The sequence below is a fragment of the Lontra canadensis genome, unplaced genomic scaffold, assembly GCF_010015895.1.
Source record: "Lontra canadensis isolate GAN:19392208 unplaced genomic scaffold, GSC_riverotter_1.0 scaffold111, whole genome shotgun sequence".
Classification (NCBI taxonomy): domain Eukaryota; kingdom Metazoa; phylum Chordata; class Mammalia; order Carnivora; family Mustelidae; genus Lontra; species Lontra canadensis.
In genome coordinates this window covers 5,931,719-5,991,282 of record NW_022631105.1, presented here as the reverse complement: position 1 = coordinate 5,991,282, position 59,564 = coordinate 5,931,719, and the positions used below count along the sequence as shown (strand labels likewise).

Genomic DNA, 59,564 nt, shown 5'->3' with positions numbered 1-59,564 from the left:
GAGAGAGAGGAGGAAGCAGGCTCCCTGCTGAGCGGAGACTCTGATGTGGGGCTCGATCCCAGGACCCTGGGATCATGACCTGAGCTGAAGGCAGAGGCTTTAACCCACCAAGCCACCCAGGCACCCCAATTTCCGGAATTCTAAGTAGGAGTCTAGATTGCCTCTAGAAAAGTTTATCGAAAACTCCTTTGTCCTGGGTGATGGACACTGGAGAGAGTATGTGTTGTAATGAGCACTGGGTGTTGTATGAGACTCAGGAATCACTGACCTGTACCCCTAAGACAAATAATACAGTCTATGTTGATTAATTGAATTTAACTAACTAACTAACTAAACTTTTTAGAAAAGAAACTCCTTTGCACTTTTCTCTTTTTTTAATCCCCAAGGGTTAGAAATTAGGGTAAAGTTCAGAGAGCTTAAGGAATCATGTCTTGAACACACTAAGGGCTTACGAGTCTCATGTCAGGAAGTCCATGGGGAGGGAGTCTGAGGCCGCTGTGGCCTCCACGCTTCCAGTTGCTTCTTGGGTCTGGGACGGGGGTATCCCGCTGAGGCTGAGCAGACGATGTTGAGGGCTGCCTGGTGCGGGCAGTAAGCTAGGGGAGAACTGTGGGGTCTCCCCCCAGGTAAGCGGTCAGATGTCACCACCGTGAACTGTTCTGTGTGTGCTCTGAGGACACAGTCTGTCATCTATCTGTTACTGCTTTTTGAAGGTATCAGCTGCCTTCAAGTTTAACCTGTTCATCAGAGCCTGGACTGTCGCCATTAATACTGTTGTACTCTCCCTAACCCTGCATGTGACAAATTCTGGAAAATGTGTGTGTAAATACATTCGGTTGAATGAAATACTAAAGGTGAATTATTCTATAAATTCACGTCCTCCTGGTTGCTATTTTTCTGACTTGTGTGAAGATCCCGCCCCCATGGAGAGGAAATGCAGGTGTTTATAGACACCTTGACTTTGGGGAGGTTTTTGTGTCTTTGGTGCATGAGGACCTTCAGAGTGGGTGGCAGCTCAGGAACCCCCCCAGTCCAGGCATTTCAGTGTAGCAAGGACAAATACGTTAGAACCAGGAGCATGGAAGCAATAAAGTCTAGAAGGCATTTTGTGCCTCTTCCCAGAACTTCCCTTTTGTTGGAAGGCGGGCACGGAGACCAGGGCGCTACCCGTGGCTGAGGAGGTGGCATTGGGAGCTGCACTAGGTGGCGGATGTGTGGGCTAAGCCGTGCGACAGCTTCTCCCAGCCAGGACCTAACATCCATCTCCCCTTTCCTTTAGGACCACATTAGAGGGGCGGGACAACATTATGTTGGTTCCCCCAGGGGGCACCTGCGGGGAGTTAGGAGGGCAAGAGGTTTCTCTGGGGGCAGGGGACAAGGTAATAGCCGTTAAAGACTGAAGAGGAAGCAGAAAGGGGCTGAGAGCTTTCATACTGTGATGCAGATCTGACACTTGCCCAAGGAAAGGGGGCAGACGCTGCTTGGTAGGGAGAGCGGCACCCTGGACAAGCCGGGCCCATCTGAATAGGGAGTTCTAGGGCAAAGACTGGTGCATAGTGATGGCGTTCTGCAATGGACAGACACTGGCAGCTCCGCGGTGCTCAGCCCTTGGCTGGGGGCTGCCTGGGAAGGGCATGGCTTTGGCCCAGAAGCTGAAGTAGATCCTGAAAGGGTTGCAGCTGGAGGCTTTCGGCTAATTGTCCTCCTTGGAGCAGAGTGAAGTTTTCTTTCTTTTCTTTTTTCAATGCTGCATGTTAGATCCCCGGAAGTTACTCATAGCCGGGAGTTTGCACCCTTGGACTAAAACCTCCCACCTCCCTGCCCCCCCAACTAGCTCCCAACAACCACCATCCTACTCTGTTTCTTCAAGTTAGACTTTTTTTAGATTCCACGTGTAAGTGAGATCATAGAGTGTTCGTCTGACTGATTTCACTGAGCGTAATGCCCTCAAGATCCATCCATCCTGTGACAAAGGACAGCGTTTCCTTTTTTTTTTAATTTTAAAGATTTTTTTTTAATTTATTTGACAGACAGATCACAAGTAGGCAGAGAGGCAGGCAGAGAGAGACAGGAGGAGGCAGGCTCCCTGCTGAGCAGAGAGCCCAACGCGGGACTCGATCCCACAACCCTGAGATCATGACCTGAGCCGAAGGCAGAGGCTTTAACCACTGAGCAGGCGCCCCTCCTTTTCTTTTTTTTTAAATGGCTGAAGAATATCCCATTGTCTCTATACACTATGCCTTCTTCATCCACTCATCTGTGGACAGACACTGAGGTTGCTTCCACATCTTGGCTCTTGTGAATAACGCGCAATGAGCATGGCAGGGACGGGGCGTGCAGAATTCCTTCAAGATCCTGATTTGCTTTTCTTTGGCTATACACCCAGAAGTGGGACCAACAGATCATGTGGTAGTTCTCTTTTTAATTTCTTTTTTTTTTTTTAAGATTTTATTCTGAAGTCATCTCTACACCCAACATGGAGCTTGAACTCATATCCTAGAGATTAAGAGTCGCGTGCCCCGCTGACGAAGCCAGCCAGGCAGCCCTATTTTTAATTTCTTGAGGAATCCCCACACTGTTTGCTTCAGTGGCTCCACAAATTTACGTCCCCGCCATAGTGTGTAGGGTTCCCTTTTCTCCACATCCTCGTGGACACCAGTTATCTCTTGTCCCTTTGATAACAGCCATTCTCACAGATGTGAGGTGGTATCTCATTGTGGTTTTGGTTTGCATTTCCCTGGTGATTAGGGATGTTGAGCATCTTTTCATGTATCTGCTGGCCATTTGTATGTCTTCTTTGGAAAAATATTGTTTCAGGACCTTTGTCCATGTTTTAGTCAGATTGCTTTTTGTTGGTGTGTTGTTGAATTGTATGAGTTCCTCATAAACTTTGGATAGTAACTTCTTCTCAGATATATCATAAGCAAATATTTTCTCCCATTCTGTATGTCACTTTCTCATTTTGTTAATTGCTTCTTTGGCTGTGCCAAAGCTTTCTACTTTAACATTATCCCACTTGTCTGTTTGCTTTTGTTGTTTGTGCAAAAAAATTATTGCCCAGACCAGGATCAGGGAGTATTTCCCTGAGCTCTCATCCGGTGGTTTTACCATTCTGGGTCTCGAATTTAAATCTTTAATTCACTTTGAGTTAATTTTTGAATAATATGAGAGTCTAATTTCATTCTTTTGCATGCGGATATCTGGTATCCCAACACCATTTATTGAAGAGATGATCATTTCCCCATTTATTCTTGGCTTCCTTGTCAAAGATTACTCGACTAAATTTTCTTTTTTTTTAAATTTTAAAATATTTTATATATTTTAAGACAAAGGGAGAAGCAGACTCCCTGCTGAGCCAGGAGCCTGATGCAGGACTCGATCCCAGGACCCTGGGATCATGACCTGAGCCAAAGGAAGACACTTAATCAACTGAGCCACCCAGGCATCCCTTGACTAAATTTTCTTGAAGGGAGAACTTTTGAGAGTGGTGTACCTTTGTAGCTGTCACAGCTGTCTGGCACGCTCCCTGCCGAGCCTTTTGTTCATATGTTCAGAGATCAGCTCCTGCAGGTTTCCACTGGGCCTCTCTTCCTGCGAGGCAACTAAAAGAGGAAGATTTCTAGGATGACCTGTGGCCCTTGTCACTGCATTCAACCTTGGGCTGCGTGCAACTCACGGTCTTCCTCCTCCACTGTCCCTTCTCATTTCCCTTGCCTTGGCTTTCATTTCTGTTTCTGTCTGTGTGACCCACACTCTGGTTCCTACGGATCTGAGAGCCTGGTAAGACTCTAAGAGTCTCTCAAACATATGTGTCTTAGCAAGACCACTAAAGGCTGGCCATGAGTTGCTCATCCTGCCTGTTCAGTGAGGTGTGTAGTGGGCTGGCTCCCAGCTGGGAATGACCTTGCCCCACAGGGTAGGTTTGGCAATCTCTAGAGACATTTTTGGTTGTCACAACAGGGGGGTGCTACTGGCATGTAGTAAGCGGGGGCCAGAGAAGCTGTTAAATGTCCTACACTACACAGGACAGTCTGCCTAACAAAGGATAATCGGGCCCCATATGCCAGTAGGACGCAGACTGAGAGACCTGATGGAGTGATCAAGGTGGCATATTGAAGGATGTCCAGATGTTCCAGCCGTCTCTGGAGTAGAGAGTGGGAAAAGTAACTTCTAAGGAGGTGGTTTTTCCTTGTTCACAGTGTTTCCATTGCCCAAATGCCCTGCATATGTATCTATTTGTCACATGGGGTCATCCGATGTCCCCAGCCTCCCCACCAGCCTCTCCTTTCTCACGGGGACCCCTTTCACTTCCTCTTCTCGCTCTTCCTGCCCTGGGAAAGACCTTGTGCAGACTGTGGCATGTGTGGTGAGTTTAACTTCCAGAGTAAAAAAAAAAAAAGGTGTGCTGATGACGAAGACAGAAAATCTGAAAAAAACTCATCTTCCTATTGTATCGTTACAACGGTTGGTGCCACGGACCCATGGGCCCAGCTCTCCCTGCTGCTATATGACGCTTCTCCCCAGCAGACAGAGGCACTCACCCTCCAGTTTTCCAGGAGGGACAATGAGATGCTAACTAGGAGACTTCGTGGTTATAATTCTCGCATTTATTTCTGAGAACAGACACAAGATGTGCTTACCAGATCGGTGTGAGATCTACCTGTGAACAATGTGATACTTCGGCTACAAACATTTCCTGTTTTCCTCTTCTCATCTAACCCCGTCTTCGTAAATTCTAGTGGGTGCTATGGTGGCAGGCTTGTGTTTCCTCATCCCCAGATAAATAAGGGTCAAGTCTGGGTCACGTGTTATGTCCCAAATATAGTCTTTGGAAATATATTTGTAATTTGTCTGTGCTAAGGCTACAGTAAGTTTAAAATGAGGTCATTTACATCATGAATGTTTTCCTAGAGTTCACTCTTCCTGCTTAAGCGGCCCTCCAGAGCCCCTGCAAGTTCTTGTTTGTTTTCCTTGGGTGTATTTCTGAGGTTCCCCAAAGGATGAATTCTATAAGCTCCTGAAAACATCTGTGACCCACCACGTGGTACTTGCCATGCTTTTCTTCTTTTCCTGATATGAATCCTCTGCTGAATAAGTGCCTGGAAGGCCCTGTTATCATCAGACATGACTCTCGGTCTTACTGGTCACCAAGTCTTCAGGTTCTCAATATTGCCACATCTACCGGGGACTGGAGCATCTGCCAAACACCTCCGTTTCTTCTGGGCAACAAGGTTCTTGTAGGCACCACTGCTGACTCTGCTGGCCACTCATCCCCTTCCTCCCCAGGTTACCTACACTGGAAACAGTGACACACTCCATTGAGGCCCACGCCAAGAACTTGACTTAGACAAAAGTCCTTAACAAAATACTAGCAAATTGAATACAACAACTTATAAAAAGAAGTGTAGACCATGAGAAGTAAGGACCATCTAGAAATATGTATACCTGGGATCTAACCCTGGGAATACAAGATTGGTTCAATGCGTAAAGATCCATCAGTGTGTTTTATCACATTAATAGAATGAAGGACATGATTATCTCAATAGATACAGATAAAAACATTTGACAAGAGCCAAACCCATGTATGATGAAACACTCAATAAACTAGGAAGAAATACAATCATGGTGTGCTTCACAACTGTCCAAATTCCTTGGTAGTTTAAGCAAAGATGTTCATTCTATGGCTTCCATGTAACTCTCCGCTCATAATTCTTACTCTTGTGGTCACACCCCAGGGTCCTGTCCTCCTGCCGCAGCCCTCCCCTCCTCCCCAGACACACACGCATGCTGTGGATGGCCGCTCCAACTCATCACTTAGATTTAAGGATCCATCTTATATCTCATATGTGAGGAGCCCAACACGGGGCTCAAACCCACGATCCTGAGACCAAGACCTGAGCTGAGATCAAGAGTCGGACACTTAACCAACTGATTCATCCAGGTGCCCTACATCTCATATTCTTTTCTTTTCTTTTCTTTTTTTTCCAAAGATTTTATTTATTTATTTGACAGAGAGAGAGATCACAAGTAGGCACAGAGGCAGGCAGAGAGAGAGGAGGAAGCAGACTCCCCACTGAGCAGAGAGCCCGATGCGGGGCTCTATCCCAGGACCCTGAGACCATGACCTGAACCAAAGGCAGAGGCTTTAACCCACTGAGCCACCCAGGTGTCCCCCACACTTCATATTCTTGAGTAAAATTTTCTGACTGAGCCAAGGCTGACTTAAGCGTCTCTCCTGTTTCATTCTGTGACATTCTCTGCATACTCAGACCCACGGCTTCCTATTTCTTGCCTATATATCCAAGTACATTATAAAATCCTCGGTGACAGGAACTCCTTATTGTTAAGTTACATTCCAGTACTTGATATGTCCAAGGCCTACAGTTTTTAATTTGTCACTCAGATGTCAGTCAGGTTTGCCCCACTCCTTGGTGAATGGTTACATTTGGTCCAGTCCATCATTGCATAATGCGTGAGGGCTCCAGTCCCCCCTGCTATTTCTGAGTTCCCTTCACTTCTTCCTCAGCCTTTTCTGTTTCCTCATTTCTATGAAATTATGCACTGTTTCTGTTTCAGGCTATGCCCCCTGAAAGCCGAAAACGCAGTGTTACTGTTTCTTTTTAAAAAGCTGTCTTCGAACACAGTTATTCATACTCAGATTTTTCTTTCTTTTTTTAACTTTAGGAACTTTACTGGGACTGTGCCGAGTACAAGAGTGAGCTCACAGCCTTCCTCCCTCATTCTGATCGCTCTCATCGCTTTGCTCTCCTCTCTTTAAAAAAAAAAAAATTTAAGATGCTTTTACTATTGTATATGAGATCCTGTCCCTTCCTGGACAACAATGACATTTCTCTTCCAGTCTGCCAAGCTTTGATGAACAAAAGCCCTTCACCAGCACCCTCCCCCAACCCAGCAACCCTGTCCTGCATTATACTGAACGGTAGGAAAAGTCAATCTATTTATTTATTTTTAAAAGATTTTATTTATTATTTATTTGACAGACAGAGATCACAAGTCGGCAGAGAGGCAGAGAGAGAGAGGAAAGCAGGCTCCCTGCTGAGCAGAGAGCCTGATGCGGGGCTCGATCCCAGGACCCTGGGACCATGACCTGGGCTGAAGGCAGAGGCTTTAACCCACTGAGCCACCCAGGTGCCCTGGAAAAGTCAATTTAATAAACTTAATTTAAAATTAAAAAATTTCCCACATATTCGGAATATTGGATAAAGTTTAGGTAAACATCGATTGTGGACCCAAAAATGTGCAGGGAGCGCCATCAAGTTCAGCAGAAGACAGGTTTGTACTGATTCTTGGTCTCCTGCTCGTTTTCTATCAATAGTGAAAAGACTCGGCTCAGCTCTTGGAGAGGGGCATCTCTCTCGGAATCTTCTCCAGCTGTGCTTGTTTCTGGCTGTTTGCTCGTCTCTGCCAGTTATTTCAGCTCTTGTGATGTGGGCTGAGAGATGTTTTATGCTATGGTCTTGCTTTGCAGCTTTTGGCCTCATTCTTCCTTTGCCTTTTCAGAGCCGTTTTCCGTAAGGGGTCATTACTTTGCTCTCGTGGTTTCACGTTCTGGGCGTCTTCTCGTGCAGGTGGACAGCAGGGACTTGTTTTGTCGGCTGGGGTCCTGAAAGTCGGTCCCACATTGGCTCTTCACTGGGGACTTTGCTTAGAACTGCTTGAGAAGTTACTGATTTCACCGGAGATACTATGTCCGAAGCTTTCTGCTAAGAACGCAGCCGTATTTCTGCGTTTGATGGCCTGTTACTCTTGCGCAGGAAGGCACTTATATAATGCAAAATCTTGCGTCCATTCTTAGGACACAGCCGTTATGCTGTGCTCCTCCCTCATCTGGGCCCCAGGCAAACTTTGTAACATTAGAGGCTACTGGTGAACTGGAGGACTCAGATGGTGGTTCTAGATCTGGTACACACGGTGGCCTGGTATATGCTATCTAAGCTTTCCGGCCTCAGGGTCCGCTCTTGTCAAAAAATCGTTTTTCTCCTGTGTTGGAGAGAGCTGGAGTCCCTGAAATCCCGTGAGTGGATGGAGGAGGCTGTCACCAGTACTCGGGGGATGTGAGCCGTGGTGTGCCCAGCATCCTGGAAGGCCTGTTCTCACACAGCCTGGAAGGTGTCTGCCCAGACCAGGCAGCCAGTCTCAGATTTTTCACCAAGGGGCTAAATGACACAGTTGAACTGATCATGCCCAGAGGTTGGCTAAACTGGCACATGGGCAGAGGGGGCCATTTGTCCATTCTTGAGCAAAGTCATCTCCGCTCAAGGTGGAAAGGAGTGAGTGTTGGACACATACTCAGTATGGAAAATATTCTCCCCTCTTCTCTTCAATGTCAAAGGAGGCTGGCTTTAGCAATGGGTAGAACAAAAAGAGGAAATCAGTTTTTACCACTTACTTTTCCATCCTTCGTGACAGAGTCTTGAGTGTCTTCCAAATGCAGAAAAGTCCCTTTTCAGCCTTAGACTTGACATGGTAGGGACATCGATAAGGGCTTTGCTCAGGTTCCAGTGATGGTTTAGGGAGTCATGAAGCTGCTAGCGCAGAGAAGAAGACATTTCTGGTACCTTCTATGACTGATTACTAGCTGGATTTCATTGTGGCTGGAGAATGCACTCCATAGAGTTTCAACTTTCTTGTATTCGTTGAGATTTGTCTTGTAGCCCAGGATGTGGTCTGTCCAGGCCCGTGTTTGGTGTGTACCCGAAAAGGATGTGTCCGCTCCACTTGTTTCAATCAATATCAGTAGGATCCTGCTGATTGATGGTTTTAGGGGGCCAATTCTCCTTTAACCTTGCTCATTTTCTCATCGCTGCTCTGTCAGGGGTTGAGAGAGGGATATGGAGTCTCTGAACAGAATTGTGGATTCATCAATTTTTCTTTCCATTCTTTCAGTTTTTGCTTCACGTGTTCCACAATTCTGTTTTTGGAAATAACATGTTTAGGATTGCTTTATTTCTTGATGGGCTGACCTTTTCATCATTGTCTAATGTCCATCCCTGGTTTTGGTAGTTTTCTTTGTTCTGAAGGTGACTTTATTTGATACAAATATAGCCATTCTTTCTCTCCTTTGCATGTTTAATATTTGCACAATTTATCTTTTCTCATCCTTTTATTTTCAGCTTGTTTGTAACAGCCAAAATTATTTTTCTTGGAAGCAGCATATAGTTGGGTCATATAATTTAATCTACTCTTCAGTTTCTACCTTTTAATTTAGATCCTTACATTTAATAGAATTAATTATTGAGGTCTTAGGGCATAAGTCTGCCATTTTTATTTTGTTTTTTTCCTTTGTTCTCTCCCATGTTTTCACGTCTTTATTTTCTCCTCTACATTCCTGTGGGTTAGTTGAACACTTTTATAATTCTATTTTGATTTTAATATAGTGTTTTTGTATTTATTCATTTATTTTAGTTTTGCTTTAAATTCCAAGTAGTTAGCATACAGTGGACTATGGGTTTCAGGTGTACAAATTAGTGATTTGACACTTCCAAACGACACCGGGTGCTCATTGCAAGTGCCCTCCTTAACCCCATCACCTGTATCACCCATGTCTCTACCCCACACCTCCCCTCCAGTAACCATTAGTTTGTTGTCTATAGTTAAGAGTCTGTTTTCTGGGGGTGCCTGGGTGGCTCAGTGGGTTAAGTCTCTGCCTTTGGCTCAGGTCATGATCTCAGGGTCCTGGAATCAAGCCCCGAATCAGGCTCTCTGCTCAGTGGGGAGGCTGCTTCTCCCTCTCTCTCTGCCTGCCTCTCTGCCTACTTGTGATCTCTCTCTCTGTCAAATAAATAAATAAAATTTTTTAAAAAAGAGTCTGTTTTCTGGTTTTCCTCTCTCTTTTTTTCCCCTATGATCATTTGTTTTGTTTTTTAAATTCCACATATGAGTGAAATCATATGGTATTTAACTTTCTCTGACTGACTTATTTTGATTAGCATAATATTCTCTTGCTCCATCCAGGTCATTATGAATGGCAAGATTTCATTCTTTTTGATGGCTGAGTAATATTCCATTATATATATGAGCCCTATATATATGCTATTGTTGATAATGCTGCTATAAACATCAGGGTGCAGTAGCCCTTCGAATTAGTATCTTTGTGTTCCTTGGGTAAATACCTAGCATTTACCTAGCATGCTGAGTCACGCTAGTTCTATTTTTTTTAAATTTTTTTAATGATTTTATTTATTTATTTGAGAGAGAGAGATAGAGAGCATGAGAGGAGAGAGAGATCAGCGGGAGAAGCAGACTCCCCGCCGAGCAGGGAGTCCGATGTGGGACTCGATCCCAGAACTCCAGGATCATGACCTGAGCCGAAGGCAGTTGCTTAACCAACTGAGCCACCCAGGCGCCCCAGGCTAGTTCTATTTTTAACTTTTTGAGGAACCTCCACACTGTTTTCCAGAGTGGCTGCACCAGCTTGCATTCCCACCTGGTGTGAGAGGGTTGCCCTCTCTTCACATCCTTGCCAACACCTGCTATTTCCTGTGTTGTTGATTTTAGCCATTCTGACAGGTGTGAGGCAATCGCTCATTGTCGTATTGATTTGTAGTTCCCTGAGAATGATGGATCATGTTTTCATGGGTCTGTTGGCCATCTGTCTTCTTTGGAAAAACATCTATTATGTCTTTTGCCTATTTTTTAACAGGATTATTCATTTTGGGGTGTTGAGTTTTGTAAGTTTTTTGTATTTTGGATGCTACCCTTTTATCAGATACGTCACTTGCGAATATCTTCTCCCATTCTGTCAGTTACCTTTACTGTTACTGATTGTTTCCTTTGTTGTGCAGAAGCTTTTATTTTGATGAAGTCCCCAATAGTTTGTTTTTGCTTTTGTTTCCTTTGCCTCAGGAGACAGATCTAGTAAGACATTGTTACAGTCAATGTCAAAAAGGTTGCTGTCAGTGTTGTCCTCTAGGATTTTGATGGTTTCCTGTCTCACATTTAGGTCTTTCATCCACTTTGAATTTAGTTTTGTGTATAGGGTAGGACAGTGGTCCACTTCCGTTGTTCTGCATGTGGCTGTCCAGCTTTCCCGACACCATTTGTCGAAGAGATTGTCTTTTCTCCACTGAATATTCTTCCCTGTTTTGTCAAAGATAAACTGACCGTACAGTTGTGGGTTCATTTCTGGGTTTTCTATTCTGTTCTGTTGATCTATGTGTCTATTTTTGCACTATAATACTTAGAACAACCACTGAAATAGTTTTTCAAAAAGAAACGCTATTTTAAAGTGTCCCTTTCTGAATAACTAATCAGTGGTTTAGAGGTTGTCTAGGTTATATATATATATAGATATATCTAATATTATATATATAATATTATATTAGATATATCTGTATATCTAATATATATATTAGATATATATGTATATAGATATATATCTAGTAGATATATATATAGATATATATCTATATATATATATAAACTTGCCACCGTCTGTTGGTAATATTTTACCAGCCAGAGTGAAGTGTATGAACTTGACCTCCCTTTACAGCACTGAAATTCCCCTGTCTACAATATAATTGCCCTAAATTTATTTCTTCTACATAAATTTAGAACCACATCAGACGATGTTGTGATATATTCTTCCATCATCAAATGTAATTAGAACTCAATTTTGGTACTTTTTCTTCCTGGCATTCCAAGGTTCCTTCTTTTGTTGTTTCCTTTCTGTTTCAAATCCTCCTCAGTCTTTTAGAGAAGGTCTCCTGGTGACAAATGCCCTTAATTAGTTTTCCTTCACCTGAGAATGTCATGATACCCCTTTTATTCTTGAAGAACATATTCTCTGGCAACAGAATTCTGGGCTGACAGTCCTTTTCTTTCAACACTTGAAAAATGCTTTGTCCCTTCCTTCTGACATCCATGGTTCCAGATGAGAAGTCTGGAGACGACCCTGTACCTCTCCAGGGTCTGCCACTTCTATAGCTCCTGTCTACAGAATGGTAGGGGCCAGGCACCCAGCCCCCATCCCACTATGTTTTTAGGGTCAGGGCGGGTATCTTTCCAGGGGCTTCCAATCTGTCCTCATGTAGGATCACCTGGTGCCTGAATGTCACCCAGCTTCACTGTGGGCCTCAGCTTGCTTTGGTTTTATCCAGAGCTGCCCCTTTGGGACTGATGTCCTCCCTAGGTCATTACTGCCACCAGTGGGCCATCCTCAGAGAAGGGTGAATTGGGGGCAGCCCGCACTCCCTTACTGCCCTGCCTACTCACATCTATGTGCGACCGGCCATTTCATCTCCTGGAATGGCACAAACACATAATTCTTGTATGTTGACCAGGTTAACGAGAGAGAATCACAATGTGAAGGAATTTCAGCAGGCTCCTCAACAACGTCAGTGTGAACTGCGTGGGTCCACTTCGATGCGAAATTTTTTTTTTAAATACATACTGTACAGCACTATGTGGGGCACCTCCTGGTGCAGTCATTGGAGCATGTGGCTCCTGATATCAGGGTTGTGGGTTTGAGTCCCATGTAGGGTATAGAGATTACCTACACCCTAAAAATTACCTGTGAATAAAAACTTGAAAAAAATAACAAATACTGTATAGTATTATAAATGTATTTTACCTCCTTATGATTTTCTTAACATTTCCATCTTTCTAGTTTATTGTAAGACTACAACATATCATACATATAACATACAAAATATGTGTTAATCAACCATGTACGTTATTAGTAAAGTTTAGGGGGAGTCAAAAGTTATTTCAGATATTGGATATAAATAATAAAATTTAAAAAATTGTATCTGGAAAAAAATTATACTCAGATATTCAGTTGTGGCAGGGGCGGGGGAGGTCAGTGACCCTGTCAAGTTGTTCAAACCATCAACTGTGTATTTCCTAGGGCTGCTTTAACAAAGTCCCACAAACTGGGTGGCTTATACAGAAGTTTATTTTCTCACGATTCTGGAGACCAGAAATCCAAAATGAGAGTGTTGGCAGGGCCACACTCCCTGTGAAGACTGAAGGGAGGTTCCTTCCTTGCCTCTCCCAGGTCCAGTGGCCCCACGGGCTCCTTGGCCGCATGGTCCCATCTCTGCCTCCATCTTTAGGGGACTGTCTTTCCTCTTGTGTGTGTCTGTGGCCACATTTCCCTCCTCTTATTTAGTTCTAAATAAGGTCACATTCATAGGTACTGGGGATTCAGACTTGAACATATCTTTCTGGGGGGAACATGATTCAACCCACGAGAGGGGAGAAAAGCTTAAAAAGTGAAGGTGAGGGGCTCCTGGGTGGCTCAGTTCCTTGAGTGCCCAACCCTCGATTTCAGCTCAGGTCTTGATCTCAGGGTCCTGAGCTCAAGCCCCGTGTTGGGCTCCTGGCTGGGAGTGGAACCAACTTAAAATGGCAACAACAACAACACATTTCAAAAAGTGAACTTGAATATAAATATTGACGGAATACAAGGAACCAAATCAAACCCTCTCACAGACAATCACGAGCCCACCCCAGTGGTTGGACATTCTGTACAAACGGAATCATACCTTTATGTGATTTTTTTGTGCGTCTGGCTTCTGTCACTTAGCATAATGCTTTCAAAGTTCATTCATGCAGTGGCCTGAATCTGTACTCCCTTTCTTTTTCTTTTTTTTTTTAAATATTTTATTTATTTATTTGAGAGACAGAGATCACAGGTAAGCAGAGAGGCAGGCAGAGAGAGAGGAAGGGAAGCAGGCTCCCCACTGAGCAGAGAGCTCGATGCGGGGCTCAATCCCACGACGCTGGGATCATGACCTGAGCCGAAGGCAGAGGCTTTAACCCACTGAGCTACCCAGGTGCCCCATGTATGCCCTTTGTTTTTATGGCTAAATAATATTCTCTTCTCTAGTTGAGCCCTAGTTTGTGTATCCGTCCATCAGCTGATGCACGTTTGGGTTGCTTCCAGTTTCTTGGTGATTTTGAATCACGATGCTACGAACATTCACGTACATGTTGTTGTGTGAACATGTTTTCAGTGCTTTTGGGTGCATACCTAGGAATGGGGCTCCTGAGTCACATGGTACCTCTGTGTTTAATGTTTTGAGGACCTGCCGGACTCTGTTTCGGACGGTTGCTCCATGTGACACCCTTACCGGCAATGTATCAGGGGCCAATCTCTCCACACCCTCACTGGTATTTGTTAGTTTTCCTTTTTGCTTTTTTGAAAATTATAACCATCCTGTGAATATGAAGTGGCATCTTATTTTGGTTTTGATTTGCATTTCCTGCTGCCTCATGACGTTGAGCATCTTTTCGTGCGTTTACTGACTGTTTGTGTATCTTCTTTAGAGAAATGTCTAATCAACTTTTTTACCCATTTAAAAACCAAGTTAGTTGTCTTTTAGGTCTGCCTTCAAGCTGCAGAGGAGTGGGAATGGCCACACCCGGGGAGACGTCACCTTGCTGGCGGATGGACAGTTTTACACCAACGTTTCTGTTCTTCGGATCACCTGCCTAAGTGGGCGTGGGTGTGCTTGCACTGGGGCGGATGGCTTCTGCAGACTCTGTTAGGAAGGACAGGACTTAGTGTCTGTTCAACAGGAATGTAAGGCATAATAAACATCCACCATGTAAAGGAAATACCCATTTCCTCTAACACAATGTGATGGTTTCGTATATTTATTAATTCAACTCAGATTCAACTCAAGTAAAGGAGGATGGACTGATGGACTGAGGCTCTGCTTTGTTGGCTGCTCCCCGTGGGGCCGTGGGGGAGTCCAGGAGACATGAAGGCAAAGACAGGACCGAAGACAATCCCATGACGGGGAAGGGCAGTCTGAGCTCAGGGAAAACAGAGGAAGGCAGCGCTGGATGTCTGGCTTCAGTGAAAGGAGAGCGCAGGGAGGGCGATGTCCCAGGGGAAGGTTTTGCGGGAGACGGGCCCTGGCAGGATTCTGCTTTGGTAATTTCGGCTAAGGAAGGAGGACAGAAGAGCCTGTGGACCCTGAAGGTACACATCACCAGCGGTGAAGTGCTCATCAGTTCATGGGACCTTGACCCATGTCAAGTGGGGACTGACCTCCTGCAAGGCCTTTGGTCCCAGGCGCCGGAGCAGCAGCCCAGCAGCAGCGCAGCCCCCAGCGGCAGGAGCTCCCGCCGCCACCTGCGCCGCGCCCTCTCCAGCCCGCACCGCCCCCGGCCCCGCCCCCAGGGGCGGGTCGCCAGCCGCTTGGCCCCCTGCCGGGCCTGTAGTCCGGGGGCGCGTGGCGCAGGGTCGCCGCCAGGCGGTACACGGCGTCGGTGAAGGGCGCGCCCGGGGGCTCCCGCGCCAGCAGCTCGTCCACCCGCGCCCGGCGCTCGGCTGCCGCCGCCCTGCTATTGAGGGCGCACACGCGGCCGCCGCACTCGGCCACCAGGGCCCGCGGCGCGCGGTCGTCGGTGTCGTGCACATAGTCGTGCAGCGAAGCCCCCTCCAGGTCCTCGCGGCGGGTGAAGACGACGACCGCCGGCGCCAGGACAGCTGGCGGACGCCGCGCACGGCAGGCTCGTCCCGGGTGGGGAAGCGGCCCGGCGGGGTGACCAGCAGCAGCGCACGCGGCCGGACGCCGACAGCAGGTGGCAGCGGCCGCGCTCGGCTCAGTCGGGGTCGGCACGGCCGCCTTCGACGCCGAACAGGTCCGAGGTGTCGGTGACCTCCGGGCGCCAGCGGCCCCAGCGGCGGCTACCCAGGGCTCAGGCCCTGGTCACCGCGGTGGCCGCGAGCCTGGACGGGAAGCGCGTGTGGCCCAGGATGCTGCTGCCGGTGGCGCTTTTGCCCGCGCCGGTCTTGCCGGCCAGGATGAGCCCGAGGCGGGGCTCGTGCGCGGGCGGCGCGTCGTCCCAGTCCTGGGGACCCGTGAGGACGGAGTAGGCGTGGGCTGCCCCCTCAGAGCCCTCGGAGCGAAGGGGAGCCCGCCTCCCGCTCTCCCGGGCCTCAGGGGTGTCTGTGGCGCACAGGAGAGCGCCAGGCCTTGGGCTTCTGCTTCTCCAACCGAGCCTTTCCTCGGGGCTCCGGTCTGAGCTTGTTCCACTCAGGGGCGTCTGTCTCTCCCCGTCTCTCTTGTCTTCGGCTGCAGCGCATGCACCGGTACCCGCTCCAGCAGCTTTGCGCCGCTCTCTGGAGAGCACCCGTCGACGATGGCAGGCCCTGGCTTCTGCTGACACAATCTCTGGCATCCACGCTGTGCGCCTGCCCTGGCCTCTGGAATGCTTCTCCGGGATGCCGCCCCAGCCAGGAGAGGAGGGAGGGAACGGGAGGCCTTCGAGTGAAGGGGTGTCTGGAGGCCCGGCCACCCTGGGCTGGAATCTCAGTCCCAGCTTTGCCCGCTGAGTGACTCTCGGGGAAGCTGCTTCATCAGAGTGTTAAACCTCTTCTGCAGGGAGGGGAGAGGTGACAGAGGAGAGGTGACAGCTGATTCTCCGGGCGGCTCAGAGACAGCCCTTCCTCCTGCCTTTGGCCTTCCCCTCCTCCCTCTCTTACACCTGCTGGCAGGAAGATACCTGCTAGGCCCCAATCCTTGTTCTCTAGCACATTCTACTTGGTAAATCATGTTCCCTCTAGTTCATGATCTCATTCCTTCTACCTCCTAGTCTGTGGGGGTCAGAGTAGATTTCTTATCCTCAGTTTACCCTTGTGGTGTGGAGGCACAGAGTAGTCAAAGCACTGACTATCTCTCAGTAGGGCAGGCTCAGAGGCAAATCAGGGCTCTTGCTGTCTCCCCCCAGCATGGAGACACCTCTGGGATTCGTGTCTGTTCAGTCTTGAGTTAGTCCAAGTACACACCAAGTACACACCACGAGCACATTCTGACCATAGGCATTTTCTTCATCTCTTGCCATCTTCCATCCTCCCATGCTTGCCTGAAAGAGTCCCAAACAGAATTCGTTCGTTCCTTCCTTCCTTCTTTCATTTATCGAGCAGGTGTAACTACCTATGGTGAGTCAGGCAAGGTCCAAAGAGCTGGTGACACAACAGTGAAAAGGTCATGGCCCTGCCTTACCCTGAACATCAGCATGTAGGGGAGAACCCTGTTCTTAAAGAGACTGTCTTTTTTCCATTGGATATTCTTTCCTGTTTTGTCGAAGATTAATTGATCATACAGTTGTGGGTTCATTTCTGGGCTCTCTATTCTGTTCCACCCATCTACGTGTCTGTTTTTGTGCCAGTGTCATACTGTCTTGATGATTACAACTTTGTAAAGGAGCTTGAAGTGGTGATGCCACAAGCTTTGGTTTTCTTTTTCAAAATTCTTTTTTGCTATTTGGGGTCTTTTCTGGTTCCATAAAAATTTTAGGATTATTCGTTCCAGTTCTCTGGAAAAGTTGGTGGTATTTTGACAGGAATTACGTTAAATGTATAGTCTGTTTTTTACTTTATTTTCCAGCTATATTTCCAGCAATACATCCAATTATATTGAGGTATAACTTTGAAAAATAAAAATCACTTATTGACAGTTTTTAAAAATTGGCAAATAAAAAATGTATCTATTCAAGGTACACAACTTGATGATTTGATATAAGCATACACTGAGAAATAGTCACCACAATCAAGCTAATTAACATATCCACCTCCTCGCACAGTTACCATTTTTCCTTCTTTCTCTCTTTGGGAGAACACTTGCCCCTTGGTGGGCACTAACATTGTTTCCAGTTTTTGTGCTATTCTGAGTACCACCACTATAAATATCACAGACATTTCCTTGCATGGAAAGGAATCGCATATGTCTGCTGGGTGTGTCCCTCTGGGAGGATAGCTCAGTACTGATTATGTGTAATATCTGGGTTTCCTGGGTACTATGGACTTTCCCAAAGAGGTTCTACCAATTTACATTTTCACCAGACGTCATGTGAGAGTTCTATTTGCTCCAGAGCCCCAGAAGTTTCCTTTATACAGAATGTTTGCACAATTTTCAAGTCTATTTTTAGGCATTTTATTTTTTGTTGTTGCTGGGAGGGATTATTATCCTTTAAATCACAAGTTATGTCTAATTAGTTATTGTTTGTATGTTAGTCAGTTCTTATGGTTTTTATTTCAATAGCATTCATTAATTTATCAGGTTTTCTGATCACTTATAGGAGCTTATTGGTTTTTTCCTTCTTTTAAGATTTATTTATTTTAAGGAAAATGTGTGTGTGTGTGTGTGTGTGTGTGTGTGTAGGGGAAGTGGCAGAGGGAGAGGGAGAAAGAAAATCTCAAGCAGACTCCAGCAGGAGCACGGAGCCCGATGTGGGGCTCAATCCCAGGACCCTGAGATCATGACTTGACCTGAAATCAAGAGTTGGATGCTTATCTGACAAAGCCACCAGGTGCCCCTTGGTTTAGTCTTTTGATTTTTCCAGATATAAAATCATATAAAATGATAATTTTATATCCACCTTATGTTTTTATACATGCAATTTATTTGTCTTTTATGGTTTTAGTGTATATTTCCCTTAAACATTGAAAATGGTGTTAATAATGAACCTTTTAAACCTCCAAATCTCCATTAAACCTCCAAAATGCGTAGCCAAATCTTTTTATTAATTGAGCACCTTCCCAGAGAAGCATCTTAGTTCCAGCTCGTCACAGCAGCTTCTGAGAACAAAGATGGGATGAGGCATTCAAGTAAATAAATAAAGGAAGTCCACTAAGACCAGAGCAGAGGGGAGAAGAGAGAGGCTGGAATCAAATGGTGATACACAGGTGGGAATTGACCAGATCATCCATTTCATCCAAAGTGGGGATGGGGGGAGGGAAAGCTCAGTAAATTGTGATGATCACAGCCTGTCACAGACCCACTAAGAGAGGGTGATTTAATTTCAAGATCGTGCTTCCCCCACCCATTCCTGCTACCACACTGACAGGGCTTTGGTGTAAAAACAGTGACTTAAAGCCAAAAGACCAGCAAGGCACAAACTCTATTTAAGAAGGGCTTCTTAGGGAAACCCACAGACAACAACGAAATGAGACAGGAGTCCTGGAGAAAACCGCCTGCACTTATGGCTGCAGCAAACATGAGCACAGCCCGACTCCCAGACAGATGAAGACACACGCTCCTACTGCAGCCCTCCTTACCTCACTTCCGGATTCCCGTAGGTCGAGTCCAGCTTGGCACGTCGGCGCAAGGCACGCTGAGAAGCAAGGACAGTCTGGACACACAGAGCAAACCAGACTCAGATAGGACTCAGATTTTGGGATTGTTACACGTGTTTGTGTGTGTGTGTGTGTACACATACATAAAGAGTTTTATTATAAAGAATTGGCTATGTGATTTATTCTTTTTTTTTAAGATTTTATTTATTTATTTGACAGACAGAGAGATCACAAATAGGCAGAGAGGCAGGCAGACAGAGAGGGGGGAGCAGGCTCTCCACTGAGCAGAGAGCCCGATACGGGACTCGATCCCAGGACCCTGAGATCATGACCTGAGCCAACGGCAGAGGCTTAACCCACTGAGCCACCCAGGTGCCCCTACATGATTTATCCTAAGGGATTGGCTCAACTGTTGTGCAGCTGACAAGTCCCAAGGCCCACAGTGCCAGGGGCTGGAGGCCCAGGGGAGCTGCTGGGGCAACTCCAGTCTGAGGATGGGGGTGGCTCAGGACCCAGGAAGGACCAGTGCTTCTGTTCCGGTCCTTGTCCTGAGAGAAAATACTTAAAGGACGTTGGAATTAAGGAGGGAGGAGGAGACAAAAGGTATCTGCCACGATGGTGAAAGACCGGGGATATCTGTAGGAAGCGGGAACTTGCTCAAAATGGAGATCCGTACAAAATCCCGCCCCTGGCACAAAATTTCCTGCAGGATCTGTTGCTTCTTTCTAAGCCTCTGAGATCTCGTTGTCCTCCTTCAGGATCAAAATAATAACAACACTGGTTTCTTGTTTTTCCTGTTCATGCTACCACAGCTGCAGAGAAAAAGCGAATGGCAGGTCTTCTGACTGAGGAGAGCCCGGCCGGGGTGTCCCGTTCACCTCCTGCTCCTCCCCCACAGCCACAGCCGCTTGTTCAAGGGCAGTTCTGGAGCTGAGCTTTCTCGCCCCATTTTGCTGAAAAACAGAAGCCATGTCCCTCCTCTGTTCATATGCCGTGGACACTCTCCTCTACCTCCTCCGTTCAAGATCCCCCAAAGTCCAGGATGCGTCAGCCCCAAAGGGAAAAACAAAGAATTCATAAGAGCACGTGACCCCAGGAGACAGAAAACACTGCCGTTCCTCTTGCCCAACGGCTGACAGAGTGATGAGGGTAAGGGCCTATGTAGCCAGAGCGACTCCATCTCGGTTAAACAGCCATTTTGTTGTCTGAGCAGTAAACGTAAATTGACCCTGCCCCGCTCCGCCCAGAGAAACTTACTTAGAAACAAGTCCGGGAAGCCAGTAAAATGCAGTCAGCCAGTTCCTGATAACGGAGCCCAGAATACAAGGACGCGTCAGGCCAGATGGAGACATCCGATCAGTACGAAGTACTGTTTGTAACAGTGAGAAGGTCTTGCCCAAACCAAAAGGACTCCATCTGGGGAAGGACGACCACCGTATTATTGACACTGAATATGTTAGCTGACTAAGCCTTCCCGGGAAGTACGGTTTGTAACGGTTCCTGATATGGGATAATCTTGAATAACAAGTCACCAGACCGGATGGAACTAGCCAATCAGCAAGAGACACACAAACCCGGTGGGTTGAGATACCAAGATACGGGTTGCAGTTTTACCCAATAAAAGGTAGCCTGTAAGACGGGGAGGGGCCGCTCTCTTCGGAGATGGCCCTGGCCGGTCAGTCTGACGTCTAATGCTTGGCACAGAATAAAGCTTTGAATATAACTTTCACCTCATCTCAGTCTCATTCCTTTGATAATGGACTCCAACAGTGAGTCCAAGTGTGTGGGGGAGTGTGTCTGTGTGCGTGTGTGTTGTGTCTGTGCTTGTATGTGTCAAGTATGTATGTTTCCGTGTGTGTTGTGTTTGTGTGAGTATGTGTTGTGTTTGGGAGTTGTTGGATGGAGTATGTGAGATGTGTTTGTGTGTGTGTGTGTGTTTATGTGTGTGTGTGGCTGTGCTATGTGTTTCTGTGTGTCTTATGTTTGTGTCTATGTGAGTTTATGTGTATGCATTTGTGTGTATGTTTATATGTGTTCACATATTTGTGAATGTGTGTGTGGTATGCTTTGAGAGTAGGTGTGTAGGTGGTATCTGTATATGTGAGTGTGTGTTTGTATGTTTGTGAGTGTGGGTGTGTGTTGTGTTTCTGTGTCTATGTAGTGTGTGTGCTGTGTTTTGCATGTATGTTTCTGAATGCGTGCTATGTTTGTGAGTATAGGTGTGTGTTGTGTTTGTGTCAGTGTGTGTTGCATTTGTGATTGTGGGGGTGTGTGTATATTTGTGAGGGTGTGTTTGCATTATTGTGAGTGTGGGTGTGTGTGGTGTTTGTGAGTGTGGGTGTGTGTTGCATTTGTGTGTATATGTTTGTGAGTGAGTGTTTGTATGTTTGTGAGTGTGAGCGTGTGTTGTGTTCCTGGTTGGAGAGACATGGCCATACTTGGCAAGGAGGACTAGGAGTTGCTCTAGAAATTGTCATAGAGTGTGTTGGAATCTCCCAGGGGAAGAGACCACAGGAACACTTAGTTTAGGCCCAGCATTCACACTCCTGGGGACACTAAGGCCCAGGCAGTGTGGCTGTCCGAACTAATGGTGGCTGGACATGAGCACTGAGGTCCCCTGGCTCCCAGCAGGTCTCTGGCCCACACCCTGAAGGCCCCCTCCCTGTCATCTTCACCGCAGAAACCAGCCACCCACCCGTTGCCTTCCGCAATCCTCACTGCCGAACCTTCCCCAAGGTCAGGCCTGCACTGCTCTTTGTAGTCCAAGACCCTTGTGACTCACCACGCCGAGCCATGCCAGCTCCTTGCCACAACTTCCTGCCCGTGCCCTCCAGATCTTTCCATTGCTCTCAGGACCCAGGGTCAGAGCGGCCTCTGCTCTCTGCTCCTTTCCGTCCTCGCAGAATTGCTCCAGGTCCTTGTCTGTCCAAATGCCACCTGCTCCTGAGAGGCCAGGGCCACTCACCATTTCCAGGAAATCTCTTAGAATGACAGGTGAGACCACAGCTCTGGGGGCGGGGGAAAGGGGAGCGAAGGAAGTGGGGTTCCCTCAGACCTCCCTCTCCTCATTCAGCCTGCTCCCCCTCAAACCAATTCTTCTGGCAGGAGAAAGGCAAAAGTCAGGTGTTAAAATTGTTGAAAAACTAATAAGACAGATTATGATTTTCTCTAGGCAGAGGAAGAAGAAGACGGACATGTTTTCGAGGACAACCCCGAAGGAGCACTGTGTCAGGATCCTAGACGAGACATTTTAGGAGATAAACTACTTTCTAGCAGAAATTAATGTGAGAGGGATGTGGATGGGACATTCAGAGGGTAGGTGGTCCACTGGGACCCACAGCGGGGCTCATCCCGGTCAGAGATGTGAGCCCCTGGGCTGCCATCGAAGGCCTTTCTTGACCACAGCCAAAGGAAAGCTCCCTGACAGGCAGAGCAGGTGAAAGGAAAGGGAGACATAGTGCCACTTGCCCCCTTTACTAAATCTCTGTGCCAGGCCCAAGGAAAAGGATCTGTGCGTTCTGGGCTTTTGTCCTTGGGAAGGATGTGCTGACGGTCAGTGTGACCAAAGGCTCACCCGGGCCTGAGGCTCTGAAGCCAACAGACCCCGTGCAGGTGCTTGGCTGGATCCCCTGTGAGAGCTCGTGGGGTCCTATGGTTTGCAGAGTGCCACGGGAACAAGCAGGATGTCCTCGGCCGACCTCTGCCTCAGAACTGGGCTTGTTTTCCCACAGGGCTCTGTCCCCTAAGAGCTATTGCATCAAGGTCAGGCGCTGGCTGGACTTCCAAGAGCTCAACGTTGTCATTTAACCTGGGGAGATAGAATCTGGGAATGCTGGAAATCCATCTGTTTTCCTGGCCAGCAGAAATTACTTGTGATTCATTGTGTATTTTAACACAAATGCTTTTTTTTTTTTTACTCCAAGAACCACCAGGACTAAGCTACCAGGAGAGTGCCGTTTTACTAAACCACATAAGAAAATTGCCAATATAAGTGCTGACAATTGATTTTCCTTTTCTTCTTTTTTGTTTTTTTCCTAAGATTTTATTTATTCATTTGACAGAGAGAAACACAGCGAGAGAGGGAACAAGCAGGGGGAGGGGGAAAAGGAGAAGCAGGCTTCCTGCCTAGCAGGGAGCCCGATGCAGGGTTCAATCCCAGGACCCTGGGATCATGCCCTGAGCCAAAGGCAGATGCTTAATGACTGAGCCATCTGGCACCCCGATGTACGTTTTCTTGCAGCGGTCAAGGTTAACTGTTACTTGAAAAGTCCTCCCCAGACAGAGCCCAAGTGATACATTAAAGTTCTTGGCCTGCTCCAGCTCCAGGCCGGCCCGGATGGGAGCTGCTGTCACTGTCTCGCTTTGCGCTGGCCAGGAGGGCAGGGAGGAGCACCACCCTCCGAGCTTCCTTGACACTCCCAGCCACCCACCCACATTCCTGTCGAGCCGGCGGAAGCTGGAGGGAGGCAAAGCCATTCGCTCAGCATTGGCAGCATGACAGGCAGCAGGGAAGCCTGTGGCCGCTCAGGAGAGCGAGAGGAAGACGCTGCCGACGCCTTCAGGAGGCTTGACGCTCTGTCGCCGAGACACACCCGTCTCTTCCGTGGGGAGCAGACTCGGAAACCCGCTGCTGTTCGGCATTTCTGTGCTCTGGGTCTGGGATCTGGAAGGCCAGAAGGGAGCTACCTTTTCCGTCCCTCAGCCCCACTGACACTGCATTTCTCAGTACTCAATTGGCATCTCCCAGTCATTTCTCTCAGCTCTTGCTTCTCATATTCTGCTGGATGAGAACGTCCAGCCCAATCTGTAAGGTGTTGCCTAAGAACGTGGACCCAGCATGGCCCTGCGCTTGGAGCCTGGGGTCTGGCTGAGGTGGTCCCGCATTCACAGCATTCCCAGTGGGAAAGGCTGAAGAAGGAGATGCAGCCGGTTGCCTCAGGGGGAAGTCGTAGCTGCAGAGGCCACGTTCTTCTTTTCTTCCTTCTCTTACTGAGGAGGATCTTCCATCAGGGATGTTCAGCAAAGCTCAGGCTCCCATATCCGTGCTGGGCTCATTCCCAGCTGGGTGAGAAGAGAGGCCCTGAGAAGGAGTTTCCAAATGGCGCTACCCAGCACCTCCCTTCTGGGTAGATACCACCGAACGAGGAGCAGGGACTCGGAGACGTGTGCTCTAAGGTTCACGGCAGCACCGTGCACCGTAGTGAAAGGTGGAAACAACCCAGCTGCTCACAGATGTACATGAAGAAAGAACCGTGCTCTGTACCTGCAACGGAGTTCTCCTCAGCCTTCACAAGGAGGGGAATTCTGACGCGGGCTGCAACACGGATGAACCCAGAAACATCCTGCTGAGTGGCGTAAGCCAGGCCCAGAAAAGCAAATACAATCACAGTTTGGGATGATGAAAACGCGCTTGAGACGCACAGCGCAGATGACTGTGCAACACTGTGAACGGCCTGAGCGCCACCGAGTGGCCCGCTTCAAAATGAGTTCGATGGCAAATTGCACATTGTATTTTATAATAATAATAATAATAAGCTTTTAAAAAGCAAGACAGAAAGTGAGCCCCGCCGGCTCCGGGGCACACTCCAAGTCTTCCCCTCTCCCACCCACACCCCTCTTGGCTCTAACCCCGGCTCCCTCTGCTTTGCCTCGCTGACTTGGTGCTCCTGGGCCGGGCCGGCGGGGGGCTGGGGGGGCCACGGAGCCCGGTCTCTGAGGCTGCTCCAGGTGGGGAAAACGGGCAGTGGGAAAAGCGTCACCGGAAACAGCATCCTGGGCAGGAGAGAGTTCGAGTCTAAGCTCAGCAGGGCCTGGGGACCCTTACCCTCCAGCGCAGCGTCCGCGGCTGGGCACGGAGGGAGCTCGAGGGAGTCGACACACCCGACGTCCTGTTCCCACTGGTCGGGGCCGGAGGCGGCGGTGCGGGCCATGTGCGAGGCGGTGGCCTTCTGGGCACCCGGACCGCACGCGGTGCTGCTGGTGACGCAGCTGGGCTGCTTCGCCAAGGAGGACCGGCGGGTCGTGCGGCGCCTGCAGCAGGAGGCCTTCGGGGTGCGCGTCCTGGCGCACTCGGTGCTGGTGTTCACGCGCGTGGCGGCCCTGGAGTGCGGCTCGCTGGAGGAGAACGTGCGGACAACCAGCACCTGCCCCAGCTGGACGCGGTGTGCGCGAGGCGCGGGAGCTGCTGCAGGTGGTCGATGGCGTCCTGTGGGAAAACGAGGGCCGCCCCTACAGCCCCCCGGCCTACCGGTACTCCCAGCAGCGCAGCCTGCTCGGGGCCGCGCGGGACACGCAGATTCACCCAGGGCAGGGTTCCGAGCCCCCCCCCCCCCCCCCCCCCCCGGAGCCCCTGCTGGAGGGACTGTGCCAATTGCAGAAGGAATTCGAGAAGGTTCACAGACATCTGCTCAGCAGGGAGCCCATTTGAGGTCACGCAGGACCGCGGGCTCCTGGAGCCTGCTGCCTGCGTGTCCCTTGCTCTCTCCATCCCCAGGGGGGTCACTGTCCATGCCAGGCTCCTGCCGGGTGTCTGATGCGCGGAGAGGCGGATGCGTTCCCCAATTCCCCGTTCACACCCTGAGGCCCTCAGCATCCCTTCCAGTGCACCTGCAAAGGAAGAAGTTGAAGGACTTAAACTCTGCAGGGAGTAGCCTGCCTGGCTGAGGGGGAAACCTCTGCAACAGGAGGGTGTCTTTTTGGAGGGCTCTTCCTACGGACAGGGTCCGTGAAAAGCCACCTGGGATTGGTGAAGAGGACAGGATGGGGGTCTGGCTCTGGCCGTCTGAGTGCGTAAGGACATGGATGTGCCTCAGGTGCCCCTCAGCTTCTTTGAGGTTCTAGGTGCTTCTGGGGACTCTGACTAACTGATGGAAACAGAAGAGGAGCAGATGGGGGCAAAATGCCTTCCAATATACTACTTGTTTCCTTTCTCTGAGCCGTGTGACAGTGGGTCTCTAGCTACCTTCTTCTGGGAGCGGTGAGAAATGGAGGTGGGGGAGACAGTGCTGGAGGACAATCAGAAATCAGAGGACACCGTCTCAGGTTTGTCTGGACGCTTGTCCTCTGGTTGGAGATTCTCTAAATCAGATGCCCATGTACGACAGTCTCCCAGTGTGGAGACCATGACACTCATCTTTCCCAGACTCAATGGACTCTTAAGAAAGCTTGAGCATTTCTTTTGCTAGCAGATTCAGAAAGTGTCTCAAGGCATGACAGAGACTTATTTTGATTGTGTATTTAACATAGTCCTTGTGGGGGTCCTGGGTGGCTCAGTTGGTTAAGCAGCTGCCTTCAGCTCAGATCATGATCCCAGAGTCCTGGGATCAAGTCCCTGGGTCAGGCTCCATGCTCAGCAGGGAGTCCACTTCTCCCTCTCCCTCAGTCCCTCCCCACCACTTGTGTTCTCTCTCTCTCTCTCTCTCTCTCTCTCTTTCTCTCAAATAAATAAATAAATAAATAAAATCTCTAGTCAGAAAAATAAAAGTGGTGTGTCATGTGATGTACTAAATTGCACAGTGTTTTGTGTAGCTGTGGTAAACACATGACCAAGATATAGAAGCAGAAGTCCTGCAGGGAATCCTGCTTTGTTTTGCTTTTGTAATACAAGTAATGTCCTGTCTTCCTCTTTGTTTCTTTCTTCTTTCCATCTGTAAGTCATACATGAGGCTGAAGGTGAAGCAGTCGTCTTGCTACAGAAGTTACTTGCAGAGGATAGTGGAGAAGGTAAGGAGACAAAAATCAAGTTTTCAGGTTCTTTGGAGAGTTACATCACCACCGTTGTATCAAATTTTGAACCCTTTGTTTGCTAAGCCACTTTGGTGAAGTTTCTCTGACACACAGCCAAACACACTCCAGCTGATATTCTAGGACTGAATGAAAGTCACTTCCAGACCAGCCATAGAGAATTCTGACCAGCGGGAGCTGAGGTGTGGTGAAGACTGCCAAGGGACACCCCAAAGGGCACTGCCTCAACTGAGAAGTTAACTCTGGGTTGCGCCAGCTGGTGGACTCTTTGTTGATACCAGCAGGATGTCAATGACCTGAGGAATGGGAGTCATCAACCAACAAGTAGAGGAGACAGGCTGAGGACTAGGATCCCATCTTTCTCAACAAACTCCAATGTCACATAGGCATACATCCCCCACTGAAGGAGAGGAACATGGTGGCTTGGGGGGATAGCTATTGAAGTCACCTACGTAGAGAGACTGAACACTGTCTAAAGGGTCTCTTTAACAGATCAGATTGGACTGCTTTAAACAAGATTAAGCATTTAGTTATAGTTTTTCCCTAGAAGTAATGAATAGGTGCTAGGAAAGACCAGAAGAATTAAAATTAAAATTTTTATATTGTCTCTTTACATTAAATGTAGTCTAGGTTTAATTTCTCTATGTAGGCTGTTTCCAGTGCAATCCACACTACTCCACAAGAACCAACTGACCTAAAGTCTTGGAGGACTTATTTCCAACATCTTACTCCAAACCTCTTTCCTATGAAAGCAACTATTAACTCAAGGGGAATTAAAAATAGAAGTAAAATTTCCCTATCTCATGTCCCTTCTCACAAATCTATATCAGAGATATAATGCTTAAGAAAATGTGCACACTGGGGCTCTTGAGTACTACAGTTGGTTAAGCAATCAACTCTTAATTTTGACTCAGGTCATGATCTCAAGGTCGGGAGATCGAGCCCTGCATCAGGCTCCATGCTCATGGGGAGTCTACTTCTCCCTCTCCCTGTGCCCTCCACCCCACATGAGCTCTCTCTCTTAAACAAACAAACAAACAAACAAACAAATAAATCTCTCTTTTTTTTAAAGAGGGAAAGAAAATGCACAGCACCTGAGACTTCTTCAATAAAAATAATGGAAATGATTCAATTCAGTTCCCCCCTCAAGAGAAAACTAAAAAAGTACAATGAAGTAAAAAACCAAAGGAAAGCACAATATGGAAATCATAAGGATAGAAACAAGAGTTGATGTAGTAGAGAATACAAAACACTAGACTTGGGGCACCTGGGTGGCTCAGTGGATTGGGCCACTGCCTTCGGCTCAGGTCGTGGTCTCAGGGTCCTGGGATTGAGCCCTGCATCAGGCTCTCTGCTCAGTGGGGAGCCTTCTTCCCCCTCTCTCTCTGCCTCCTTGTGATCTCTCTTTCTGTCAAATAAATAAATAAAATCTTAAAAAAAACCACTAGACTTAGTTAACACATTAAAATTCTTGTTTGTTGGAAAAAATTAAACTAATTTTTCAAGGGAAAAAAAGGGAAAGGGGCACAAATAAAATTTTCAAAATGATAAGAGGGCAATGACCCCTGAATTAGAGGAAATTTTTACATTTGAAGACCTCTTTGCAAGTAAAGGTTAAATGGATAATTTCCTAGAGAAGTACCATCACCAAATCTGTCACCACCAGAGAGATAAACTAGAAATAGACCAGTTTACATGGAAAAGAGAGATAAAGCCATTCAGGAACCATGGTGAAAAGTAAGCACAAGGGCCAGATGGTTTTGCATGGAAATCCTTCCAACCCTTCAAAGTCTAGATAGTCCCAGTGCTCTGTAAAATGTTCCAGAACATTGGAAATGAAGGAAAGTTTCCCTAATTGCTTTTTTAAAAGAAGTACAGCATCAATATCTAAGCTTAAGAAACACTGTACAAAAGGATTAAACTATAAACCAATATCTCTCATGAGTATCAATACAAAAATATGAAAGAAAATATTAACAGATAGACTGTAGCACCACATTATCAAATGTGACACATCATGACCAAACAGGATTTAAAACAGAAATGAAAAATCAACTTGTTATTAGAAAATCTGTTATTACCATTCACCTTATTAATAGATATAATGAAAAAGAATCAAAATGTTATTCCCATAGATGATTTTTGAAAGCTTTTGACAAAATTTATTAGCTATTCATGATAAATAATAGGATAGCTATTCACTCAAGAAAAAAGTGGCTGGAGAATACTTGCTGAAAATGACACACACACACACACACACAAATCATAGACTACCATGGCCGAGTATCTCACTTACTTCACTGGGAATCACTGAAGACATATTGGGAGCCAAGCAAGTGTGTCCAACCACTACCATTCAACATCATGGTGGAGGTTTTAGCCAATGCAATGAGATGAGAAACATCAATTAGGGATGTAAAACTAAGAACAGAAGCAGCAACAAAGTATGGTGGATCCATCGGATGGAATCCTAGTCAGCAATAAAAGAGGACAAGCTACAGACACACACCACTTAGATGGTTCTCAGAATCTTTATGCTGAGAGAAGCCAGTCTCAAAAGAGACTTTGTTTTACTTATCTCTAGATTCTCTGTGTTTTCTTATGGTATAAAATCTACCCTTAGGGCGCCTGGGTGGCTCAGTGGGTTAAGCCGCTGCCTTCGGCTCAGGTCATGATCTCAGGGTCCTGGGATCGAGCCCCGCATCGGGCTCTCTGCTCAGCAGGGAGCCTGCTTCTCTCTCTCTCTCTCTCTCTCTCTCTCTCTCTCTGCCTGCCTCTCCATCTTCTTGTGATCTCTCTCTGTCAAATAAATAAATAAAAATCTTTAAAAAAAAATCTACCCTGAAGTCAAACAATTTATGAAATGTTTATGAATGGATGAATAGATACAAACTCCTAAATCTCAAGAGATGGGAATATGCCACATGCCTCATTTTTCTACTGTATAAGCCACAATGAGTAGTATATATCAAAGACACTCTACCTGCCTTCTGCTCTGAGAGACAAATGGGCAACACTGCTCTCAGGTACTTCCTTTGGACCTCCCATCTCATGAACCTGTATTTCCTTTTTCCTAGGAGGTAGATGTGGCTCTTTCACTAAATATTTTGTCAGGGCCTATTTAGCCAGAGCGGCTCCATCTCAGTTGAACAGCCATTTTGTTGTGTATTCAGTAAAACTCAACCTGACCCTGCCCCCTGCCAGGGGACTTACTTAAAAGCAAGTCCATGAAACTAGTAAAATACGGTCAGCCAGTCCCAGGTAACAGAGCCCAAATACAAGGGCGGGTCAGGCCAGGTAGAGACGTCCAATCAGTGGAGTGCACATACTGTCTCCCCAGCTACCAAGGAGTGTGGGCCCCGCCTTTTGGGCGCCTTTTGGGTGACAATTCTGACCAAGGTGATAGGCTGGTTCAAATAGCTACTGTAGAGTAAATTGTAATTCAGTTGGCCACCGTGTGTGACCTAGCATGACTATGCAACTTTCTATGTGTGTTACAATCTCATTGGCCACCTGTGTGTGACCAGGCTCAACCACATGGCCTTTGCCCTTTAAAAGTTAGTCTGTAAGGCTGGGAGGGGTCGCCCTCTCTGTAAGAGGTGGCCCTGACCGGTTGGTTTGATTCTCCATGCTTGGCGCGAAATAAAGCTTTGCTTGACCTTTGCTTCGTATCAGTCTCGCTTCTTTGATCACGAAACCTAGCAATTTGTTTACAGAAGGTCATAACACAATAGGATGTTAAATTCATAATGATTTCGGCTGAAACTCCAGTGATGAAAATAGTAGATTCAAAGTGCACCCACATCTATAGAGTAAAATCAAATCTGTCTCACTCTGAGTGAAGATTTTGAAAGGAATTGTAAGCTTCTTTGTGTTGTGCTTCTTTTATCCTCAAGCCTTTGCTAACATTTATTAAATGTACAGTCTAGGGGCTCCTGGGTGTCTCAGTTGATTAAGTGTCTGCTTTTGGCTCAAGTCATGATCCCAGGGTCCTGGAATGGACATTGGGCTCCTTGATCAATGGGAAGTCTGCTTCTCCCTCTCCTTCTGTCCTTCCCCCTCCACTTTCTCTCTCTCTCAAATAAATAACTAAAATATATATATTTTTTAATGTACAGTCTAGGGCACCTGGGTGGCTCAGTTGGTTAAGTGGCTGCCTTTGGCTTGGGTCATGATCCCAGGGTTGTGGGGTCAAGCCCTGCATTGGGCTCCCTCCCAGCAGGGAAACTGCTTCTCCTTCTCCCTCTGCTGCCGCCCCCACCCCAACTTGTGTGCTTGCGCTCTCTCTCTGTCAAATAAATAAATAACATCTTTTAAAAATAACAAAATAAAATGTACAGTCTTAACTCATATGTGTTTTGGGAAAATAAGCAAGAGGTATATGGCCCTTGGGACAAAATGGCTTGGAGCATGGAAAAGCCAATTTCAAGATGGCAGAGTAAGGAGAGTTGACATAAGTCACATATGACCACGAGGAACCTGGAAATGTGCTTTGGGAAGCCTGGAAATGAGTAGGTGAGAAGTACCCTGTAGAAAGGAATAGAGACATCTCCTACTGTTGTCCATATCTTAAAGGGGAATTTTTGCACAGGGAAAACCAGAAAGGTCTCTGAAATCTTGGTTACACGTGATTTCTATTGGCGCCGAATGAATGAATCCAAGGGGAATGTGGTAGTTGACTGGCAGAGGGGTTGGCAATGTGGCTGGAATCTTCCAGGAAAAAGGAGAGATCTCTTGAAGGTTGACCAAGACTAGCTCCCAAATCATCTTAAGCTTTTATCCAAAAAGTGAAACTCATCCCTGTGTTCTTAGAAGAAGGAGTAATGTTATTTTCTAAGAAAAAGTGGGCTTCGATTCTTTATGAGTATGAGAGATCAGAGAAGTTTTATTATAAAAACAAGAACCAAGCAATTCAACTGGGTGGGGCACAGTAGAGTGCAGAGGACCTTCAAAGCAGTAAGTAATCAAGCTATGGTAGAAACAGTTAGTTTCACAATAAAAGGAGAAAACGGGTTAATTCAGCAACAATTTTGCATTGAATTTGGTCAAAGAGCTGCTATGGAGATGTCTGAACACAGCAAACATTGTTTCCTTATTTGTTAATCTTTGTCTGTCATCTACTCTTTCTGGCGTTTCACTTAGTTGAATTCTAAGAGATCTATTTTCCTGATGACTTTTTGTTCTTCAATGGGCAGATGATAAGGAACAACTTGAGTCCTTCTGTAAAAGTGTAATTAAACAAATTTCCAATCATCTAGAAAGAATTCTGTAAGTATCTCCATCTAAAGATTACTCAACACAAAGAACTAATCTTTCTAACAAACCATATGTGTAAGGTGATCACTGTATCCTGAAGGCAAAAATAAGGGAGTAGAAGTCACAGAGGAAGATGATCCAGAAAACTAGAAAGAAGCTAGAGGAGAAAGTTTTACTAGGGAGAAACAGAGAAAGTTTGGGGTCATCTTCTTGGAAGAATTCACAAGGTAGAAAGCATCCATACTTTCTGCTCTGGAGTTCCACCAATCGACAATTTGTCTTTACTCTGTTAAGTCAACCAACCCTCTACGGATTGCTAACAGTGAACTTTATTACATCCGTTGGGAGAGCCTGGGAGGTGCAGCTGAGAGCACTCTGACTTTGGTGAATGAGTCGTGGGGGCAGGACCACCAGAAAACATGCAGGAAGTAGATCTTTGCATTCTGTTCAATCTTCCTTAAACAGAAGTGAGAAAACAAAGCAAGCCATCTCCATGCTTGCATGATTACATCAAGTATCCCACTTTTACTCTCAACTTCCTCTCTGGCATTTTGCTGCTTTAGAGCACAGAAGGCCTCCTTCTCTGCCAATTCCCACTCTGTTTCTTCCTTTCACTCTGTTTCTGCTGCTTCAGTTTATCTTCCAGCTTTCTGATTTTCTCTTCAAACTCCTCTCTGATCTGCATTTTCTGTCTCTCTAGCTCTGCTCTGTAAAATTCTTGTGTCACTTGGACTTGTTTCTGAATCTCCTCTTTGGCCTTTTGGTAGATCTTATTGGTGTAGCAGCCTACTTTGTTCTCCACCACCACATGCTGGACCGGGGCCAGCAGCTGCATTCTCTGGGCCTCCAGCTCAGCTCCTATCACCCGATTGTTGAATAGGCAGTAGCGATCCCCAAACTCATGCACCAGCTCTCGGATGCTGTCTGGAGTGTCTCTAAGAATTTATGGAAACCAATGTCCTCCAACTCATCTCATCTCATACATGAGAGAATCATGTATGTCCTAGCTCAGGTCCAAACATTTGCAGAATCTTCTCCATGGCCTTCTGTTTTTCCTGTGTGTACCAGCCCAGTGGAACCACCAGGAGCAGAGCGTGCGGCCCCAGGGAGGTCAGGAGGACACAGTGAGCAATCTTCTTCCTCATGTCAGCATCCTGTACCTCAGTGTCAAAAACACCAGGTGTATCCACGACGACAAGTTCTCTCCCGTGCCACCTGCTGCTCCGTTTCTTACAGACCACGGTGACCTATTTTGCTTCAAGACTGGAAGCAAACACTTTCTGTCCAAGGATGTTGTTGCCCATTGCACTTTTTCCTGCTCCAGTCTCACCTACAAAGACAAATCTCAATTGTGAATCTCTGCGGTCTTGGGTTTCAAGCAGTGGGACATCAGGAAACAAAAGCCACAGCATTAGGATGGACCTCTGGCTGTTTCCCCAGCAGGGCTCCTGTTCCCCTCACACACTCCTCCTTTCTGGCCCTGGGCCCCCCCCCCCACCTGTGCGTGACCTCTGCACTCACAGGAGCACTACAGAAGGCCCTTCTACAGAAGCCTACTGAAAGTCTTCGTGAAGCCTGATGTTCCCTTGCAGCACGTGGGGAAGGTCCAAGGACTTTCCAGGATTCCACGGAGCTTCTTACTCTTATCTTTTTAGCAAAGTAGCCCACAGAAGTGGAAACAAAAGAGTTCAAGAAGAGAATTCTGAGCTGTTGTGAGTAGCTGTTCTTTGTAAGAGCAATGCAGGAAGTAACTAAAAAACTGACTTTGGGACATCTCTGTGGGAGTTCCTCCCCCAGTTTGTATTCAAAATGGAACTTTTCTTCTTTCCATCAAGAAGCCAGGTAGGCGGGTTCTACAACCCAACCAATCCTCACAGGGTACAAAAGGGATGCCTTGGCAGGAAGACAAAGCACTGTTGCTCCTGACTCTACCCTTCCCCTGACAACCTTACCTGTCACACTTAACTTTCTTGTTTCTGAAATGAAGTGTGATTGTCGTACCCATCACCCACACAGACACATCCCACACATCCTTTACAGTAGACTTCGAGTCTTGAATTCTTCCTCAGGTCTTCCTCTACAAATCCTAGTTTAAATTCTGCATTATGGGTCATGACGATCACATATTTCAATAACGGGGACCATGCACACATTAAAGCCTGGAACTTCCAGTCCCCAGCACTCAGAGAAAACTGGGATATAAAATATGGTAAGATAATTGAGTGAGCAATATTTCATTTGTCAAGTAAAAAGACAATGATTTATTTGATTTGCTTATTTTTCCTCTGGGTATGTCTTCCTTTCCAAAATAGAATATAAGGTTGAGAGAAATCAGCTCACAGAAGTTGCATGTTCAGTAGGCCATAACACAGGTTAATTGAATTAATAATGTTTCTGCACAGCTCTGAGGGAAAATATCTTTTAAATGGTTCTTGCATGAAAACATCAGGTCACAGCATGAATACTACCACAGAGATGAGTCGTTCACAAAAAGTACATTTGAATATAAGAATTGCATGATTTTAGGGGCGCCTGGGTGGCTTAGTGGGTTAAAGCCTCTGTTATGATCCCAGGGTCCTGGGATCCAGCCGCGCATCGGGCTCTCTCCTCTGCGGGGAGCCTGCTTCCTCCTCTCTCTCTGCCTGCCTCTCTACCTACTTGTGATCTCTGTCAAATAAATAAATAAAATCTTTAAAAAAAAAAAAAGAATTGCATGATGGCAAAGAGCAGTTTGGCCCAACAATGTTATCTGACATATGTTAAGAATATGTTTACTTATGAGAGTCTTTTTCTTCCGTGATACTTGTGTTGAACTCCATTCCTGATACTTGTGATGAAGCTTAGAACAAGCAGGAATTTAAAATCTTATTATTTTCCAGACTTAATCTCTAATCCATCTCCCTAAAATTCACTGATACAGTAAATACTCTCAGTCATGTTCATAGACCAAAGGACGACTGTAAAAACTCTAATGATTTGAATTTTGGATGTGTGCAATCACTGTAAATGATAGAAAGTCAGCCCTCCAACTTTGAAGTTTCTCAATTATTTTATTTTTTCAAAAATTTATTTATTTATTTGTCAAATAGAGAGATCAAGAGAGAGAGCACAAGCAGGGAGAACAGTAGGCAGAGGCAGAAGCAGGCTCCCTGCTGAGCAAGGAGCTCGATGTGGGACTGGAACCCAGGACCCTGGGATCATGACCTCAGCTGAAGGCAGATGCCCAACAGACTGAGCCACCCAGGCGTCCCAGGTTCTCAATTATTTTAGCAAGACAGAACCTTTCAAATACTCACTGCCAATGTCACAGCTTGGAAAGGAAAGGAAGAGATTTTTCTGGTGGCAGAAAACACTAGAGGGAATTTCAAACCAACAGCAGCAATAAAGACCAAGGAATGCTCTCAGAGGAAAGTAGGAATCCTATGATTTATCAATCAGAATTCTAGCAGCAAAATGATGGTCTACTCTCATTGGGTCCTTGGGGGAAAGGTGAGAGAAGAGACTTCCTACAAACTGTGGATACAGAGCTTTGGAAAATGACAAAGGGGAGTGCTAGTAACAGTGAGAAAGTGATACCCCAACCCTAGGGAGGTGAACAAAGAATGGAACCCAGAACCACCATGAGAGGAGCTGTCGCCTTTGGCTTAGGGTTGCAGCTGGTCAGAGATGGCCCTGCAGGGAGAGGGGCAGGAGAAAGAAGACCCAGCCTTGCTTTTCTACTCCCATGGGGTCTCCTACTTGGACTTCCCACTGGCCAGACCAAGCAGAAGTCAGAGAGTAAGAGATCCCACCGATGTAGTCAGTCCATTGAGATCAGCCTCCTGGGGCAGAGATCTAGGGTGAAGAAGGCTGAAGTGTGGGTCTGCAGAGGTCAACGAGAAATATTGGGCACAGAAAACATTTTTAAGCTACAATCAGACACACTTTAAGTTAGGATGGGACCTAAAAAAGAAAAGAGAGAAAAGCAATAAGAGAATCTCCCAGAACCACAGAACCAGCTTTTCAGAGAAACCCAATGCTTCACTAACAAATCACTCATAGACCAGCCCTACAGCAGCACATGTCACCAGTGGCACTAACATGTAATGGATGCAGCATTTCTTCTTTGAATTTTCCTAAATTGAGTCTTTCGAGTCTATATATCATTGCCTGGGAATGCCAAGTTTGTAACTTTGTAAATTTGTCGGCACTGGAAGAGGGATGGGATAATGGGAGGTGGGGGGGACCAAGCTGGGAAGAGTTTCATTCCGGTCAGCTGTCACTGCAGAACAAACCATTCTGAAGCTCAGTGGCTTAAAACAACAACCACCATTTTTTTTTTCTCATCAATCTGCAATTTGGGCAGGACTCAGTGGGGATTGCTCAGCTTTGCCCTTTGCAACTCTGTCCGAGGCAGTGGGGGGAGGTAGAGAGTCTGCTTCCGTGTCACCTTGCTTGTAGAGCTAGCAAGTTGGTTCAGCTGGAAGATAAAAGAGAAAGGAAGAGGGAAGGGGAGTTGGTCAGCAACGTCAAGCTGGGAGACTTAACAGGCAACATGGCCTTTGTCACAACATTATGGCCTGGTTCTGAGGGCAAGCATCCCAACAGGGCAAGGACCATTTTCCTTGTCTAGGCTTAGAGTCCCAAAGGGTTGTTTCAGCCATGTGCTATTTATCAAAACAGTCACAAAATCTGTCCAATTCCAAGGTAGGGGACATAGGCCCCTCATCTCGGTGGGAGAAGTAATGAAGTCAGATGGTAGGAAGAATAAATAGGATAGAACACATTGTCACAGCTATCTTTGGGAAATACAGTCTACCGCTATTACAAGTCAGTAAATTCAGAAGCAAAAGTGAAATTGACAGGACTACCAAAACATATACCATATTTTTGAAAACAACCTCATAATCCCATTTAAATCCTCTAAAAATATACTCCTCTCAGCTTCTTCCCTTAGATTTTTTATTTGTTCATCATACTTTATCTTCAGCACTTTTATTTTTTCCTCTTGTTCTTGCTGTGATTTATGAGTATATTCCTTTTCTACTCGTTTAATTTCTTTATTTAATGGATCAGTGTAGATTTTCTTCAGGACTTCTGTCCTTTTTTTCAGACTCTCCTCCATGTTCTTATAAACAGTAACAGAAAAGTAAGCCCCACCGTTGCTCCACACCATCTCTCCTACCATCCCCATCAGCTCCTGCCCTGGAGCTTCCTTCTCAGCTTCTGTGGCTCTGTTATCAAAGGCGCAGAAGCGGTTCCCACAATCCTTGATGACGTCCTTCAGGATGGGATCTACATCTGTTATACAGTCATATATGCTAAATCCTCCCAGCTCTCTTTGTGAGTGAACAAAACGGTCATGGGCTTCAAGGCTGCCTTCCCAAAGACAGCCTTGATCAATGCCATGGTCTTCTGCTCTTCATCCGTGTAGCGGCCCAGCTGCAGAACCAGGAGGATGGCATGGGGCCCAGAGCAGGAGTAGAGGACTCACTGGCTGATTTCCCTGTAGGTGGTTTCTGGGGTCTCCTTGGTGTCAAAGAGCCCTGGGGTGTCAACAACAAGAAGATTCCTCCCCTTCCATTCCCAAGATACTTTTTGACACTTTTTGGTAACAGCGTGGGGAGGAATTCTAGAGTCAAATGCTTTTCTCCCAAGGAGAGTGTTTGCCGTTGCGCTCTTCCCATTTCCAGTTTTCCCGACCAGAACCATCCTCAGTGTCGTCCTTCAGGTCGGCCATGTCAATATCAAGAGGATCTGGGACTTAGGTATCCACCTCTTTTCTCCTTTCTGTTCCTCTTTGAAAATGTGTCACAGTCTACTATCCATGTTGATCCCACAAAGACAGAAAGATGAAACAGTTCAAACACCATGGAAGAAGCAACAAAATAGTTAAAGAGTTTCCACACCAAAGAGTATCAGGTCCACATGGTTTCATGGGGAGCTCACTTCAACCCTTCAAGAGCTAAGAATGTCCATGCTTCTAAAGCTATTCCTGATGACTTAAAAAGAAGGAAAACTTGTGATTCTTTCTACGATATAGGTATAATACTGATCCCGAAGACTAACAAATATTTCACCAATAAATAAAGCTACAGACCTGTCTCATTTGTGAATACTAATACAAAAATCCTAAATACATTATTAGACACTAACAAGTAATACACCATGATTAAATGTGATTTATTTCAGAAATCCTAGGGTGGTTCAATATGAGAAAAAGTTATAACAACACATTTCCATGAATAGATTAAGATGAAAATACCTACATGTAGAAAAGACATTTCACCAAATGCAATACTGATTCATGTTTAAGGCATTTCATAAAATTAAAGTTATTAGATACTTCTTTAATATGATCTTATATACATATAAATTAAAAATTTTTGTCATGACTTTTTTTTCCCCTGCAACTAAAAGAGTTGACTATAAAATTCATTTGGATGAATAAAAAAGGAAATTAGCCCAAGCAATCAAGAAAGAGAACTATGAGGGAGGACTGGCTCTACCAGATAGCAGAGCATTTTAACCTCTTTAATTAATGCACTATGACATCAGTGCATGAATAGAGAAACAGAAACAGTGAAACCAAACCAGAAAATTCAGAAACAGCCCAAATTAATCATACCGTATTCATGAATATTCAAGTCAATTATATTATGCTACATTTACATTCAATAAGTCAACATCTCACATCAGTGGGAGAAAAGACAGACTAATAACCAGCACTGGGATAACTATAAAACCATACAGAAAAACACAAAAGTACATCCACTTTCTTATGCCATTCAAATTCTAAATAGATTAGAAATCTAAACATAAAATATTAATCCATATACATACTAGAAGAAATGTGGGCAAATTCTGCATAACTTGGGGTGGGGAAAATATTTCTAAGATTTTAAAGAGAGTAAGGGAAAAGACGCATAAACTTGATTACATGAAAATCTAAAAGATAACATGAGGCAAAGAACACTACAGGCAATAAAAACACAAATGTCAAAATATGGCAAAATTTTTCCAGCCTATATCAAAGAGGGTTAATTTTCCCATTATAAAAAGAATAATGATGAATAAAAGAGAAAATTAGCCTTTTATAGAGAATTCCTAAAAGTAGAGAAACCAAAGACCAGCAGCTTGATAGAAAATGGAGTAAGACATAGGAGTAAACTGTTCAAAGGACAAAGAGTAAATGACCTCTGAATATACTAAAAGATATTAACACTCACTCAAAATAGAGAAAAAAAAATCAAACATAGAAAAGATAAAATAAGATAACTAAATTAAAACAATTCAAACTATACTGAGATATTATTTCTCACCTACAGGTTTGCAAAAATCCAAAAATTTGCTGGTATAATCTGTTGGTAAAGCTTTAGAGGAAATAGGTCCTCTTCTCCATGGCTAATGGGAATGGAAAAACAGCCCAAACCCTATAGAGGAGAAGTTAGCACTCTCTTGGAAAAGTACATGTGAATTTACCCTTGGAGTATTAGTCCCAATTTTAGGATATATGCCTATATATGAGGAGAGGCCACCCCAAAATGTGCCACTTTGACATGCTGATTATTTTAAATAAAAGTTACTAAATAGACAGCCTGTGCAAGAAGGACACTCAGGACTTTCTCTGTCCCCCTGCAAGTTGGAAACTAATGTTCCAGGTAAAGGATGCCCTCCCAGCCCCAGGAGCTAAAGAGACATCCTTGTGACCAGAGATGGGAGATTTGGAGCTGAGAAGGCTGTACCGCCAACTCTTGTCACTTTTTACTCCTTTACAACCACAGCCCAAAGTCTGTTTAGAATTCCTTATTAATTGAAGCTCCCAGTTAAGCTTTCTTTGTTTTGTCAATTCCTCCCAGATTCATTGTCTCTTGGTCTAAAAAGTATAAAAACTGCCTGCCTTGGTCATTTCTTTTGGTCTCAATTTCCTTACTGGGCCTCCTTGCACACTCTGTTGTTGTCATTGTTGTTTTCTCCTTTTAATCTGTCTCAAGTAAGTGTAATTCTTAGTCCAGCTGGAGGTCGTTGAAGGGTAGAGGAGGAATTTTTCCTTCCCTACATCCCAAAGCTACACTGACAAAAATACAGGGAAAAAATTACTCATAAGTCTATTCACTGCATCACTACTTGTAACAGCAAAAGACCAAATATCTATCAAATGCCCATAAATAGGGGACTAGTTGAATAAATGAAGGTATGTTCACACTGTGAAGTGTAGAGGAGAACAAGAACTTTCTCTATATGCCAGTATGGAGTTTACTACCATTTCTCTAATAAGGAGGAACATGAAGTATATGTATAAACTATTATATATATATATATATTTTTTTCATGTACATGAAAAACCAGTGGCAAGAAAATCTGAAAAGGAAACAAACAAAAAATGTACTTTTGTGGGGCTGGGAGGAACAGGTGGAGGGACAAGGACAGAAGCTGGAAACTACACTTCTTTAAATACACTTAGATTTCACAGATTTGATCTTGAAAGCATGTATAGGTATTCCTTGCCTTTTTAAGTTTGAATTACCTGGGGCACCTGGGGAGCTCAGTTGGTTAAGCCTCTGCCTTCAGCTCAGATCATGTTCCTAGGGTCCTGGGATCAGGCCCCACATTGGGCTCCCTGCTCTGTGGAGAGCCGGCTTCTGCCTCTCCCTCTGCTGTTCCCCCTGCTTGTGCTTTCTGTTTATTTCTCTATCAGATAAACAAACAAACAAACAAATAAATAAATCTTTAAAAAAAATAAAAAAATATAGTCGTATCACACCACTTTGCTTTTATGAAAGACCAAACATGAACTTATTTTTACTAGTCAAAGTAAATTCAAAGAGGATTTTCATTTTTACAAAAAATGCTGAAAGCAAAAACAGTGTTCAGCATTTGTTTCACATTTAGATGAGCCACTGGAGAGGCAGCACACATCTTGGGCCGCAAGAATGATGTTGCCAAGCCCCAAGAACCCCACACAGTGTCTCAGCACCCAGCTGCCAGAGCTTTGAATCATGTGAACATGTGGACTTTATGTCAATTGATTTTGTGCATTTGTTAGCAAGTTGTGTCCGAAGCTATTAGAAATGTATAAGGGAGGTGACTTTGGCGGATCTGGGAATACCTCCCAAATTTTTCCATATACATTAATGGTAACTCTTTCTCTTCATTGTGGTTTAGGAAAGATTTTATAGGAATGTTCTGCTTTCAGAGAGTAGGGGAAACCTGTAATAGTTTATATAACTATACAACAAAACCATATTTTAAAACACTAGTAGTAAGTGGCACCTGGAGCACTCAGTTGGTTAGGTGTCCAACTCTTGATCTCAGCTCAGGACTTGATCTCAGGGTTAAGTTCAGGCCCCACATTAGGCTTCATCACGGAGACACTTTATTTGTTTGTTTGTTTGTTTGTTTAATCTATTTATTGGCAAGAGAGAGTGAGAGAGAGCATGGGAGGTAGGGGCAAAGGGAGAAGCAGACTCCCCGCTGTGCAGGGAGCCCGATGTGGGGCTCAATCCCAGGACCTTGGGATCATGACCCAAGGTGAAAGCAGAAGCCTAACCGACTGAGCCACCTAGGCAGCCCTACTTTAAATAATACATACATACATATTTTTAAAAATACCCGTAAAAGTCAAAAGCAAATGACACATATAGTATTTGGTGTGATGGACAAACCACACAAAAAACTGGCCAAAGAAACTTGAAAATGCAGTAATTTCATTGTCCATCCCTAGTGGAATATACCATAAGGTCAAAAGTGAAAAAACTTGCCAAAATAATCTAAAATTGCTTTCAGGAATCCTATTCTGTTCTTAGCAGTGTGTGTGTGTGTGTGTGTGTGTGTGTGTGTGTGTGTAGTTTTGAAGGCCAGTGACAAGCCCAGTGGCAATGAGCATCCTGAGTGCCCATACTGTGCTCTTCAAATGCTATTTCCCACTAAAAATACTAGGACTCTTAGGAGAAAGTACTGATCCCAGGTCTGGTCTAGGAAACATGCAAGTGGATCCTAGGCTGTCTTGTGACACTATAAAGCAAGGATGCTATCAAAAATTACTCAGACCACGGGGCACCTGCATGGCTCAGTTGGCAGAGCATGCAACTCTCGATCTCGGGGTCACATTGGGTGTAGAGATTACTTTCAAAAATTGCCCAAATCATATCAAAAGGACCAAAGAGTCAGCTTGAAGAGGCTCTGGCAGAGATGGGGCAATTGAGGATCCACAGAATATTTCCAATGGATTGAAATAGATCAAATATGCTAAGATCCACAACTTCATAATATCATCATCTTAAAAGAAGTCAGTTGTTCCCTTCAGAGTATGCCTGGAAATAATTTCATCATTCCGAATATGGACAAATAAAGGGAAAGAATCAAGCATGTCTTTTGTGTTCACCAACTGTACCTCCTGGAAATGGAAGAACCATTGAGGGGAAGTTTCTTTTTATAGGGTTATTCCATCTAATAAACGAAGAAAGACTGATGGAATTAGGATATCATAATTTGTGACGCTCAATGAAACCATTTTACTCTAGGCTGTCATTAGTGTCTGCTAAATCACAGGAAGAGAGAGAAGGGAACGTAATGTGCCTTCTGATATATGTTTACAACAGCTCCCATGAAATAGTCCCACCCAAAAAAACAGGCAAACCTTAATCTGATCAAGCCTCTCCTTAAATATAAATTCATACAAAACATTGAAATTAGACAAGCACATTAAAGGACATCAGGAGGATTTAATCAACAAGATGTATATTGTCCAACTGTTGAACAAAAGACTGGCCCTTTCTTAAACAACAACAACAATTTCACAGACAGAAACAGGAAGGTAGAGACTTTTCCATTAAGCTAAACTTAAGAGATATCAAATAATTGCAATTTATGAACCTTATTGGGATCTGGTTTCAAACAATTTTTAAAATTATGAGATCATCGGGGAATCTGAATACATCTGGTAATTTTTAAAAAATTTCTAATTGCTTTTCAAAGTCTGAAAATGTCATATTTTTAATGGTCTTTACCTTTCAGACATACATACTCAAATACTTACTGATAAGTGATACAGTGTCTGACATTTGCTTCAAAATAATCTGGGATGGGTGGGAGAGGTTTATAGATGAAACAAGATTGACACAAATTGATAATTGTTGAAGGTACATGGAAGTTCTCTTTATCTTTGAATGAGTTGAAAAATCTCCCACAACTGGGGTGCCTGGGTGGCTCAGTCCATTAAGCGTCTGCCTCCTGCTCAGGTCATGATCCTAGCATCCTGGGATCGAGCCCCACATCGGGCTCTCTGCTCAGTGGTGAGCCTGCTTTTCCCACCCCCTCCCCTCTCCCTCTACTTGCCCCTCCACCTGCTTGTGCTCTATCAAATAAATGAGTAAAATCTTAAAAAAAAAGAAAGAAATAGAAAATATTGCCCACAATAAAAAATTTAACTTGTTCTTAATATAACACCTACTGAATGTATACTATATACCAACCCCTTATAAATAGGTTTTGTACATTATCTCCTTTACTCCTCAAAAATTCCTGCAAGGAAGCTAATTTTATTATTCTAATTTTTAAGGTCTATTTATTTATTATTTAAATAATCTCTACACCCAACATGGGGCATGAACCTGAGATCAAAAGTCACACACAGGCTCTTCTGACGGAGCCAGACAGGCACCTCTATCCTAATCATTTAAATGAGGAAATTGATGTGGCTCAGAAATGCCGAGAGACTTGCCCAAGGTCCAGTGCTGATGGGCATTGGGCAAAGGAGGAATCCAATTCAAAGTCTGTCTGACCACCATCCTCATGCATAACCACTGCACACTACGGCCTCTTCCTGGTTCCTTCTCAGGTCCTTGATTCCATATTTCCGCTTACACTGAATCAGAAATAGATCAGGGGTGGGGTGCCTGGGTGGCTCAGTGGGTTAAAGCCTCTGCCTTCAGCTCAGGGCATAATCTCAGGGTCCTGGGATTAAGCCCCACAGTGGGTTCTCCGCACAGCGGAGAGCCTGCTTCCCCGCAACCCCCCCACACCCCGCCGCCTGCCTCTCTGTCTACTTGTGATCTCTCTCTCTGTGTCAAATAAATAAATAAAATCTTTAAAAAAAAAAAAAAAGAAATAGATCAGGGGAGACCCAGGGAGATAGCGCACACTTTTTCCAGGAACAGTAAACTGGTAGTAAGCCTGGAATTAGGGAAGGCAACAAAAGGGTTTCAGACACATTGTGTCTGTAGAAGGGCTACCTCCCATGGCCCCTCCCCTTACCTCATCTGTGACACTATCAATCACACAACTGTCTCCTTAAATGTTGCAAGGACCCAGCAAACTGAGTTTTGGCTTCCTGTGCCATTAGTGACTGGGGTATCCCTAGGTAGATGAATGAAACCGTATTCACACAGGCAGGGATTCAGATTCTTTTTCAGGAAAAAGAGGGATTTGGACCCAGTGGTTTTTAAATTGCCTTCCGGCTCTAAAGCCCTACCTTGAGGACACTGACTTCCCGCTAAGGGCAATGGATGGTTGTCAGGCAGCACTCAGTGTCTGTCACAAGAGCAAGTGTTGGAAGGTGCGTTATTCAGCAAGTCTGTCCTGTTAAATATGAGACAAGTGGACCTTGGGCCAATCAGTCTCTTTACTCCCACCCTACCCTCCACCACGACCCCTCCTTGTAGGGCTGCTTAGCACAGTACCTGGTCCCCTCTCAGACCAGAGTCTGTCCCCAAGCATATCCCTGTGTCCGGCTGCATCTCACAGCTCCTTGCTCTGAGGCCAGGCTCACCTTTGGAAGAGCTGATGAGCTCCCAGGTTTTCTCCTAGGGAGCTGTTGGGGCTGCTCCTTTTGTTTTAACTGTAAGGAAAGGGGGTTTGTACCCTTTGAAACCCCTGAGCCAGGAAGTTCTGATTGGGTGGCACTAGTGAAGGAAGAGTTTGCCTTTAAAGAGACAGAAATACTGCCCCACAGTTTGGGGGCTGCTTTAGTTTGTCAAGTTGAAACCTTTTTCCCCATGTGTCTGTTATCACACCAAAATTTCCAAAGCTATATTTATTGCTTTGTGTCATAGTAGTGGATCCAAAAGGCCCTTATTAAATGACCCAAACCAAGGCACACAGAACCAGCCACAGTGTCTGATCATCTTCCCCAGATAGAGGGGGAGACTTTTGGGTGATTTTTGAGAAGAAGGAACTCAGACATGTGGCTTGGTGTTTCCAAATTTAGAGTCTGGGGATATTTCCCAGGGATTGTATGATATAGGTTTTTATGAGTCTTTCACGAAGAACTTGAGCTACTCATTCAAAAATTAACAGCACTCTGGTACAAAACCAAAAGTCTAAACCTTTGGGAGCCAAGAGGAAAAGAAGATGCGTGACCTGGAAAAAGTCTTTCAATGACCACACACCCCTAGTCTTCTTCATGTGGTTCTTCCAAGCCTGACAACATGCATGACCTGACAAGGAGAGACGCACGCAGGGAGCAGACTCAACTTGCCCCTCCAACTTTCCTACCTTTCCCTTCCCTTGCCCAGGCAGAGATCGTTTTCCCCCAGATTTACCCAGGGTATCATTCTGATCTTCTCTGGCAACTGTGAAGTGAGAGGCAGATTGTCAAAGCTGTCATGCTTAACTGACAAACTGCTCCAACTGTCTGCTGCATCACCGCAAAAGTATTACGGTTTTGATTACACAGGTTGGTTTCCTACGTGGAGACAATGGATTAGTCAATATTCAAGCTTGAAGGCAGGTAGTAAGAGGACTAAATGTGGCAGGAAATAGTGGACAATGGGGTAGATAACAAAGGAGGGAAGCAGCTAAATTTGGAAATTATGGTGTTAATGACTATAACATTGGTCTTTATCATTGGGCCAATTATTGGTGTTAATGACTTGGAGAGGCCCAGGTAACTGTCTTCCAACTTCCAATAAAGGCACAGACCAGGGCCAGCTTTATAGTTTGCAAGGTCTGGCACAAAATGAAAATGCCAGGCCCTTTCTTTAAAAAAAAAAAAATTTCAAGATGACATCAATAGAGGGTTAAACCGTAATAAACACAGGGCCCTGTGCAAATGTACAGGCCACCTACCCATGAAGTAGATCTGGATAAGGCTGCATACATAGGCGTCTAGAGGAGACCCAATACAGTATCTCCTGCTCAAACGATCTCTCCTATTTCCCAGTTTCATTGCATTCTACATATTCCTTGAATGAAACTTGCCTAGCCAGAGCCGCCTTGGATGTTTTCCTGGTCAGCTAATTGCTTCTCCAGGTATTATGCTCAAGCATATCTCCTAGAGGGAACAGGGGAGTCACTGAGGCAGAATCCATGAATGCCATAGGGAACAGGATGCAGGTCTCGAATGGTAACAGCATGCAGACCATTGACCAAGGAGGAGAATCTAGCACATAGCAGTCCTGTCCTGAACCCTGACTTAGGAGTGATCTCCCTCCAGAAGATTTGGGCAAGGTGCAGGGTCACCCATATCTGCTGTATTGCTCACTTAGCCACACTCCTCATTGCTGAAAGCTCCCTTCCACTCACAGCTGTGCTGTGAGCTGCCTGTCTTTCTGCTGCTGGTCCTCACGTGCATCCCCCTGAAGCAGACCTGTTCCCCCTGGATGCTGCTACCACTGCACAGTCAGAAGCAGAGAGATGAACATGCAGAAAGCCACAGCTCCCTGGTTTATATTTCACACCAAACACACACACACACACACACACACACACACACACACGGCAATGTATATATAATGAATTTTCCAAAAGTTTGTGGGGTCATTAAAAGACATTTCTTTAAATCCATGGGAGTCTTTCTTTGTGGGGCTCAGGGCATTTTCTGCTAATGGGATCTAGGTAAATTCAAATCTCAATTTATGAAGACATTGCAGAAATAATAACAGTAAAAGTAAAATAATGGCTCCTCACAATGTCTACATATTAACCATATTAACTACATCACTTTGGTGTGTCAGTTTCCTATTGCTGCCCTAACAAATTTCCAAAAATGGAGTACCCTAAAGCCACATAAATATATTCTCTTACAGTCCTAGAGGACAAGGGCCTGAAATTTGTCTTATGGAGTTAAAATAAAGGTCTCAGCAGAGATGGTTCTGAAGGCTCTAGGAGAGAATCCATCCCTTCCCTCTTTCAGCTTCTGGAAGCTGCCAGCATTCCTTGGCTTGTGGCCACATCACACCAATCTCTGCTGCCTCCATCCCATTGCCTTCTTCCTCCTTTGACCTTATATTTGTACTTAGTCGGGGAGCAGGACTCTTCATAAACCTGCCACCTGGCTCCCCATTCAGCGAGAGTTATCCAGCTACAACATAGAACAACAATGGCAAGAGGGGGGGACTATAAAAAATCCAGGCATCCAGGAGGAAGGAAGAAGAGGGGAGCTACCAAGGGGGCTGGGATTGATCTAAAATGACTGACAGGCTTCCACTTCTAGAACGCAATGTAAGGAACCGAGTAGACTTCTTGCTTGAGGAGAAGCCACAACTGGGAAAAGTTACTTTAAAAAAAGATTAAAATATTGGGGCACCTGGGTGGCTCAGTGGGTTAAGCCTCCGCCTTCGGTTTAGGTCATGATCTCGGGGTCCTGGGATCAAGTCCCCCATCGGGCTCTCTGCTCAGCAGGGAGCCTGCTTCCCCCTCTCTCTCTGCCTGTCTCTCTGCCTACTTGTGATCTCTCTCTGTGCAAATAAATAATAAATAATATAATAAATAATAATACATAATAAATAAATATCTTTAAAAAAAAAGAAATATTCATTCAAAAAAATCAACTAAGTCTTAATAAAAACAGTGAGTCTATATGACACTTGAGCCATGACCTGCTTCCTCCATTCTAACTCATGCTCAGCTCATCTGGAAGGAGCCTGAATGCTGGGCAGGTATGGCCAAAAAGATGGCGCTACCCCTGTCCTCTACTAACCAGCAAGAGTACAGTATCTTGGGGCACTTGGGTGGCTCAGTGGGTTAAGCCTCTGCATTCGGCTCAGGTCATGATCTCAGGGTCCTGGGATCGAGTCCCGCATTGGGCTCTCTGCTCAGCAGGGAGCCTGCTTCCCTCTCTCTCTCGCCTGCCTCTCTGCCTACTAGTGATCTCTCTCTCTGTGTCAAATAAATAAATAAAATTTAAAAATATATATATTGGGGCACCTGGGTGGCTCAGCTGGTTAAGCCTCTGCCTTCGCTCAGGTCATGATCTCAGGGTCCTGGGATGGAGCCTCACATCGGGCTCTCTGCTTAGTGGGGAGCCTGCTTCCCCCTCTCTCTGCCTGCCTCTCTGCCTACTTGTGATCTCTCTCTCTCTGTGTCAAATAAATAAATAAAATCTTTATATATATATATATATATATATATACACACACATATTACTTATGTCCACTTGAAAATCTGCACACAAATATTTATAGCAGTTTTATTCATAATTGCCAAAATGTGGAAACAACCAAGATATCTTTCAATAAGTGAATGGATAAATAAACAGTGGTACATCAGATAATGGAATATTATGGAATGTTAAAAAGAAATGAGCTTTCAAGCTATGAAAAGACATGGAGGAAAGTTAAATATGGATTTCTAAATGAAATAAGCTCATCTGAAATGGCTATGTACTCTGTGATTCCAACTCTATGACGCTCTAGAAAAGGCAAAACTATGGAGACAGTAAAGGATCAGTGGATTGCCACAGTTTGGGAGGATAGACTCGTAGGTGGAGCAGAATGATCCACCCAGGTGCCCCTGGAGTCTCCTTTTTTGGGGAATGTTTTAAAGTTTTAAAGTATTTAATGTCCTTGAGAGATATAGGACTATATGGGGACACATCAAAAGGACACAAGAGGCAACATGAAAGAGTTCCCAATGACCAAAGCCTTCTTTTTATAGAAATACTCCAGCTAATAAATACAGATGAATGATAAAGTATTTGAATTTTGCAACCCCTAATAAGTGAATGGATCTAGGCAATGATGATCAATGATTACTATCTATCACTAAAAGAGACACAACTGGACATCATATACCTCCAGAAAGAAGTGTACACACTATATGTAAGTTACAGTACATGGACCTTTTGTGGATCTATATTCAAATTTTTAAAAAGTAAAGTTAAAAAAAAAGTGCATGACAACTGGGGAGGATGGAACACTGCCTAGATATTTAATAGTAAATATTCATCTCCTAAATGTGATTTGAATAAAAGGGGGAGTCCTACTACAGACAAAGGGCTGATATCCAAGATGTATAAAGAACTTCTAAAACTCAACACCCAAAAAACAGATCATCATGTCAAAAAAATGGGCAGAAGACATGGACACTTCTCCAAAGAAGACATACAAGTGGCTATCAGAACATGAAAAAAGGTTCATCATCATTAGCCATCAGGGAGATTCAAATCAAAACCACATTGAGATACCACCTTACACCAGTTAGAATGGCCAAAATTAACAAGACAGTAAACAACAAGTGTTGGAGAGGATGTGGAGAAAGGGGAACCCTCTTACACTGTTAGTGGGAATGCAAGCTGGTGCAGCCATTTTGGAAAACAGTACAGAGATTCCTTAAATTAAAAATAGAGCTACCCTATGACCCTGCAATTGCGCTACTGGGTATTTACCCCAAAGATACAGATGTAGTGAAAAGAATGGCCATATGCACCCCAATGTTCATAGCAGCAATGGCCACAATAGCCAAATTGTGGCAAGAGCTGAGATGCCCTTCAACCGATGAATGGATAAAGAAGATATTGTCCATATATACAATGGAGTATTATGCCCCCATCAGAAAGGATGAACACCCAACTTTTGCATCAACATGGATGGGACTGGAGGAGATTAAGCTGAGTGAAATAAGTCAAGCAGAGAAAGTCAATTATCATATGGTTTCACTTACTTGTGGAACATAAGGAATAACACGGAGGACATTAGGAAAAGGAAAGAAAAAGTGAATCAGGTGGAAATTGGAGGGGAAGAGGAAGCATGAGAGACTGTGGACTCCGAGAAACAAACTGAGGCTTTTAGAGGGGAGGGGAGTGGGGGCATGGGTGAGCCTGGTTGTGGGTATTAAGGAGGGCATGTATTTCATGGAGCACTGGGTGTGGTGCATAAACAATGAATCTTGGAATACTGCATCAAAAACTAATCATGGGGGCACCTGGGTGGCTCAGTGGGTTAAAGCCTCTGCCTTCGGCTCGGGTCATGATCCCAGGATCCTGGGATCGAGCCCCGCATCGGGCTCTCTGCTCAGCAGGGAGCCTGCTTCCTCCTCTCTCTCTGCCTGCCTCTCTGCCTACTTGTGATCTCTGTCTGTCAAATAAATAAATAAAATCTTAAAAAAAAGGAAAAAAAACTAATCATGTATTTTATGATGACTAACATAACAAAACAAAAATTTTTTTTAAAAAGGAGAGTCCTACTGCTTTAGAGTTATGTACTGAAATGTTCACAGATAAAATGACGATATCAAAGATTGGCTTTTGAATAATCAGGAGAGAAAGGGATGAGGTTTAGATGAAAAAAGATTGCCACGTATGATAATGCTGGACTCCTAATGATGGATTCATTAAGTTCAGTACACTGTTTTTTTTAATCTTCTCTCTATATAGAATTTACCACTCAAAATATATTGACAAAGGTTTGTCAAAGTTCACAGTATTTCCATTTTCCAAACATTTTCGATATATTGGGTTAAACAGGATAACTTCCAGCCTCTCTGGGAAAGAGTTAGAAATATAGTACAATCATTTGATAGGTCTTGAAAAGCCTTTTTGGCATACTTCCCAGAGATTGCAAAATTTAATGTTTCCAATGACTGGCTAATAAATCCTTTTGGAAGTCAAGCAGTATACACTGTCTTGTTTTCTACATAAAGGAAGGCAGATGTATCCATTAACAGACAATTAAAAATTAATGACAGATTGCTATTATGGTTTTGACATTTATCTTGGAAGGAGTACTAAGAATTAAGTGGTATTGCCATAACAAAATTGTTTCCATTCCTATTTATTTATTTATGTGAATGAGGTTTCTCATTACCTTTGTTGGGGTCCGTTATCAAAGGAGCGAGACTGATACAAAGCGAAGGTCAAGCAAAACTTTATTTCGCGCCAGTATCGAGAGTCAAACCGACCGGCCTGGGCCATCTCTTACAGAGAGAGCGACCCCCCACAGCCTCACAGACTAGCTTTTATAGAGCAAAAGCCATGTGGTTGAGCCTGGCCAATGAGATTGTAATACACAGAGAAAGTTGCATAGTCATGCTAGGTCACACACGGGTGGCCAATTGAATTAACAATTTACTCTATAGTAGCTATTTGAACTAGTCTATCATTTTGGTCAGAATTGGCACTCAACTTGGCGCCTGAAAAGGAGGGGCCCACATTCTTTGGTGGTTAGGGAGATAGTATGTGTGTTTTACTGATTGGATGCCTCCATCTGGCCTGACTCGTCCTTGCATCTGGGCTCTGTTATCTCTGCCTGACCTGACCCGTTCTTGTATCTGGGCTCTCTTATCAGGGACTGGTCGGCTACATTTTACTGGTTTCCCAGACTTGTTTCTAAGTAAATTCCTCTGGGGGGGCAGGGTCATTTTAAGTTTACTGCACAAACAACAAAATGGCTGTTTTACCGAGATGGAGTCGCTCTGGCTAAGTAGGCCCTTACACCTTCACCAATTAAAACAAAATATGGGAATAGAATTAATCTGAACATTGTCTCATTCTAGCAAAGAATAATAATCATGCATGTATATATGAAATAAATGGGGAAAAAAGCCTCCTTTACCTCATTGGGAGACGCATTTCCAAAATAAAAAAGTTACTGTTTTTTTTTTTTTCTGGAAATGTGATACATTTGTGTTGCTTTGATCAGTTGTGTACTAATAACACCTTAGTAATAACCAAATACAGAAGAGATTGTTCAAACTTAAAGCTTTATGGTCATATAATTTTTTTCAATTTTCACATATATTTTTAAAACAGAAATGTGTGTGACTAGGGTGATAAGAATTTCCTGGCACAAAAATCCATTATAATGAAACACAATTCTGTGGTAGAGGTAAATGGACAGTGAAGGAGAAAAAGGAACAGACTATTAGGAAGGAGCTTGCTCATGTATTTTTTAAATAGCTTCTGATTACTATTCAATTTCTGTTTTTATATTATTTTTAAATATCTACAATGTGCTAGAAACTACATTCTTTGAAAGTATTCATGAAAAAATTTTAGAAGTTCTGTTTAAAATGGTGAAGAGAGGGGCGCCTGGGTGGCTCAGCGGGTTAAGCCTCTGCCTTCGGCTCAGGTCATGATCTCAGGACTCAGGGAGCCTGCTTCCCCCTCTCTCCCTGCCTCTCTGCCTATTTGTGATCTCTCTCTCTGCCAAATAAATAAATAAAATCTTAAAACTAAATACATTTTTTAAATGCTGAAGAGAGCATTCAGATTTTTAAAATTATTTTAGTGAATATAAAAGGAAAAGCATTGCCTGAGATAAACTCTTACATAAATGTGTTATGATATTTTTATTAAAAAGCTCATTAAGGGGGCACCTGGGTGGCTCAGTGGGTTAAGCCTCTGCCTTCGGCTCAGGTCATGATCTCGGGGTTGGTCCATCGGGGCTCTCTGCTCAGCGGAGAATCTGCTTCCTCCTCTCTCTCTACCTGCCTCTCTGCCTGCTTGTGATCTCTCTCTGTCAAATAAATTAATAAAATTGTTTTTAAAAAGCTCATTAAGGTTAAAACCTAGAAACAACACAAATATCCATCAACAGTAGACTCAAAAAACAAATTGCAAAATGTTCATACAATGGAAAAATACACAGCAGTAAAAATGGGCAAAGTACGGTCCCACCATCAACATGGACAGATATCAAATACATTATGTTGAACAAAAGGAGCAATTCCCAGAGCACACGGAGTCTGATTCCATTTTTGTTGAGATTAATAATGGACAAAACTAAAAATAGGTATTATTTAGGGCAACGGACGTAACTTTTACAGTAAAATTGTATGATTACACCATGGTGAGAGGGAGGAAGAGTGATGTGGTCAAGAAGGGAGTGATGGCGACAGAGTGGAGAACCTCAAAGTCAATGCTCTGTCTCTTCAACGGGGTATTTACTTATTGATCTTCTTCAACCCGTACATACACTCATACATATGAGATACTGAACTACAAAAAATTCCACCACACTGAAAAGCATGAAACGAGATCTGAACTAATAGAAAAATGTGCTATGTTCTCATGAAAATACCATACTATAAAAGTATACAATCTTCCAAAATTGATAGATATTTAATTTAATTCCAATTGAAATCCCAACTTGTCACATGCAGAAGTAGGTAACAGTTTCTTCTTATTTTAAAAGATTTATTTATTTGAGAGAGAGACATGTATGTGCAAGGGGAGAGGCAGAAGAAGAAGGAGAGAGAGAATCCTGAAGCAGACTCCCCACTGAGCCTGGAGCCAGAGGGATGCAGGGCCCAACCCCAGGACCCTGAGATCATGACCTGAGCCAAAATCGAGTCAACAGCTTTACCAACTGAGACACCCAGGTGTCCTAGATAACACTTTCTTAAGGTTCCCATGAGATGAAAAATGCCTAAACATAATCAAATCAGTCTTATATTGACTTAAAAATAGACAAACTAATAAAATAATATAGAACTCACAGTTAATCCCAGTTAATAATTGAATTTAATATATGACAAAGACTAGGGAATTAACAGTTGAATTAGTCAGTGTTGTTCACCCAAATAGTTTTCTAACTAGAAGACAAAAAAGCTGAGCTCCTATCTTACACTATATACAAATCTAAGAAGAATTGAATTCTCATCTGTAAAGAATAAGACAAAAATATTAGAACAAAATATCGGAAACTAGATGTACAATCTGAGAGTTGGGTATACTTTCTTAACCAAGAAATGAAGCCAGAAGTTATCAAAGAAAAAAATAGCTTTCAACATTTTATTATGACAAAAATGCCATAAATGAAGTTAAAAGAGAAAAAGGGGGAAAAAAGAGAAAAAAGAAATCCTATCAGATTTGAAAAAAGATGAAAAGTTTAAATCTGTTACCAAAAGAACTCACAAAAGTCCAGGAAGGCTGCACCATATGTGCAGACTGTTGGCAGGTGGTGATAAAGAGCCAGCACATGTATGAAAAGATACTCAACTTCATGAACAGGAAAGGAGATGAGAATCAACATAACAACGTGCAAAAATTGGGAAAAGTTATAATATCTACCAAAGACAAAAATTAGTGCTGAAATTAAGGAGAAGTACGAAGGATGCTTTAATGCACTGCCCGTAAAATGTACATTATTGCAGCCTTTTGGGAAAGCTCTCTGATGACATTTATTGCCTTTTTAAATATTTATACGCTCTAATGAGCGATCCTATCCAAAGACTTCCTCTCATAGCATAGAAGGTCCGGTCAGTGCAGTCCGCAGCCCGCAGCCGTGTTTCCAGGGACAAAAATACAAGAAGTGAAGGCAAAGCTCCTCAGGAGGGAGATTGGAAATACGTTGTGCAGCCATTAAAAGAATGTTAAACGGGGGCGCCTAGGTGGCTTTGTCGGTTAAGTCTCTGCCTTGGCTCAGGTCATGATCTGGGGGTCCTGGGATTAAGCCCCAAATGGGGGGGGGAGCCTACATCTCCCTATCCCTTTGTCCCCCACTGCTGATTCTGTCTCTCTCTCTCAAATAAATAAATAAAATCTTTTTTTAAAAGGATGCTAAATGAGCCATTTGGATGTTCTTCATTTCCCTTCTTCTTCTCTTAGGGCCTGTTTTTCTCTCAGCTCATTTAGCCTCTATTTTCTGCAAGTACCCGTGCATCCTAGGCTTTCTGCTCATCCTTGCACATGAAGGAGGGGCAGCCTGTACGGGCACTATGCACGTGTATATTTGCATCCATTGCAACAAATATACACAATCTGTTATGCTACACATATGTTGTTTTAAGAAGATTTATTTTATTTATTTTTTTAGAGACAGAAAGAGAGAGAACAGGGGGAGGGGGAAGGGCAGAGGGAGACAGAATCTCAAGCAGACTCCCCGCTGAGTGAGGAGCCCCACGCAGGGCTCGATCTCATGACCCTGAGAACATGACCTGATCCTAAATCAAGAGTCAGACGCCTAACTGACTGAGCCACCCAGGTGGCCCTACACATAAGTTTTTGCAACCCAAATTTGTTCATAAAGGAGCGGTAGTTTAGGGAAATGGTGCCAGTATAAATGACAGTCACGTTGGTGTCATTTGTGATTTTCTCCCCAGTGTTAGATAACGTTCTATCCCACCAAGTAACAACAATCGAGCAAGTTCCTGGTTTCACTCCCATCTCAGGATGCTTTGAGAGCAGCACCCCAGGGTCTGGGACCTAGAGATTCCTGGACATCAACTCAAATGCCAGGTCGATATCTCTGTCTCTCCACATATTAATTAGAACGGTTTCAACTGCAAGTGACTTCAGCAAGAGATGACTTGTTCGGTCACATACTAAAATGGCAAGGGTCACTCCTGCTTCAGGCACTGTTACAATATCCCCCGCAGTGGGTTTTTCCCACCTCCGCTCTGATTCGACAGCTTGTCTTCATTCTAGAGCCCATAGGGTAGTCTTTGGCAGCTCCAGGAAGACCTCTCCTGGTGGCAGTATGGCTGTTACGGCTCCAACTCTACAGCCTTCCAGGTTCAAGTTCAGCCTAAAGAGCCAGAGCCTTTTCTGGTAGTCTTTGGGGTACACTCTGATGGGACAAGTTTAGGTGTGCCCACTCCTGAAACCACAACCATGGTCTGGGGGAAATGATCTGCTGCTTGGTCCAAGCTTGGGCCATATCCTTTATCCCTGGAACTGAGGCTAAAGCTCCACCGTGAACACATAGCTGTCAGTCAGTGAGGAAAACAGATCTCCCACATGGAGAGGAAATGGAAACCCGGGGCTGTTCCTTAAAAAGGGGAGAATGAATGCCAAGGCTACTTTGTTATGAGATCCCATACTAACATTAGTCCATTGGTTCTCAAAAAGCATTTTCCCCACCTCACTACATTTCAAATTTTAACCAAGAAAAGATAGGTACCATGAGAAAGTTTCCAAACGGTTCTGATGTATCTCCTAGTGGGAACGCCCTGATCCCACGCTGGAAATCGCAGCCCTACTCAGTGACCACCCAAATACATGCCATTAATCACAATGCGAATGGAGTGTAAATGGCTCAGACACATTCCGTGCGCAGCTGGAAAAAATAATTCGTGCCATTTATTGATTCATCCAACAAATATTTAGGAGGTGTCGTCCCAAGTCTCCCTAACATCACTCCTGTGTATACAAACGGGAGGGTTTGTTTACCATTGTAATTTCCTGCTGACTTCCAAACTTACATTTACAGACCACATCAGCCATCCACAGGAGACTGGCCCACTGAAAGCTTACACCAGAACATGGCCCGTGCTTAAACAGGAAGAGAGCTGACACACACGGGACCTTGAAACAAGCCAGTCACAGAAGAATAAATATTGTGTGATTCCACTTATATAAGGTACTTAGAGCATAAAATTCACAGAGACCGACAGTAGAAGGTGGTTACCGGGGGCGACAAGGGAGGGCGGGGGAGGGGAAGTTAATGTTTAATGGGACGGAGTTTCAGTTGGGGAAGATAAAACGTTCTAGACACACGTGATGGCTGTATGACCGTGAGAATGTGCTTAATGTGACTGAACCTTACATTTAAACATGGTTAAAATGGTAAAAAAAAAAATTACATAAAAATAAATAAATTAAATAGCATGAGTAGGTAGCAGAAAACAACAAAGACTTCAAACTCTGGTGTTACTTCCTACAGAAAATACAACAAATAATGCGGGAAGTTTAAAGAAATAAAATAGACCCTCAGCAGCGTGACTGAGGAACAAGAGAGGGTCAAAAGAGGAGAGAAGGTTTGAAAAAACCGCAACGATAACGTCCAGAAATGTTTAACAAAAATCTAAAATTGCGCAGAAGGTTTAAAATCAGATTATAATAACTAGGGAGTAATGAGTAAACTCGGCAAATAATTATGAAGAAGTTATCCGGAATGCGGCAGGTAGAAACAGAGAGGTGGAAAGTGTAAAACAGAAAAGGAACAAGGAGATCGGGAGGCTGTAGTGACAAGGTCCAGCTCAACTCTGACCAAGAATTCGTAGGGAATTACAGGGAAGAGTGCAGGAAAGGGACTGATCACAGACGTAACTCAGAGTTTCTCAGGTTTTACAAACCAAAAGTGGGGGCACCTGGGTGGCACAGTCAGTTGAGTGTCTGACTCTTGGTTTCGGCTCAGGGTCCTGATCTCAGGGTTGTGGAATCGAGCCCTGGTTCCGACTCCACGCTCAGGATGAAGTCTGCTGCAGACTGTCTCTCCCTCTCCCTCTGCCCTCCCCACTCTGCGTGCATGTGCTCCATCTCTCTCTCAAGTAAATAAATCTTTAAAAACAAAAGTGTGAATTCTGGGACTCAGAATTCTTTAAAATAATTCCTCAGGAAGAATTTTTTAAGGGAAAATAGATTCATACACACCCACATTCAGAAGTAAAACTTCAAAACACCAAAGAAAGGGGAAAGATCTTAAAAGCCGTCAGAATCGGTTACATTTTTTTTTAAAGATTTTATTTATTTTTTTTGTCAGAGAGAGCAGAAGCATGGAGAGCTGCAGGCCAAACATGCAGAGGGGGAAGCAGGTTCCCTGCCAAACAAGGAGCCCAATGTGGGACTCCATCCCAGGACCCTGGAATCATGACCTGAGCCGAAGGCAGATGCTTAACCAACTGAGCCACCCAGGCAGCCCAGAATTGGTTACATTTCGTTAAAGGAAGAATTGTCTATCCAGTGAAACTATTTCTCTCAAGCTGGGTATAATAAAGAATATTCTGATCAAGATAAAGTGAGAAGGTTTACCACCAAGAGACCTTTACTTTTAAAGAAATTAGAAAGGATATACCTTAAGGAAGAAGAAAAAGCAGTATCAGAAAGAAGCCCAGAATTATAAGAAGAAAAGGAGAGCTTTTTGTTCTTAATAAAAACATGAGCAAATCTAAGCAAACATTGAGTACACACAAAAGAATAAGATATCTAATTTGAGAAGTTAAAATAAACCAAGACAGAACCTGAAATTTAAGACAAGGAGATCGTATAACAAGGAGCATTCCAAAGGCATTATATTTTTCAGATAGAGGATAGGATATCAATTACCTTTAGAATTGTTTGATTAAGTGTACAAGTGTCTTTTTTTTTTTTTTAAGATATCAAGTGGATTGGGGCGCCTGGGTGGCTCAGTGGCTTAAAGCCTCTGCCTTCGGCTCAGGTCATGATCCCAGGGTCCTGGGATCAAGCCCCAAGTCTGCTTCCTCCTCTCTCTCTGCCTGCCTCTCTGCCTACTTGTGATCTCTGTCAAATAAATAAATAAAATCTTTAAAAAAAAAGATACCAAGGGGATAAAAATAATTATTAATAAAAAATAATAAAATAAATAATGATAATAAAATAATAATTAATCAAAAATAATAATAAATCAGAAATCCTCATGAAGGGGTGGCCTCTAGAGGGGCTGGGAGAGAAATGAACTCAGCGGGTAAATACCGAAGAAGTTCATAGCAGCTCCTAGCGTTGAAAACGAACAGTTGTGATGTCTCCTTCTTACCTGAGAAGGGATTTTTTTAAATAAGAGTTGACAGTTTCTCCTAAACCTTCATTGCACATGTTTTATGAACAGTTCTTTTGTTCGGAGTCTCCAGGGCCTTCTTTGCTCGGTTTGAGACAATGGGGTTTTACCAGTCAGATATCCAGAAGCATATCCGAAGAGACCGTGCTCTTCGCAGTGGCAAGAAATAGTGAAGGAACGCTGGGATGGTTTCCCAGGAAGTTTGCCCAACTGCCCCTGCCCTGGGTAGCTAACGGAGCGGAGGGTGGGGAAATCGCCAGGTGCCTCCCAGACTGAGCAAGGACAGACACCACCCACGTCACTACATCCGCAGGATGGAGCTGAGCCAAGAAAGTCCCAACCCGGTCCCTAAGGAGCCCTGCCCTTCATCCCTCTTCCAGGTCCCAGGCCCTCCCAGTCCAGCAGTCCAGGCTACGCCAGAGGGGGGAGTCGAGCTCCAGCCAGTGCAATTTTAAAAATGAACAGCACCGGGTCTTGAACACTAAATGTGAGGCCATTTCCAGGTAATAGAATCTGGAATCTGGTCCTGATGCTAAAGGACCTCATATCCAACAAGAAAATGGGGAGTTGACAAAACACAGTTAAAAGCAGGGATTAGAGGGGTGTCTGAGAGGCTCAGGGAATTGAGCCTCTGGCTCTTGATCTCAGCTCAGGTCTTGATCTTGAATTCGAGCCCTGCATTGGGCTTCAAAACAAAGTAAAGCAGTGATTAGAGAATGAGGCCATTTCCTGTTTATACTCTGGTTTTAAATCCTCCAACAAATACAAACCGGCTTGGGATTACTTGCCTGACCCCATGTCAGGTTCCGGAGGTTGTTTCCATCTGTATATACACAGTTTCAACACCAAGATGGAGCCAT

At 44.6% G+C, this 59,564-nt stretch overlaps 1 protein-coding gene and 3 pseudogenes across 1 annotated transcript; 1 reads left to right on the top strand and 3 right to left on the bottom strand.

Moving 5' to 3' along the window:
• Positions 1–14,981: 14,981 nt before the first annotated feature.
• On the bottom strand, positions 14,982–16,836 carry LOC116856699 (annotated as a pseudogene).
• A 3,880-nt stretch (positions 16,837–20,716) lies between these two features.
• On the top strand, positions 20,717–25,481 carry GIMAP6 (GTPase, IMAP family member 6). The gene is given in 6 exon segments (XM_032840231.1): positions 20,717–20,729; positions 22,548–22,685; positions 24,645–24,863; positions 24,866–24,957; positions 24,959–25,221; positions 25,223–25,481. Coding segments are annotated over 6 exon segments (984 nt in total).
• A 6,904-nt stretch (positions 25,482–32,385) lies between these two features.
• LOC116856697 lies at positions 32,386–33,465 on the bottom strand (annotated as a pseudogene).
• Positions 33,466–36,872: 3,407 nt separating this feature from the next.
• On the bottom strand, positions 36,873–37,861 carry LOC116856696 (annotated as a pseudogene).
• Between the last annotated feature and the right edge of the window lie 21,703 nt (positions 37,862–59,564).